The sequence below is a fragment of the Juglans microcarpa x Juglans regia genome, chromosome 1S, assembly GCF_004785595.1.
Source record: "Juglans microcarpa x Juglans regia isolate MS1-56 chromosome 1S, Jm3101_v1.0, whole genome shotgun sequence".
Lineage (NCBI taxonomy): Eukaryota > Viridiplantae > Streptophyta > Magnoliopsida > Fagales > Juglandaceae > Juglans > Juglans microcarpa x Juglans regia.
The window spans coordinates 18,267,469-18,339,557 of NC_054595.1; the positions used below are offsets into that span (position 1 = coordinate 18,267,469).

Sequence of the window (72,089 nt, forward strand, 5' to 3'; positions counted from 1 at the left end):
ATCAATTTGACAGTGTGTAAAAATTAAATTGAAATATTAATGTTTATTTAAACCATTTTTTGGAATGTGAAATCTTACTAAAATATAACTCGAAAAAAGTTATATACAGTCGCCTATTATAAGCGCCGTGCAAACGGCGACTGATGTGGCAAAAATCCAAAACGCACCGTTTAATTTGACTACATAAATTCCAGTACTCTGTTTTCATTGGAATCATCTCTTTTGTATTTGAACAAATATTCTGAGCGCTGGAAATGCAGTCAGGGATGAGGACAGCATTGGAGACATTTTTGCCGCTCCAATTCTGAAACCCTTAGGACAGTCCAACAAAGTTGCAAAGTTGTCAGAGTTGGTGGCTCTCTGGCTCTTATTGTTGCTTTTCGGCTTTGGGTTTCTATTCCTAGTGCAACGATTCTTGCAGTCCCAGCTCAAGACCTTTGTGATTGCTTGGGCGTCTTTGGTAGCTTTAATAGTTAATCTATTGAGTACATGGCTCGTCGTTTATGGTGGGATTTTGGGCTTGTTGGTATTATTGTTGCTTTGGACATCTCTTGGTCAGTTTCTCCTTGCATTGTATGGATACTCCATGTTTGGTGGATGTCCTCAAACTTGGACTGGATTCTCTTTTCAAGATTGATTTCTAATTTTTCTGGTAATATTATTGAATTACTTTCATGGTGTGCTTTGTTCTTATTTTCTCTCTTATTTCACACTGATTTGCAAAATTTGGAAGTTGTTTCGATCAATCCTTAATCTGTTTTATAGTTGTTTCTTCTTGTATTTTCTCGGTATGCTTCTTGAGATAACGTGAGATTTATTAAAAAAAAAAAAAGGTTTTGAGTCATTTGGGTTTTTCTTAGACCTTCACTGCTAGAGGCTAGTTCTTTCTTTTAAAAAATATTCTTTTCTCTTGTTTGTTTTATTCATTTTTCTCTAGAAAATTTAAACTTTTTTCACCAATTGCCTGAAAAGTTGCTGGGATTCTTTTTCTCGGTAACCCAGTTTGTCTAGGTAGCACTTTACTACAGCCATATGTTGAAACCCGAAAGCTTTGTTTCTTGTTTCACGCATTTTATCTTTTTGTTTTTTTTTTTTCAAGCTGACGTAGTGTTAGTGACTCCCCACCGCTTGCACCAAGCGGCTGTACGTAGAAAAATTGATATAACTAATTTTCAGTATGTTTCCCGAGCATAAATGCAATATTGCTCTTTAAAATTATTTACGGCCAACAAATTGCGACAAGGAGATCCCAAAATTGTTACATTGCGGCGGATCTTTTGTATTTGCATCATTTTGATTAATGCCAAAAATGTAATAAATGCATCAGTAGTCCAAACTATTTGTGACCTTATAGCAATCGACTGAAATAAACCTTTTTTTTTTTTTTTTTGCTGCTGGTTATTAACGATTTGCGACAATATAGAGTGGCGCAAAAAACTTCATTTACGCTAAGCCAATGCTTTTGCGATGGGATATATGGATGGAAATGAGTAGTCATTTGCGACGCTATTTAGTTTTTGCGACAATATAGAGAGAGATGTAAGAAATAATCTATTTACGACAAGCAAATGCTTTCGCAACAGAATATATGTGATGGAAATGAGGTTATTTGCGGTGATAGGTTTATTTTTACAACACTAGACTCTGATCGCTAATAGAGTGTTTTCCTACCATTTGGAATGTCTTTTGCGTCGAAGTTGTTCTCCTTTAGCGTTGACAAATATCATCGCAATAGAATTGATTTTTTGTGTTGATATTTCAGTTCGACGTGACAAACTTTTTGAGACTTAGTATTAGCGACCATCTTGCGTTGATTTGCAAGCAATGCTAAAACACAATTGCGACGCTTAGAATGTTTGTTGTGACAATTTTAAGTGCTGCAAATAGTTGTTTCACTTGTAGTGATATACTTTCAATTTCAAATCTTCAATTTTCTCATTTAATCATTACCTAATCATTACAACTTCTCAAAACTTCCAAGCAAAATATAAAAAACAATACTACTTTTTCAAATTTAAAATAAAAATTATATTAAAATAATATTTCAACTTTATCATATTTTTATTCAATTTTCTATCTCTCATTTTCCAAAACTTAATAAAACATCTTAACTCAAACCATTTCATCATTATTTAGAAATATACTATGATATTCTAAATATCCAAATGGGCCCTTAGGGGATACTTGAGGGATCATGAGATGAGAAGCGAAATATGTGAATAGTAGTGAATTAATGGTTTGAATTAAGATGTTTTATTGTGTTTTAGAAAATGAGAGAGAAAATGTTAAATAAAAATATTATAAAGTTAAAATATTGTTATAATATATATTTTTTTTTAATTTGAAAAAGTTATATTATTTTTTGTGTTTTGTTTAAAAGTTTAGGAAAATTATAATGATTAGATGAAAAATTGAAGATTTGAAATTGAAAATATTTTGTGTTTGAGTGATGTTTGAGAATGAGATTTTGAAAAGTTTTGAGATGAGTTTTCCAAACAAGCCTTTAGGTTCCGTTTTGTTGTTTGGTAACACAATTCTTTTCAAATGTATATTATTATATATTTCCTTCCTAAATATCACATAAACATAAAATACTTACAATTTCAAATTTTCAATTTTTTTTATCTAATCATTACAATTTTTCTAAACTCTCAAACAAAACACAAAAAATAATATTACTTTTTTTAATTTTAAAATTAAAATAATATATATTAAAAAATTATATTCAAATGACTTTTAACTTTATAATATTTTATTTAACTTTTTCTTCCTTGTTTCCTAATCTCAATCAAACATTTTAACTCAAAACAATATTTTCTCTTAAACATCTTAACCCAACACCCAATAAAATTAAAAATAATATTTTATATTCAAATACCCTTAGCGTTGTAATTTGTGGGAAGGGTGCTGATAATATATATAGTCTCCAGATGGGTATTTAGTTTTGTATTTTTCTTTCTTTTAAGTTGGGTCAGTAATTTATATTAATTTAGATCTCCACCAGGAAATTCCCAGACCAAACATATATATAAATTACTTTTATAAAATACTTCAATTATTAGCAGCCTAGCTAGTATAAAATCAAAGAAATTAAGGACGTGGCTAGTAGAATTTAGTAAAAATCCAAATATAATAATCATAATTTTAAAAATTGTAACCTTGCATTTAATATCCTCACGATCAGACCAGTGTTTTTGCGCAAAAAATGGACCAAAGTAAACAATGGTTAAGAAAGTGAGGTTGGTGATCAATTCAAAGTATTTGATTAATGGTGCATGGAAGCTCTCAAATTTGGAAAACATGATTAAAAAGGATCGATTTTTGTGGGAGCTCTCCTTCCTACCTCACATTTGTCAACAACAATGGCCATCATCTTTCAAATTCATGTTTTTCCTTATATAGATGTGTATAAATTTCGTTGAGAAAATCTACTATATATCAGTGCCCAGAGGGCATAAATAACCTTGCCAAGAGAGAGACGATCGACCTCACAGCTCTGTTCGCTTGTTTCATTTGTGGGTACGTATGTATAACCTCCCTTCGATCTAGTATCAAACGAAAAATTATACCAAAAGAGAATTCATATACATATATATATATATATATATATAATACAAAACAAATATAATTCTAATTGTTCTTCTTTTTCCTTTTACTTTTAGGGTAGATTAAGCTGATTTATAGAAAAAATGGCGCACGGAGGATACAACGATGCCTCCAACGGTGGAAACCAGAATAAGAGCAAGAAGTACAGCATTATCGGCTTGTGTTCCGCTCTTATGGTGGCCATGGTGGTAGCTGTGGCTGTTGGTGCAAACCGCGGTGCGAATGATGATCCTAAACCCAGTAGTACCGAAGAGGTTTCAACATCAATGAAGTCAGTCAAGGCCATTTGCCAACCCACCGACTACAAAGAAACTTGCGAGAAAAGCCTGTCCTCCGCAGCTGGGAACACCACCGACCCCAAAGAGCTAATCCAGGTCGGCTTCCATGTCGCAATGCAGGAACTTGGCACAGCAATGGCAAACTCTACCACGTTGAAAGAGCTGGCTAACGACCCCAGAGCGAAACAGGCCTTGGAGAACTGCAAAGAGCTTCTTGAGTATGCCGTAGATGATCTCCAAGAATCTTTTGAAAAGATCGGTAACTTCGAAGTTAGCAAGCTTGACGATTACCTTGCTGACCTCAAGGTTTGGCTCAGTGGTGCAATCACTTACGAGCAAACTTGCTTGGATGGTTTCGAGAACACGACTGGTGATGCCGGGGACAAGATGAAGACTATCCTGAAGACATCACAAGAACTAACCAAGAATGGCCTTGCCATGGTAGCAGAGATCTCGACTATCTTGACCGACCTTCAGATTCCTGGGATGAAACGGCTTCTCTCAGTAGAAACAGATCAGGATCGTGACGAAGTCGATGAGGTCCCTTCATGGCTCAGTGAAGGGCAACGGAAGCTCCTCGCGGCGACGAACATTAGTGCTGACGTGGTGGTGGCCAAGGACGGAAGTGGCAAATACAAGACTATCAATGAGGCTCTTGCTGACATTCCCAAAAAGAACAGCAAAACCTTTGTGATTTATATCAAGGAAGGAGTATATCAGGAGACTCTGATTCTTGACAAGGACAAGACCTTTGTGACTATGATTGGAGATGGTCCCACAAAGACCAAAATCACCGGAAACAAGAACTTCGTCGATGGAACCCCAACATTCAAGACCTCAACAGTTTGTAAGTATATGTCTGCGTGTGTGTGCTGTACGTATATATGTCATTTTGTGCCTCTCCTTCCCTTCCATTTCTAATTTAAATAAGCACAGAAGAGACTAATCTTTGAGCCTTGGTCTTAATTAAGCATAGATATTTTTTTAATTATTTAAGCTATCAAATTTGATAATCCAATTAAGAAAAAAGATAGACATAGTACTAGTTGTTCATGTTTGTGTAGCACCTTCGGGATAATATGGACCTCAAACGGGTATTAAGGTGCCGTTTAGATAGTGAGTTAAGATGAACGTTAAATAAAATATTATTAGAATATTATTTTTTAATATTATTATTATTATTTTGGAGTTTGAAAAAATTGAATAATTGTTTATTATATTTTCTGTGAGAATTTGAAAAAATTATAATAATGAGATGAAAGGAAACACTTTCACTATCCAAACGCGGCTTAGACGCCCTAGTTTGGGTGCTAAGAGGTATTTTCAAAATACCTTACTACTATTTATTATTTTATTATTACTTTTTACCTACTATTCATTATTATTCAATAATATTCTATTATTAATTTTTCATTACTTTTGTATTACTATTCACAGAATATATGTCTTCGTTAGACTATCCAATCTTATCAGATTTCAATTCGACTATCCAATTTGAGCCTATGCCTTCCATTTCTTTCCAAATGTTTTATGCACTAATGGGCTTTTTACTTTTTTATTTTATTTTTTTTATATTTTTTAATCTTTGGTTGTTGCAGCGGTGGTTGGAAACAACTTCATGGCCAAGGACATTGGATTCGAGAACTCTGCAGGAGCTGCGAAGCACCAGGCTGTGGCACTGAACGTCCAATCCGACTTGTCCATCTTCTACAATTGCCAAATCGACGGGTACCAAGACACCCTTTATGCCCATACCCACCGCCAGTTCTACCGCGATTGCACCATCTCTGGGACCATCGACTTCATCTTTGGTGACGCATCTGCGGTGTTTCAAAATTGCAAGATGGTAATCAGGAAGCCAATGGAGAACCAGCAGTGCATCGTGACAGCCCAAGGAAGGTCATATGAGCGTGAGGACACCGGGCTCGTCCTCCAGGGATGTACTATCACCGCCGAGCCAGCGTACTTGCCGATGAAGGACAAGAACAAGGCTTTCCTTGGTAGGCCATGGAGGCAATACTCAAGAACCATCATTATGCAAAGCCATATCGAAGGCATCATCCAGCCTGAGGGGTGGTTGCCATGGATGGGTAACTTTGCTCTCGACACTTGCTTCTATGCTGAGGTCGGCAACATGGGTCCGGGTGCCGGCCTCGCAAATAGAGTTAAATGGCGAGGCATCAGGACACTCACTCTGAACCAAGCCCAACAATTTACTCCCGGTACCTTCCTTGGTGGCAATAGCTGGATCCAACCCACGGGGGTGCCCTACGTTCCTGGCTTGCTTTAATTAAGCAAATACAGCAGTTCATATATACTTTAGTGCTCAGCACTAAAAGACCATGATCTGCAGATTCTTGATCTTCTCCATGATTATGATTTTTTCTTTTAAATCCTTTAATTTTTCCCTTATTATTTTTCATGCCTTTTAATGAACTGAGAGAGAAAACAGAGAGAGAGAACTTTGAAACTTACTTTTGTGAATCTCATGTTGAGATATTTACCAGATAGAGAACTATCATGTACTCATCAGTTAATAATGATATATATAGTGCACAATTCCCACCACATATACACAACTGTATATATATGCTGTCTAATTTCCGTAGATGTGTGTGGCTTTGATGATGGTTTTCACATAGGATTTATGAGGGAAATTAAAATGTGATCACCTTTATTGTGAGAGATCAGAGCAATATCCCTAGTGCCTATGCCTTGTAAATGCGAAAAATATTTGTTGATTTTTTTTTACCAAATTTAAAGATTTCGAGTGAAAAAAGATAAACACATAGAATAAAACATTTATTGCACATTAATATTATCCAAAATATTTATAAGGATAATAATAGATATTATAGAACTTATTTTATGCATTTATCACTCTCATATTTAACACTCTCAAGTTCGGTACTATATATTTATGAAGAGGCATTCTGTACATCAGCTTACAGCCGCAACACACTCAAACCTTGTTAATTTTTACATTTATAGGCTGATGTCTATATTTTTACATTTATGAAAGATCCTCAATCCTTGTAATTGTAAGCCCACACACAAACACACCTTCGTCTAGAAAAAATATTATTTGTAAATTCACTTATTGACACATCTAGTACCCCATTGTTGGAAAAATCTTTTACATCAACTTACATAATATATATATATATTTATTTATTTATTGTTTACTTTTCATAATAATAATGAATTCCACCGCCGATGATGTGTTCACACGTACCGACTTGTTAATGGTAGGATTTGTTTTGTATGTAGAGTAATTATGGTCGTAAACGGTCCAGTTTAATCCGATTTTGTATATTTTTTAGAACTGAACCGGTAGATACTGGTTATAAAAATTTAAAAATCGATACCAAATTGATTTATTACCGAAATCAAAACTTCTTGTTTTTCCTATTTTATGGATTATCTATATTAATAATAAAATAATATTTACATATATTAAACTATTAATCTATTTATATTATAGTATAAGTATACTATTTTATAATAATTAACGCATACTAGTATAACATTGAATTTAGCTATAGTCTATATAAGTTCTAGACTTTTTATATGAATATATATGATGAAATGTGTAAAAGTTTATTTACAAAAAGAATATATATATTATAACTTATTATGCCAAAAATGTATTTATATATCATTTATATATATATATATATATCAAAAATAAGTTTATATTAATAACTTAATATTAATATTTATGTTTGATAATAAAATTTATATGTTCTATCAAATGTTATATTAAAAATTATAAAATTAGTTTTATGTTATAAGATTAATAGACTTGAATAATAAGATTAAAATTTTATATTATATTAATTATCAATTTAACATATAATATATATAAAAAAATATAAAAAATTATAAATATATATCAGTCTGGTTTGATTTAAACTAATTTTTAAAATATTAAAACTGGTACTGCACCGATTTAGGATTGGTTTTGATTCTTAAGAATCGATATTGAACTGAACCACTTACAAACCAAACCGAATCTACTAGTCCGGTTTAACTGATTTTTTAATTTTTTTTTTTTACGCCCCAAAGAGTAACCAGGACATTATAATTAATAATTACGTACCATCCTCCTTAATTAGACCTTTAACTCTAACTCACTCTATTTTTTTTTTACAAGTCTCGTGAAATAAGTTCTCATTTGTATAGCTATTTCTATTTTTTTTTATTAATCATTATATGCTAAAAAATAGATGAATGCAGTTATTTAATTTATATCATGATAGTTTCCTCACGTACGTGCAGTGTGGAACATACTTTTTTTTATAAATGATAAATGATATTTACAGTTATGCATAGAGTGTGTTAGGGTCATACTTCTTTTAAAAAAATGAGTAAATATAAAATCTACAAGTAAAAGTTAATTTTTTAATAGAAGACCTCACTCTTTTTCAAAATGAGTGTGCAGCACTTACACAACTTATAACTATATCTAACATTACTCTTATAGAGATATTGTTCATTCTTGTCGACCACTGGAGTTAACTATTTGGTAGTTTTGGAACATGCGATACTCTCATTTTATTTTAAGATAGACACATCATTAAAAAGAATGGTTCATATATTAAAATAATCTTTGTAGTTGGCCCACAAGATGGATTAATGCCTAAACTTTAATTTTTAACTTCTTATTTTCTAAAACTAAACTTTGATCAAATCAATCTACGGTTAAAAAATCAGTCAAAATGACATGTTAGTACCATTGAATTGCAATTATGTGTCGATTGTAAAATTAAAAAACTATTTCAATACCTAAACCCCAAGTTTTAAAATGGAAAACTCTACTCCCAACAAGGATATCCATCGAATTTTTGTACCGAATTATTTTTTTCACTTAATGTTAAACAAGTGTTTTTAATGAGTTTGTGATTTTTTTCTATTTTTAAAAATGTTTAAAGTGGTTTTAAAAGTGTTGGAAAAAAAAAGAAAAAAAAATTACATTAATCGGTAGAAAACTTCAGTAGACTAGTCGGTGGCCATAGCACCACTCTTTTAAAACCACATATCTACGTTGATGCTGAACAAATTTTTACCACCACCAACCACCTAATTTGGTCAGCTGCCACCTTGTGAGTTGTCAGAAAATCACTCTAGGGTGGGATGTCAGCCAACCATCTCTGCACTAGAGCAGATTAGTCGGAAATCTATTGGCAGTGGCCAAAAACCACTAGCATGAGCTGCTAGATCAAACTTAGATATGGATCAAACGATGAGAGAAGCTGCGTTTGGATGTTAAGTTAATTTTAGATGATCTGAATTGATATGTGAATAATAATATTTTATACATCTCATTGATATATATTTTATTTTATTTTATTTTTGAATTAGGGGAGGAGGATTTCGAACTCTATACCTCCATTTTGGAGGCTGGGGTTATACCAATCAGACCATAGATCTTTGACTTATTGAAATGTGTTTGAATATAAAATGTTGATATATGTGTTCCAATATATAAAATATGTTGGAATTTTTTATAAAATATTAAAAAAATAATGAATCTCATAAATGATTAGTTTGAGATGAGTTGAGATCACTCAACCAACCAATAGCTTAATTTCCAAACCACTTAGATGCATGGTGGCAGTGACCCACCCCATGCCGAGGTAAAAATGGCAATGGTAGTCGCAGACCACCTCAGGCCACCTTGCATGTGGTGGCCAGCCGCAAGCCTTAGGAGGCCGAAACACCCAATGTGGTTGAAGTCCAATTTTGTTTAATTTAAATATTTTCTTGGTATCATCTTGTGGTGACCACTTTATTCATCCACAAAAATTTGACGCTGTCAACTTTTAATTTGAGGGTGTAAATAGGCATTTTAAAATACATTATATTTTAAAATAAATTTATATTAGGATAGAACGAAGATGCCACATTGTCTATGCTTTAAGAATAATTATTAATTTTTTCTTCTATTAAAGTCTGGTTTTTTCATAATACTTCTCAATTCATCTTATCTCATATCATTTAATCATTATAATTTTTTTAATTTTTACGTAAAATAAAATAAACAATTCATAATTTTTAAATCTCAAAATAAAAAATAATATTAAAAAAAATATATTTTAAGAATGTTTTATTTAACTTATAATTTTTATACAAATTCATTTCATTTTACCTATAAAACAAACGACGATTAGAAGTAGGCAAAATTCCTTCCAACATTTATGGGTTCTTTCTGGGCCATTTCAGCCCAATAGGCAGAGAACTCCAGAGAGGCCCAATTTTTTTACGAGCGAGCGGGAAAACGGCAATTTTGAACCCTACCGGCCTATCCCTTCTGTGAACTGTGACCATCTTTTTCTTTTTCTTTTTTTGATAAATGAATCTGTGTTCATCTGCTTGAATCGGATTCTTTGAATTTCTCGCACTTTCTCTTCCATTTTCTTTAGAAACTATCAAAAGCCCAAATCGTCCATTATCGGATTTTCCCAGTCCAAACACGAAACCTAGTATTTCCCTAATGAAATTGGGCACCGCTATAATGCACGACCGTATCCTCTCTGCAGAAGATGACTAATCCTCGAGAAGAACCAAGCGGCTTCCATACGGTGCATCCGGAGCGTGACCTGGAGTCTAATTGGGAGGTGGACCTCGCCAACAGACTCGAAGAGTACTTGTTGAAGATTTGCTCCGGTGAGATCCCAGAAGACGGTCAAGTCCCAATCAATTTCGCCGAAGGTTACTTTTTCAGTTTGTGCATTCCAGTTTTTTTAATAAATTTTTGTTTTTGGTTTAAGAAATTGGAAAGTTCATTAGTTTTCTGAATTTGGTGTTATATGTGAAATGTAGCTGCTTTGCTACTTCAGGGTTCGGTGCAGGTGTATAGTCGAAAGGTCGAATACCTCTATTCTTTGGTTTTGCGTGCTTTGGAGTTCCTTTCTGAGAAGAGGTTTGCGTCTTATACTCTTTATTTTTCAAATTTTTAAGATTCTTTAGGTTAGATTATTCTGTAAATTTCGGGTAATTGTGGGTTGTAGGTGTAGTTGAATCAAGTTTGCTGCTTTACGTTGTATGCCTCTAAATGCTTAAAATATAATCTTCATTTTTGGCCAAATGGACTGGGATATAATTTTTTTTACAAATATTTCTTATGCTTATGGGGCACCTCAAGAAGGCAAGGTCCTTCGCACTAGAGTAAACCCCCAGTACACGATTCAAAATCCATAATCATGTATCTGTTATGTGGGATCGAACTCAGGATGTCTGAGAGATATATGTGATGTCTGAGTGGTCAAACGGCCTGCCCTTTGCTGTCTAAGTTCCCCTAAAAGGGCAGGTTCTTTGAACACTCAAACATCATGGGTTCAATTTTGCACTATAATTTCCCTTAAAATTTAATATATAGCTAATCACAAAATATGAAATGACACCACATCTTTAGAAGCATGCGCTGCCACACAGAACTCAAGTTTCAGCCATTTTATCAGTTGTGTTTACGTTGTGTTATATTTACAATACAGGCAGCAGGATCAGTTGGAGCACACATCAACCCAGCCTGAAGAAAGTGGTTTCCATCCAGTTGCTGATGTAGAAAATGATCTGTTTTGGGGCTTAGATGATGTCCAAGGTAGCATGTTACTCTGGATTTATCATCGAGAAGTTATATTGCAAACACAACTAAAACTTCTTTTCATTTACAGTGGAAGCCAACAATTGCTTAGATAGTCCGGCAGGCAAAGATGCTCCTTTCAAGCACTTTTTGAAGCCCCCTACAAATCTAGTTGTTCTTGAAGGTGATTGCTTAGACATTAGTGCTGATGGTGGGGAATTAGAGTCATATCTGGTACCGTTATTGCATCCATTTGTTATTTTATCAATGTGCATACTAGTTATAATCTAACCCTTGAATCATTTTTTTTTTTTTTTGCGTATAACCCTTGAACCATACCTGTATATCGTTGCAGTTGGCCACCAATGATCTATACCAGGACTTTATTTTATTAGATCTATGTGATGCTGTAGCAGTTGATGAATTTTTGAAGGGAAATAAGGCTGGTAAAGGCCAGAATGGTACTCACAGAGGTAGCTCAGCTCACAGGAGCTTCCAATCTCCTACAAGACATTCTGGAGGAACAGTGCATAAGTCATCTCTTAGAAAGAGCCAAGATGCTAGCATCAGTCAATTTCCTGGGCCTAATAGCAACTCCGATGTTAATAATAATAATGTTGGGGCAGATCCTCCTGCTTGTGAAAATTTCAATGGCAACAATTGGGGATCAGATATGGATGAAAGATATTCAGAACCTGGGGATTTCGATGATGAGGATGACAATGATCCTTGGAAGCCCTTGAATCCCCACGAACCTGGGAACTTGAAAGTGAAGCCTTTTAGAAAAGGTTGTTCAAAGATTTACTACTTTAGCTCGTTTTATTTACTCCTGCAATTTTCAACTGCAAGTAACATTGTATTTTTATTTTCTTCTTATTCTAGCAGTAAAAGCTTTTAAAAGGAATGGATTTAATTCTTCAAAGGGAGCTTCTATAACTACAATTTTTCCACTCGCTAGATTGCATGGTGCTATTAGTCCAGAGCTCACAGAAATCTGGGAGATGCGACATCATGCTTTTGAAAGACAAAGGGAGTCCCAGTCTCCTCCATTATATGAGAAGGTAATGTTTTTCAAAGGTTGTATTAATTAAATTGGTCTGTATGGCTGATAATTCCTGATGTTCTAATTGCAGTTGCGTCAGTCACTTATAGATGGAGGGCATGAAACTTTTAATACCTTTTGTAATCCTGATGATGAGAAAGAGAACTACCACTATGATAGTGGGATCCCTGATTTTGGGGAACCTGATTTTGACGACTTGCCTGAGAATATGTGTATGCATGAAGATATACCTGTTCACAATGAAAAGGTTAGGCAGACCAGCAACATGATTGTGTAATATATTCACAATAAAAGTAGTGAAATTTTTTTAGAGTACTTATTTATTGATCTCTACACAGGGTGATGATGATGCTGCTCACTTTGATACCAATGAAGATTTTAGACAAGATCCAAATTCTCATACAAGCCTTGAAGATCTTTGTCGGTCTCACCTGGTAAGCAGAGTCCTCAACTTTGCTTCTGAGATATTACACAGTATATAGTTAAGTTGCATTTTGGAACTGCTGATTTGATACTTTTTTGGGGATCATCTTTCTCCCTCATGCTCTCCTGAGTTTTGCTAACGCATGTGGCCATATACATCAATACTTATCAGTTCTTTAACAATATTAGAATTTGGTTCAGTCTAGCTTCATTTTTAATGGATAAATGTTACAAATTAAAATCCGTTATACTTGTTAACTAGCCTCATTTTGTGGCTTGCCAAATATCCACCCATAAGCTAGATTTTGGTAGTTTGTGAAAGTGTCTCGTTTGCATTGACAATCAGAACATACAAGACTAGTCCAAAACAAGGGGTCACTTTCAAGTGCAGCTTTAACCTATGTATCTATGTACTTGTTAGGTTCCTGTTTCAGTTCAGTAGAATGTGAGCATTAATAATATCTGCTCTTTCTTTGTGGTAGGTTTTGAGGTTCTCAATTCTATGCAATATTCTTTTCAGCAATTTTTGCAACTTCACTTTTGGTGTCTGTATGCTTGACTATTGCCTATTCCAGAAAACTCTGTTGCCAAAACAATGACTTGAAGCATTTAGATTATGGATGGAGTCTGGTCCTTTATAATTTCGCTGTCACTTGCACATTCGTTTCCCTTATATTTTTTTGCTCGGTTGGTTGACCATGTTTTCTCATGTAGGATGCTCTACTTGCTAGCATAGCTGAAACTGAGAATCAGACTGAATTGGCTGCCCGGGTTTTGACATGGAAACAGAAAATAGAGCACAACTTGGAGGAGCAAGTAAATTCTGTCGCTTTTGCTTCTCTTCTGTGTCATAATTAACTTTTTATTTGAGCATACATGATACAGTCAATGAGAATGTTAGTCAAATGTGTTTATTAAAGTTTCCTCGTAATATTTTTAACTAAGCCTTTGTGATTTTATAGGAATCATGCCCTCCATTTGATATACATGAGTATGGTGATAGAATTCTAGACAAACTATCCCTTGAAGCATGCAGTGGAGATGTCATGTCTTTTGGTGATGTGGTGAAGGGACAGGAGAAGTATGATGTGGCTCGAAGCTTTTCTGCTCTTCTTCAATTGGTAACAATCCCTATCTATTAAGAGAAAAAAAAAATGTAACTCCATTATCAACAGAAACATCTGCCTGGTGTGCGTGGTATACTTTTGCAGAAATTGTTTCTAGATAAAATGTCAAATAATTAAATCCTAGTTTGAATCTTAAAAATGGTTTTATACCACTTTCCAAATTTCTGGTATAATCTCGTACGATGATGAAATGATTCCGAAAGTAGATACCACTTGCTCTCTGGAGGAATGAGAATTCAGTTCATGTGATTTTCAGGTAAACAATGGAGATGTTGGTCTAGATAGGAGTGGATGTGATGGCAAGTCTATATGTCACACTGATGTGAATCCTTTTCACATTCTTCTCCTCAGCCATGACAAGAAGAGAGAGGAAACAGTACTCCAGGTAACAAAAAAGAGAGCTAAATCTCCAACTGGGAAAGAGTGCACCAAAAGCAACATGGACAAGTCCAGAAAAGAGAAATTTCCAGTTGTACGTTCGTCCTCAAGGGGATATAGATCAAATTGCAAGTTTTCTGGGAAGCTTGGAACAATAGGCAATGTACGGTGCACTCCTGAAGGCAAGAGGAGACGAAGGTCAAGATTTACTGAGCCAGTTGACCTACACTCTGCAGGGTAAAAATGACACCATCAATAAGTTGGCCATTCTTCTATATTAATCGCAATTCAGCACTTGTTGGATTGCTTGAGTTCTCTCGTAGGTACCTCGTCATTGTAGTTCTAGTTAACCATGATCAGCCGTTGCCTGTACTCTTTTTCTATTAACCTTATTTCATGTATGTTCTTGTAAGTAGATGGTGTAATTTTATCAATGTGCAACGATTTTATTTTAGGGTATGAAAGATGACCAAATTGCTTTAACTCAATGGGAAGACCTTGGATGTTCACTAATCAACACCTCCTTTCATTCCCAATGTGATTGAGAACTAATATCAAGATGTTATTTATAGTTTTACAAATCCTTTTAACATGTTTCATGCATTCCTTTCATTCATCTGATTCAATTGGTTAGGGTAGACCCATGTTATAGATTTTGAGCAATAGTTCCATTGGGCTTACTAGTTTGTTCATTAAGAAAAGTTTCATTTAACAGATCAAATATATCACAGATGTTCCATCTATCATCATATCAGCTATGATCAGCGCGGTGTCACAATAAACTGTGTGCATGTATACATCAGCATGCAAGTAGAAGAACTTGTGCACGGGTGTACAAAAAGTATGCAAATTAATTGTCATACTAAATAGGTTTTACAATAAGCAACTGATTGTGGTCCTCCTGCATGAGTTTCTAGTGTGCAGTTGGTTGGCTTCTACCAAAGTTTTCATTGTCTTTAGGTCGTAGTGAGGAGGTTGTTAATGATTCTCTAAAAGAGTGTTAAAGTTGGTGGTTAGGAACTTAGGGTGGTTCTTAAGAGGCATCTAGCTCGCTTTGATATTATGGGGTCAATAATGGTGGCAGAAGCCGAAGCACACCGCCGCTGCTACTGATTTTATTTTCTCCTTTTATCCGAATGCTCTTGCATGCTTAACTCATTTCAAATTAATTGTTGATAGAGATTTATTACTTTTTCAACTTTTCTTAAAAGAGTTAAACTCATATAAATTACTTTATACATTTTAACCTGAAAAATTAAACTAATCTCAATCTAAAAAAGTTAAACTTATCTTAATAAGATTTATAAAATATTATTATTTATAACTCAACTAAACTTAACTCAATATTTAAATGTAGACATTGTATAAATTTCGTGAGTCTTTTGAAAAAAAATGTTTAAAAAGAATAAAATTTTCACACTTTTTCATAGGGATGCCCGCTCATTTCAATAGACTTGCGTGGGGACTCGTATAATTAAGACTTGTACAACATTTGGCTTATAAAATAACAATATAGACTTTACGAGTCAAACTTTCAAATTCATCATATTTAGGTCCCGTTTAATTTGATCTGTCTAATTTTAAACTAAATTTAAAAATACTAAACTTTTAAATTATTAAACTTATTTCAATTCAAAATTTTTTTACACGTAAAGTTCATAACCTTTTCAACTCAACTCATTTTTACACACAGTACCCACAATCATTTTAAACTTTTCATAAATACATCTAAATTCATCTTAACATCCAAACACATTTAAACTTATATTAGAGCATTCTCATTAGGTTCCTTAAATTTTTTCCTAAATTTTAGCTAAAAAATACACTCCTTATAATTTTATCCTAAAGTTTTCTCATTTTCAAAAAACCTTCTACATCTCATTTCCTATTATTTCTTTATTTTATTAAAATAATATTCTTCTATTCTTTCTTTATTACTTTTTTTCTCTCATTTTCATATATAAACTTAATTGCTTAATATTTTTTCTTATGTTTTGAATTATTACTCTAGTGAATATTTTAAACAAAAATTTAAATTATTTTTTTATTGGTATGATAATATTTTTAAAATTATTATTTTTATTTTAGTAATTATTTAAATTATTATTTAAAACTATAATAAATATGAGTTTGAGGAAAAGTGCAGGTGATTGAAAGAATAATTTATTTTATTTATTAGAATAAAATATTGATAAAAGATGATTTAGGAGATGACCAGTGGTCCCCTGAATATGAGAAACCATTGTTCATTTTCTAAATCAAAATCCTAAGATACGAAATGGGATGGGAGGAGGTTTTTCAACTTTTTTCTTAATTCTTCCCTATAATTTAGGGATAATAGTGAAATAGGACATATGATGTGAATGCTCTTAGGTGGGTTCCATAAAACTCACTCTACTATCTCAACTCACTACTATTCATAAAGAACTTAACTCATCTAAACTCAGTCAACATCCAAACGTGACCTTAGTTAAGAGTGTAACTGATCCGGTTTAGTCCAATTTAAAAAAATTTTTAGAACCGAATCACCGATTTTGGAAATTGAAGAACTGATATAGACCGATTCATCACCAAAATTAAAACTTTTATTTTTTTCGGTTTAGGTCTAGTCCGGTTTTTCGATTTACTATTTACAAGAGTGACACTATATGTATTTAATATTATAATTTTTTATTTTTTCTTACAACCCTAACCTTAGTGATACGGAAGAGAGTTCCACATAATTGTCAAATTCAAGCAGATTTTGCAATTTGAAGATAGATAAATACCTTATAAATCTCATAATAATTACTAAGAGATATTTATTTTTAAGATATATATATATATATATATATATACACCACCTGTTTATCTAAGTGATAAAAAAGCGTTTCTTAAAATAAATAGTAGAAAATTCCCATTCGCAACGTGGTTTACACGATGACTCTCGAGCCAAATATGTTTAAATTTATGGTCAAGGAAAGCCGCATACGTTTAAACAAGATTAGTGGTCAGTCTTCGACTGTTGAGTTACGTCGCGTCCAGTCCAACTACCACGCGTAATTCCATTGGCCCACGCCTCCTAATTTCTCAATCCAAGTCTTCCCTCTTAATGTCAGTCAACACTAACAACCATCGGGGTTTCCACGTGAAATTAATAATAATAATAATTATATATTTATATATTTAAAAAAAATAATTTATACAAATTAGACATACCACATATAAACCGTTGTAAGAAATTGAATTCCACCTTAAAAAAATATAAAAAACTAATCTTTAATAGTGAGATTTATTTTTTTTACAAAGAACTTATATAAGATTTGTCTCAAAAAAATAATTTTATATACGTTTTACAAGTCTTGCATTCTTTTTTAAAAAATTGAGATACATTGTTAAAAAAATTATTTTTTTTAATAGAAATTTGAAATTTATCAACTTTTTCTTTTTTTTTTAAAGGATGTACATTTCAAGAGTTAATTTTTTTTTATATTAAAATATTAAACTAATTAAAACTAGTATTATATAATCAATATAATTCAACAAGATAGAAGTTGGGCTGGATTAAAAGGGGAGTCCAACGCAAATAATTCATCATTTGGTTAAATAGATGAGATGAAAGTTAAAAATTTAATAAAATATTATTATAATATAATTTTTTTAATATTAGTTTTGTTTTAAAATTTGAAGAGATTGAATTATTTATTATATTTTTGTGTAAAAATTTAAAAAAATTATAATAATTAAATGAGATGAGATGAAATAATTTATATATAACCAAACGGGGCAACACGAGAGAGTTTCAATTAAAAATATTTTAAAAAAATAAAATCACTCACCTTCATTTAAAAAAATTAAATTAGATTCGATTGGACGGTGACACACGCTAACGGAAGCAAATGGACTGGCACACGGATTGGCAAAGAAAGCTCTCAATATGGCTCAAGATATCATACACATTAATAATGTGAATCATCGTATTCATATCAAGAAATGATATTTATAATTATAGAGTATACAAATGCTGTACTACACACACTTTATTCAATAAATATAAGATATACATATAAAAATTAACCTTTTAATTATAAATTTCATTATTTTTTCAAAAGAAATATGCAGCGCTTACATTATATATAATTACATAATATATAATTGTATTACTTTTATGTTAGTCTTCCGAAATTTTTCAAAATGGTAAAAAAAAAAAAAAGAAACATTTTAAAGAGTATTTTTTTAAGAAAAAAATATTATTTTATGATCAAACTGGTGTGTAAAGTACACATAGTAAAATACTTACATGACCTAATTTAATTTAGAAGATAAATTTTAAAATTTAATTCTTACAAATCAAATATTATCATATAAATGATGTGGATAGTATGCTCTACACATTAGCTTGAAAATAAGAGTTTTTTTAAAAAAACATATTTTTGAAACAAAATTTTTGCTTCGAGACAATAATCTCATCAACCCTAAACACACCCATTTAGACAAAATAAGAATCCAATATGGATTATATAATTAATCTCAGAAATGCAATATTAATTTGCGCAAATCAATCTAACTTTACACTATTATTGATTATTAGTGTTCCAAATTACTAAAAAAACAATCTGGTATTAGTTGCATAAACGTGATACCAATTTGAGATTCATGTCATGTCTTTTTTCTTTGGGTTGTTCCAGTCACGTTGTCTGAATATTTATGTCATGTCATGTTTTTATTTTTTAATCTTATCAAATGTATAGTGAATGGACGATGAGTAAAAAAGTAATTAATTTAAAAAGAATAAAATAATAAAAAAAGTGTAGAAAATGTGGTGTGTGGAATGATGAGTAACAAATCATTTTGCCTATATATCATGAGAATAATTCTACTAATCATTCTTATACCACACATTTATTTTTATTTTTTATTTTATTCCCGTAACAAGTATGTGATCATTTGGATGATGAATAAAAGAAAAAAAATTAAAAGATCTTTAAATTAAAAAAAAAATTAAAAAGTTATAAAATTAGTGATATTCCCATCACAAAGCAGTTGCATAAGCATTCTTTATTCAACCATATATTTCCATTATTCTTATCTTTAAATCAATAATATTGAATTTATAAGTTCAATTATGCCGACGTGCTGCAGATGTTGATCAGCATTGCGTTTCATCTGATAAACGTGCTTAATTTATTAGTTTTGAAGACGAAATTAATAATAAAAAAGAGTGTTGCTTGGGATGGATGGATATCACATGGAGAAAATAATTTATTGTGACTCATCATATTGTAATTTTTTTATTATAAATTATATTAAATTATGTCAATATATAGATTTCTTGAAGTAAGATTTATGCGTAAAATTAATACTTTTTTTTTATTATTATAAATTTTATTGGAGCTCTTAATTTGCGAATTGATTGATCGATTGATTATATATTTCTATTAATCACTAAAGTGGCATGGATAACTTATGTGAATGGTTCATGTATCTCTAAACGTGACAACCTTAAAGATAATAAAAATAATCAAATTGAAAACATTCAAATCTATAAAAATTATAAGGACAAAATAAAATTAGAATGGAATAAAAGCTCTAAATCTAAATAGCAGAATTTCTTCTTAATTATCCCAAGTACAGCTTATTCCCTATTGATTATTACAGAAATCTCTGGTATTTTTCTGAAAAAGGATATAAACATACAGCTTATTCCCTATTGATTATTAAAATATGGATTGATTTGTAATTTAATTGATACATTCTATTTTTATTATAACAAGAAAAACAATGTAAAGTCCGTGCTTTAGGTCTAGTTTTTGTACTATTTATTATTTTATTATTATTTTTTACATATTTTTTTATAACTATTCAAAATTTAATCATTATTTTTTTAAAATTATTCACAAAATATCTAAAAATACTTCACTATCTAAATTCAACGTTAGACTTTAGTTGTACAAGTACGAATATGTTATAGCGATAATAGATAAAAAATATAAATATATAAATGCCTACAGAAAATTGGAAAAATAAATTAATAAACTTCCAAAGCACTTTTCATGTACAATTTTGCAAGAATCAATACAAGTAGTGGTAATTCACTGAGCACATAAAAATAAAATTCAACTTTAAATGAAAAGGGGGAAAAAAGAAGAAAGTATTTTTATATATTTCTTTTTTAAAAATAAAAGAAAGAAAATATCAATCAAACGAGAAAATTCTGGATCTCTTCTAAAAGGAAAAAAAAATATCTTTCAACCCAAGACTACAAGAAAGTTGTGCCAAAATGATGTTTTGCCACGTATAAGACCACAGACTTGGGACTGGTAGTCAACGAATGTCCTTTGCTCCGATTTAGACCTGCGTTTGCCGGCTTTCATCGACGGCTCCTCGCTCAATATCCGGCTCGGTCGCCGAACTACAGCTCGCTGCGTTTGCTGAGGTCGGTGACACACTCGCTCTCTTCTCTCTGCCGAGTATTCTCTTCAATGACAGCATGCGACTCAGCGGCGATTTGAAACCTCTTTGACTCGCTGGGGAGTTCGACTCGTCCCCGAAGCTTTCGTTCCTCCTCGGGACCTCAATGGAGACACCCACCAACTCCATGGGTTTTCTCCGGGCCGCAATCGACGACGAAGGCTGACCCACTTGCTCATAGTCGTGCTCACAATCCGAGCACAACCCCGAACTCGAACCTGCATCAATTCTCTCAGGTCCACCGACGGCAAGCACGACTTCGTCCGGGCTTTCAGATACTTGGCCAGGTTCAACAGCGGACCGGCAGAGTGGGCAAGTGGAGTGGGACTGGAACCACATGTCGATGCATTCAATGTGGAAGGTGTGGCCGCACTTGGGTAGGGTCCGACCCTTCTCGTTCTCCTCAAATTCGGAGAGGCAAACAGGACAATCAGGGGTTGTCTCCGGGTGGGTCTTGGAGGAGTAAAGGAAAACCGGAAGAGAATTGAGCACGGAAGCATCGAGGCCGCGGGTGGAGACGGTGGGGGCGGCGTGGTTGGGGTTGTCGGAGTCCACATAAAAAACGAGTTGGGTTTGGCGACGTCGGCGACGTGCGCGGAGGAGGTAACAGCGGGCGTAGAGATGGAGGCAGACCATGAGGATAACAACGAAGAACAATATAACAATGGCGCTGAGCATAATCTTGCCGCTGAGGGCGTAGGCAGGTTCGGGACTCCGAGGGTAATCTACCCACCCCCTCGTGTGGTTGTCGGCCATTGTACTCCGGTAGTGAGAGAGAGAGAGAGAGAGAGAGAGAGAGAGGGAGAGAGAGTGAAATCGAGAGTGCAGAAGGGGGAAAGGGAGGGAGGTCGCTCTAAAAAGAGGATCGAGGGATAGCATCTTCCACCGCCTATTGCAGCCTAACAGAAGCCTATGTTGACTTGGACGCGCTTTTCATTCAATTGACCCTTTTTTCACCAAGTTCGTTTACATGTCTATCCATTTTTTTTTTGATACGAATGTTTTTAACGATGTTTTTATAAAATATTCACCTATATATTATGTTTATTTATATTTTATCCTAATAATACAGAGTGTTTAGATAAAAAAAACCCCAATCTTGGGTTTTTATCAGTTCCTAGGGGATCGTGTCTGCTTAGATTCCACACCCCTCACGCCACTGACACGGTTTGTGCTTGAAAGCGGATTGAGAATGACAATACACGAATAGCTGAATTGGTGACACGCATTAATTTTGTATCGTTTCTTTTAAATTATTGTATTTCTTTTTTTTTTTTTTTCTCGGCAATTTAAATTAATGTATTTCACAGTAGCTAATATCATCTAATTTAATTATTATAAATTTTTATATAAAATAAAATAAATAATTTAATTTTTTAAATTTTAAAATAAAAATCATATTTTAATAAAGTTATATTTTAAATTCATTATGGTTGCAGTGCAGTGAAGATGGTTGCAGTTAAACTCATTAACTCACTTTTCCGTCACTTCTTATATTCATCATTTTAGATGTTTTCTTCAAGTTTACTTCAACCATTTCCAACGGCTTTACAATTTATTTCCGGTGAGACGTCGTTTTTTCCTCCCATACTGTTCTTGCAAAATCTCATTCAATATGGGCAGGCTTTATGGCACATCTGCCATGTGCAAAACTGGGGTTGAATACCAAGATAGAAACTTAGAGCCAAATAATATTAATGCGTCATGCATCTCTTGCATTATTTTAGATTGAAATTTATTCAAGTCATTTGGATTGTTCTGATCATGTAAAGTTCGTGCCTTTAACCATTCATCATTAAATGTATATGATTAAGAGAATTGATATTTACACTTGTGAGTATGCAAATTCTATATAATCATTTTAAAAAATAAATATATATGAAATTTACATAAAAAAAATTAATATTTTAATAATAAATTTTATTATTTTTTAAAATAATTATTCGGTACTTGTACGCACGCATATAACATTGCTCATCTAATTTATTATTCCATCTTGCGTTTTAGCTTTAAATGTATATACAAATGAAATACGTGAAAGATAATAAACGTTGTTTAATATGGGGATGTAGTAGTACGTACCCATTTGATTCTTGAGCCCCTCAAAAGCCTCTTTTTCCATTTCCCCACCCCACCCCTAGGCCCTACTTTCCCTGCAACTTCCACCTTCCTTTTCCCCAGCTGACCACTGCACCACCTTTCCCCTCAACGCGGGTCGACGCTGAATTGACTCCTCGACAAAGAGAAACTACTTCGAAAGAGAGGGGAAAGAATAGCAAAAATGTCCAACAAGTCCCCAGTATTTCCGATGCCAGAGCCCCTACACTTCAGCGACTATGGCTTTGATCCTCAAATCGACTATTTTCAGGTCTCTGTTTCGTCTTCTTTCAGACTCCGGTGTTTTAACCCATTTTTCTCATCTCTGTGCTGAAGTTTTTTGACGATGAAATCTGACCCTTTTTTTTGTGTAAAAAACAAAAGGTGTTAGAAGAAGCAAGGAAGCACAAGAGCGAGACAGCAAGGTCTATAGATTCCATCCATTTCAAGCTCCAGAAGCCTGTATCCAAAGACGAGTCCAAGAAGAACCACAAGGCCAAGAAGAAGCGGTGGTGGAGAAGCGCCCTTCTCTTCTTCAAATGGAAGTGGATGCCCCACCACCATGGTCATGACCGTTATCGTGATCATGATCACGAGGACGTTCATCACGCTCGAGCTCGTGCCTTTAGGGCCTCGATATCAGGCCCTGTGTGCATCACGGAGGGCACAAGTGGGTCTGCCACGCCGTACCCTCGTACGGATACTAGCCGGTCCTCCTCAGGTCCTCTCGCCGGAATGTTTACCCCGGTGAGGAAGGATGAGTCGGACATACCTTATTTGAGCCTGAGGAATCTTAACATGGAGCAGCAGCAAAGGTGCTCGACCTCTGCAATGCCCATATATTTGGTTACTTGACAAGCACAAAGTGCTTGAACCTCTCTCTGTTTTTAGCAATTTGTTAGGGCACCATATCATATGTATTATCTCTTCTATTTTATTATATTTTTCCTGAAAATTTATATATATATATATATATATTATTGCACTTCAAACTATTAAACTATCGATTTGTATGTACATGTCATGATTTTCTAAACTGCTGAAGGTGTTTGATCTATGGGAGGAAAAGCTGGATGATCCTCCTCCTTTGTGTTTGTTGCTCACTATTACCCTCACTTCAGTCACTAAAATCAATAAAACTTCATCTCAAGCTTTTTCTCAAAAATTCTCTAGCATTTTCTCTGCTTCTCAACATCCAAACAAGATTAGAATTTTCTCATGAAAACTCATTATATTGGATAGTTATTAGTTAATCCCCGATGATAGAGAGTGATACTCATCTTACCACAAAAAAAACTGTCATAAAAATATATTTTTATGCAAGTAATTAGTTAAAATGAAGAAGATAGTTTTTGACACTTGGAGAATTGGTGTTTTCTGTCTATTGAAAAAGTTATGGGGTTGACCTATAAGTGCATGTAAAAGGAGCTTTCCAAACGGTCCTTTGTAAAAATAAAATAAAATAATAAACAAAAAGTAGATCCCATCACGTCCAGCTTTGTCATTGGCGTGTTTAGGTGCAAATTGTATTTTTTTTAAAATATATTTAAATATTTAAAAATAATAATACACTAATAATTACTTTTTTAACTATAATGAGGAGACAAAACAGCATACTATTATTTTATTTTATGAAATACTATGTTGCCCGCTGCCGATGACCGCTAATTCATTTGCAGAGCCCTGTAGTAGCATATCCTTTTCTTTTTGGTGGAATCCAAAGAAAAGAAATGTCTTCCAACAAGTTTAAAATCTGTAATTTGTTTGCGCAGTTCAGATTCGTTGAATCTGTCAAGCAGTTTCACCATGCTTTTTCTCGACAGCAAGTGGCTTGAAACTGGGTAGAGAAGTCCGCTGGCTTTGATCACAAGAGCGAAACGCTTGCCTGCTAGATTCTCCTTTCCCAGATAGACGACGGCGTGACCTGACAATTTGCACACAATATTTTGTTAAACAAAAAGAACAAGCTCATTGACATTTATATGACACATCCTTTCGAACCTATGTATATTAATTTGATTTACTAACAAAGCTCAACAAAAGAATAAGCTCAGAAACGTGAGCCCATTCCAAGCCATCCATCTATTTTACATGGTGACCAGTTGTCCTGCCCCTGAAGTTATTATATTGATTCTCCAAGAGCTTGTTTATGGTGCTAAAATATAATCTAAAGAGAAATACTTTAACTACAAAATAATTACACAAAAGTAATCCCACAAATTGACGTGGCTTGATGTGATCTGTCAGATTGTAAATTTACTTTTATTATAAAGTAGATTTAACGGAGTAAATAAAACCATATCAGTTTGTGAAATTACTTTTTTGTAATACCTTTGTAGCTGTAGCAATTCTCTAATCTAAATAATTAAAATTTTCTCTTTCCATTAACTTAAGCTTTTGGAATAAGTGGCGATTTAACAAAAGGCAAAGTTTCTGAGAAGCTAATTACATCCTACCATTGAACCCTATGGTCAGAAGAGCAGATTGTGACAATGTCTCTAAAAACCTTCCCCAGTCCCAAATTTCACCCAGCCTTTCTGTTACCCTTATTTCCAGGAAACCCATTTTGTCATACTCACATGCTTGAAAAGTTTTGAAACTTAAGTAGTTACCGCTTACGAAAGTTGGACAATTGGCTACCAGGCAAGAAGGAGCTTGAAAAACAGCCAGTGAAGTGAGTTGCATCCTGAGATAAATTTCTACTTGGCTGCACATTAATAAGAAAATGCAACATTTAAAAAGCGATTTTGTACACAAGTCATTCATCAATAGTATCGATATTAGTTCATTATGTTAGCAACAAAAAAAAGTCCAAATTTGGATGAGGCAATATGTGCTCTGTCATGATAATAGAACCAGAAACATATGAATACGTACAGTTCGATCATAGGAGCTTTGCACAATAGATGGCTCAGAAGTCTTCGCGTGCCGCTTTCTTCTTTCATTTGCTAGGAGAATTGCACATTTGCATATAAAGAATAGAAGCAACACCCCAAAAGAAAATACCACAAGAAATTCGATGACGATAGCTGATCCCAGGGCTGTACACCTCAGAGAAGATAAAAACTTATCAAGCATTTATATATATATATATATATATATATATATACAGGTACGACTCTTGTGCTTCTGTAATAATGATTAATGTGACAACAAATATTCTGAAATCACAAGGATTAACTAAACTTTCTTCATCCATTTCTGAGCCCTTTCTAAGTAACATCATTTTAAAAGATATCTAAAGTTCTTGCAACAATTAAATTCTCTGTTGAATATCTAAGAGCACTAAGGTAATGGGGTCTTGCTTGCTGATTTGGTCAGACCAATAACCACCATCACAATAAAAGGAATTCCTTTGCAAATCCATAACAGAAACTTGTAATGCGGAATCAAAGCATTTTTTTGGGTACATTTTTCTACAGGGAAGAAAATTCACAAGGAAATCATCATAATTGAGAGAAACATAGATGATCAAAATAAAAATATTGGTAGGATAAATATGACTTCAAACTTGGACATGTTAGATCTGCCATTATGCTCAAGCAACTATCCAAAAAACTAATAATGAAAGGCTGAAGCGAATACATATTGAAAGCAAAGACAATAGAAACTCAGAATAACTTTAATATCATTTACCATGAGCTACGAAGGAACTCATTGGCCTTTTTCTTATAAGATTTACAGCGGCCGTAGTGTATAAAGGCAATGAAACCCTTTCAGCACAATCTGGATAACACCCATGGTTTCCCATATCATTTAGTGTAATTGTCAAAACAGCACCATGTTCTCCACCCTGTACAAGATTCCCAATTAGATAAACACTTTCTACTTGAAGAATGGTATAATGTTCCTACATGCAAAACTTTCTTTCCTCAAATTTTAAGCCTTATTGTGCTTTGAAACTATATGTTGAATTCAGAGAGTTATGAACTTGTGATACAACCTGGTCCTTTCATTTCTTGATGCTAATAATGCTTAACACTGTATTAGTTGGCTCCCTGGGATTAAAAAAAATACTATCTGAATAACTGACTGCATGGTTTGACACTCTCTGTCCAGACAAATTGTCTTCAAGCATAATGCTAACCAATTATGACACTAGTAAGTTGTGGTATTGACATGCAACGGCTTTCACATCTTTTGAGGGGAACACCACAAAACATAAGAAAACAAAGTCCAACTTGAAGTGAAAAAAAAAAAAAAAAAAATTAAATTCATGGTAATGATCCAACATTTGTTTTTTTCCTAAGACCAAACTAAGCTAAGTGCATGTGTGTAATTATTCTAGTAAAAAAAAAATATCTTTTTGACGGTTAAGATAACTATCTCCCTCCCCAATATGTGTTGTTTCTTTTCATTTATATTATGTGTTTTTTCTTGCTACATTATAGTTAACTTTACAATTACCATTATTATTAGATTTTTCAGAAGGGGCAGGGGCTTGTGGAGGCTAATTGAACAAAGAGGAAGTCTTCGTAAACATATGCTTTATCTGCCACTAACTTTTAGTACTTGAAGAAATACAAGAATTTGGAGCAAAAGGAGTTCACTCTCACATGATAAAAAAGGTGTTGCATAATACTGTTGCAGTTGTTAACCGAGCCTCGAAACCTTATACCACTAGCTTTAACTGCAAAATGTTTTGAGATAGCAACATATGTCTGCAGAGGTTGCCACATATAATTATGCTTTAGCTTCAGTTCAGTTGTATCGATGAGGTCAGCTGGTAAACTAGCGACTAAAAATCCATCATTAACTTCCACAGAAAATGTGACTAAGAAGTTAATATCCCCACCTGAAACATAAGCCACCAGCAGAATGTCCAGCAATTAGAAGTCTGCAAGTCAAGCACAAGATTATGAAGTAAATACCCAGGCACTTTACACGATTCAGAAGCCAAAATATTAAGATGAAAAGGTTCAGATAATAATTCTTCTGTCTGTTTCCTCCAAACAGGGCACTGTTGTGCTTTTTACGTTATAGGAGAAACCCACCCCCAGGAACTTTCTCATAAAAAATCCTATCATATTTATCAACTAAGTTGGAATGGCTCAAGCATGGCATGCCTCTTGATTTTGTATCTAGGAAAAACAATCTTTCCAAAGCAACAATAAATATGCAGACATCCTTCTCAAACCAACACCTTATAACAGAACTGATTCTAAAATGAAAAGTACCAGTTTTTTATTTTTATGGTGGAAAAGGAACACAACAATAACATTGGCATATACTAAAGATATTCTGACTTTGCAGTGTGATGCTTTTAATTTTTGCTACAAGTTAAGTTACACACTCCTAGGAAGTCTCTCGACTTTCTTGTTAAGAATTTCCATCTATCTAACAGTAACAATCTAAACCATACCAGGGAACGTAGGAAGATCAGGGTCCCCAATGCAAAACTCAAACTCGTCCCTTTCTCTGTCAAAGATCAGTGACTCATCTTCGTTACCCTTCAGAATGATAAATTCAGGAGCATGAATAAATGGAGGATCGTTAATGGGTTCCACAATAACGGGAACATCCAAATCATTTTTTCCATTCTTGTTCCTTGTAGAGATTCGAATTGTATCGTTGCCACTGAAGTTCTGATTTCTGATTGGAGATAAACGAGAAAAAAGAACAAGTTACCAACAATATTGTGGAGCACATGGAAAAAGGTTTTTTGAGGTCCATTATTATGAATTTTTTACCCACTAAGGGTCATAAATCATCTGGTTATAGTGACCTCACTCCCTCCCCACAGAAAAAAGAAGAAGAAAAATAGATACTAGTACAGGCAGTAATGTTAAATCCGAATGAAGGTAGTTTTGATTTGCCAAATAATTTCCTTTAGATTTATAAACTATTTTCCATCGATATTATAAAATTAAATAAAGAAGAGGAGGTTCACAGCTACAAAAAACATTATAAAATAAGAATAGTATCTGAGCAACAAAAAACATGGCATGATTTTTCATGAGGAATAACTTATAAATTTCTATTTTCCAGTCAATCAACGGTGATAATGATTTTGCAGATCTGAATAACTTGAAGTTCTTCAAGGGGTGCTTACATAGAAGATAGTAAAAAGAAAAATAAAATAACTGCATCCTTAATATCAAACAAATTTTCAGAAATGATGCAATCAAAATTTTTAACTAAATAGAATTGATATTGAGGTTTAGTAATCATACCCAAGATACTGAATTGACTGAAGCGCAAAATTGATCACTTCCACACGGCCTTCTAAGATCAAGTCCTTCGCTTCTTCCCCCCCTCTGTTTACAGAAAGTCCACTCCACATTGGCTCCCAAAATTGCATCAGCATTGGAGACAAAAAAACAGTCCCAGCTTGTGCAGTAAGAATAATAGAGATGTTCTCCATCTGATCTGAATATCTTATTTCAAACCCAAAGAAACCCCTACAAAGGGACAGAAAATTCCTGGACATAAATGACCAGAATTTATATATAACATATCAATACAGGGTAAAAGGATATAAATTTCCTTACCCAAATCTGGGACTTAACACATCTTCAGTTACTTGCAATAGACTTGGGGAGGAAACAAACTGGGGTGGGATACTGAGAACAGAAATATTTACAGAAGCACTAGCAAGATTGCCATTTATATCAGACATTGTGTATGAAAAAGAATCATTCCCATAATAATCTTTGTAAGGAGTGTATCTAAGATGCCTTCCATACTGTACGAGTGAACCATGATCTGGCTGAAAAATTAAAAAATAATCAATTAGGTCAACTGTCCATAAACAGAATTCATTGTTACAAAGATCTATGCATCAAGCCCTTTTACAATAATCAGACTAAATCAGTTTTGCCAGTGGCCTTTAGCCACACTGGCACTGTAATGCCCCAAGCCACACTTGTGCCTCATTCCCAACCAATGTGGGATCCCATACACTACCTACCCTCATCACCTATCAGTCAGTATGGGGTATCATAGGCACTGAGTTCAGTTCTGACCTTGAGAGCTGGGGTTCGACTCACCCCTCCTATGTTGTGTAGCAAAAAGAGTTGAGAAGAATTTCAGTTAAAGGTATTCTATTCTTTTTAAAAAGATATGGCGTAACTGAGCTATTGATTATGCTGAAATAAACTGATGCAGAGATTCTAACGATGTGTAGAAAAAAAATAATGAAGTTTGGATGACTGAGAGGTTGGAGGGTTTCGGGTTGTAGAGACTGCTTTGATTATTTTTTATCTTACTTTTGTGTATTCGGCAATACTTGCATTATCACCAGCAAAGTAGTCATTTGCTAAAGCATCAAAAGCAATGGACTCATCCTCCCAAATTGATATTGTGTCAGAGTAGGCAGAGGGAAAATATTCACCTGAAGACATTGGAAAGTCAATCTCGACATAAAAAATTTGAGTGTGGATATAAATTTATGTAAAGCCACTGGCAAAATTGCAGATGATTTAAAATTATGTCAAAGTTACAGATGATTCAAAATTATGTCAGGGAAAAGGAAGCATAAATCCCATTGACATTTATATAACCCACAAGCCACCAGCTCATAAACCATATATAAACTTGAATTATTCTGTTTTGAAAAGTGCTGAAGTAAACTGTTGGTCTTACTACTGTACACATTGACCCCAAAGGGGCAGGGTGAGAATGATATGCCATTGAAAGAAGCACACATCTCATAAGTGCCAACATCCTTAGCCATATAATGGACAGTGTATGACCCATCATTGTTATCCACAAACATCCAACTTGAAAACTCAGAATTGTTGCGTGACACAATCTCTAATTTCAGCCTTGATTGTTGTGAGAAAACAGGGTTTTGAAATGAATCCAGGAGCTGCACTATTATTTCATTTTTAATCAGCCTTGGCACCTTGGGAGAAAATCTCAGAACCCCTGACAATGATGTATTAACTTCACCTGCAGGTGAGTAATCCCTTGATCAGATATGAAACTGAAAACTAAAAGATCACAATAATAGACTGGTTGATCCTTTGGACCTTTGTAATAAATCATTAAAGGTTGTAAAGAATTTTTACCATTCTTCAACCATATACAATTTTTTCTCCTCTAGTTAAAAAAGAATATTTACTTTAAATGCTGATCAAGAAAACTGTAGGAAATTCAACTGATTTTATTGTGTTTAATACTTTAAGGAAGGGAGCCGAACTATGGAAATATTAAATTAATAAAAGAATGGTACCTGCTATAACTTCCTTTGTGAATGAATGGCCACCATTCAGTAAAACATTTCCGCAAAATACATGAATTTCATAAATCCCACTCTTGTCTGGTGAATACACCACATTAAAGGAACTGGCCTGAACTTTTGTGCTGCCGGCAGACTAAATCCAGAACCAGCACATATCATCAGAAGGAAAAAAATATCAGGCTAAAGTAAATATAAGATTGTAATTCTTACACTGTTACTCAGCTCGAAAGATGGTGAAGGAGCAATTTCAATCTGGCTGGTGGCACCATACCTCAATCTTCTTGTGGGTTCACTGCCTAAAACAAAGAAATACTCTCTTTGTAAAATTAATAGCACACCAGAAAATGATCAAACATCTGGAAAGTTGCTAAACTGCATATACCGTTGATGACACGCAGTGGAGATATGGTCGGAGATACATAATAGGAATCACTTTCCCTAACAATTTGTACTTGAAGCCTTTCTACTTCAACTGCTGAGGGGTATTGATAAAGATCCTTCAAATAAACCGTGAACTCTGCTACTTCCCCAGCAATCGAGTTATTTAAACCAGATCCATTGACAACACTTTTCAATCCATCACAATAACCTAGTTCAAATTCAGGCATAATATGAAAACCGCAATTGATTAACAAAAAATGGCTTCGTAGACAGAACAAAGCACACCAAACATTTCCCATAAATGCACTCTGACTCAAGTGAATTTTTAAATTTGGAATGCCCAAAAAAGCATATTAACCACATAAGAACTCTTGCTTTAATTATATGTACCAGCAAGGGTAAATTGTACCACAAGAGTAGTCCATAAATGGCACTATTTCTTGTGGCAAAAACTATAATCAGAAACTAGTATAACATGTACTGCACTAGATCTATAAACACACCCCTTGGGTGCCCAAAGAAGTAAAAGAGCAAGCAAAAAAAGGAAGAGGGCCAAAACAGTTCACAAAGTTGTAGAGGGAAATAGCTAATAAATCAAAAAAGTGATAATCACGGACACTGACAGATTGTCCATTACCAAATTTAGCAACATAATAATACACACCTACAAAGACAGTGTAGGCGTATGGCATATTGGAAATGCATTTATTATGCATGATATCATATATTGTGAGCAAGAAGTTCCCCGGTTCCAAATTGCTAAAAGAAAATAACTGAATTCCTGCCATGACTTCTTCAAAGTGCAAATCTGCAACGGGTATAGACAAGTTTGTCTCTTTTTCAACAACTTCAGCATCAAATTCATACAATCCTGGAACAAGGTTCCCATATTGATCCTTCTGGTATATGAAGATCTCCATCTTTGAGAATAGTTGCCATCCATTTGGTTCGAAGTTCCATGTGGCCATACAATTGGAAACCTCAAGAGGTCCTGCTAAAGGCCAAAACAAGATCATCAGTAGAACCAAACATATGCCAAACATGATAACCCTAAACAAACAAGATTTTTGTTGGTATTAGAGCTATTTCTAGCCCAAGAACGCACTATTAAGTAAGATGAAGGCGCAACACCCCAATAGTAGGCCCAAGCTACATAGCCTATACTCTAAAAGGACTAGTCAATGATACAATTGGAACCCTATTAGAACATTATAAAGAGCAAAAATTTCTCATTCTCAAGTAATGTGGGATCCCATACACCACCTATACTTATCACTTATCAAAATGAAGTATCACAATCTCCCCCCCTTATATTCCCGATGTTCTCGTTGGGCCAGTCTGCAGTAGGTGGCACGACTTAAGTATCATATTTCTAGTTGAAATAGGCTCTGATACCATTTGTAGCACCCAAATGGAAGGCCCAAGCCACATGACCTATACTTCAAAAAGACTAGTTAATGATACAATTGGAACCCCGTTGGAACATTATAAAGAGCAATAACTTCTCATTCCCAAGCAATGTGGGATTCCATACACCACCTACACTTATCACTTATCAAAATGGGGTATCACAGAAGGTTACAGCCAGACATATTGTGATATCCCATATGATAAAGATAAGGGTAGGTAGTGTTTGGGATCCCATATTGCTTGGGAAGGAGAAGTTCTTGCTCTTTAGAAGGTTCTAATGGGGCTCCAATTGTATAATTGACTAGTCTTTTTGGATATAGATCATGTGGTTTGGGCATTCCATCGGGGCGTTACACATATTTTTCCAATTATATATCTTAATAGTTGATGCAAGAACTTGATGACTAGAATCACTAGTAAAAGTAAGGAAAAAAAAAAATCAAAATCAGGTATATTCTATTAGTGCCACTCAACAAAAATTTGAAGCTTATAACAAAGCAATATTGGATCACCTGGGTTCACCTTAAACGGTAGTGGAGAGCCCCTCAAAGTTTCATTGTCACCTTCAACTCGTAATAAGAGGTCTCCGGCTTGCACTACAATAAATTCAATGATGACATAACCCAATTCATTTGAGCCCATGAAGCTGATGTTCGGGACACTTGCAACAGAGCCATTTACATAAAGTGATGACACAGTAAAATTATACAAACTTGGGTCTTCACCGGTTGAAGAGATATTATTCCCAAATGCATCTTTTAAAAGTATCAGAATTGTCGCTTTCATCCCCGCTTCAAACTCATTCATAAGATTCATCCATGAAGCAACACAGGCAGACGGGTACATTTGACCTTTAATCAAGCAACAGAACAACTTGGGTTAACACACCTCGTTATGGGCACCACAGATAACATGCAAATCATTCAAGAAAAGGAACATGCAGAAACACCTAGCGAAATAGCAATCCGATCTCGCAATTGACTTTAAACACTACCTGGTTCAACTTGGAAATGCATCGAAGAGTCAAACACATGGAAATTGTTTTCCTCGATGAACACATTGAATAACCCGACAGTGATCACAGTGAAGGAAATTCTCCAGTCACTAGGATTTCCCGCAAAATCCAAAAGAACACCCGACACATAAGAACTATTCCCCATCTTTCCGTTGACAGTAAGAATGGGCTTAAAAGCATTTCTATCAAGCCTGTCTGCGTGTTCCAGTACTTTAATCTTTATGTTTGCGATATCACCTGCCCGGAACGTGTCTTTATCATCCAACCAACTGAAAGCAAATTTAGGCAATGATTCTTCCTCTGCCACAAATGAAATTGAAAACACATATTAAAAAAAGCCACTGTATGAAAAAAGGAAAGGAAAAAAGAAGTTTTTCTTAGCGGTTGCCTGAACTTGCAGGGTCAGAACCAGTCGCTGTGAACGAAGAGAAAGCCAGGGCCAAAAAAATGACAACGTGTAAATGCATTAGGACCGCCATGGTAACCGTCAACCGAGGAGAGGGTAGGCCGAGAAAACTGAGAGTGAAGGGTGACCGCCAAACCTTTTAACAATTGTGTGCACTGTACAGAGAGTAATCGTGGCAGCTGGATATTTTGAAGCGGTTGGATTCATGCCCCTGTAATCCCATTTTTACTGCTTTACTTTTTGACACGTTCGTTGAAATAAAGCCCAAGTGAAGAATCCGAGAGTAGCTAGGAACAAGTCTGAACTGAACATTGCCTCCCTTCTGTGCTTGATGACTGCGCAACAGCCAACAGATGTTGGTGAGATGCCCATCTGACCTGCAAGCTCACATGGAACAATAGCACCAGGAATGCAAGAACAGCAGCAACTAAATAGAGAAATGCAGTAAGAGAGGTAGCTAGGCAGCCGCATGTAGGATGGAATAGTTCAATTGCAAAAGAGAGATGCTATTCTAAATAATAAAAGTGGGCTTTCTGCTCTGGTTGGGCCCAGTTGATTTGGGCAATATTATAGAATTGGTCCAGGACTTCTGGACTGTCAATGAACCAGACCAGCCAATGAAACCCACGTTTTCTAGAAATCAGCCCTCTTTTCTCCAGTCAAATCAGAAGCCCATCTCACAACTAAAACTGGAAAACAAAACCCATCTCAGAACACAACACAGAAAGGAAACAAATAACCAAGAAAAAAAAAAAAAAAAACCGATCCAGACCACAACACAACAAATAAATAGGAAAACGGCAGAACCACGGCGATAGCAATTCCATCCGATCTACGGGATGAAGCAGAGTCTTGGTGAAAATCTGGGTGCGTGATTCTCAAGCGCAGCTAGGGCAGTAAATCAGTCCGAACTGGTCTGGTGATGTATTTTCGGTCCATCATTTTTCCTAGACCGGACCAGACCGAACATTTTTAGGGATCGGATAGGACTGGTAGCTATCAATCCGATCTAGTCCGGTCCAGTCTGGCCTAATTATTTTATTATTATTATTTAAATAAATTAATAAAAAAAATGATTTAAATTAGCAAATTAGAATTAAGTAAATTATTAATGTGGATTATGTAACTAACTTATTAAAAAAATATTTTACTATAATTATATTTATGATGTTGGTAGTTACTACTTACTAACTTAAACTTTACTCTTTAGTATGCATTATTATTAATAATGTCATACATTTTATATATGGTTAATGAATATCAAATAATTTTATTGTACATAGATTATTCATGCTTGCTTGCAACTTAGGTATTTAAAATCTTAATTAAGTGTGAATAATAGAGTATGTATGAATGAATGTATAATGTATTAACTATTTACATATAATGAAATAAATTATTACATGATTTATGATTTATTATTCATTGATAACATATATTATTTTATATTTTATATGGTCAATGATAACAAATTAGATGAAAATTACATCATTAACTTATATAATTACTATATAAAAATAATATATTAAATTTTTAAAAAAATATATATAGGGGTTCGGTCCAGTCCAAAATTTGTAGACCCCGAGACTGGACCGAATGTCATCGGTCCACATATTTTGGGACCGAGACCGATCGGTCCGAACCGAAAATTTCGGTTCAGTCAGTTTTGCCGATTCAGACCAAATTATTTACACCACTACGCACAGCTTGTTCCGTGCATGTCTGTTATGTGCTGCCGTGTCAAAATGCGCCTGAAGACTACCATACCAATAATTTCGCCACCTCAAAATCTTTTAAATTTGACCCACCCCATATCACAATCACTGGTGCGTGGTCTCTGCATGCCGACACATACGAGCGTGAAGAAACCTGGTCAGTTACATTTCATACCATTTGATGCTGATCTTCCTACTATATTTCTGTTTTTTCTAACAGATTATATTGAAGCAAGGAATACAGGTCTCTTCAAGAAACATATCAGGACAACAAATTCTAGTGCACCTTCAACATCCAATGCTTCCAACGGTGGCATTGGATGTTGAAAACTATCATTTAAAATGGCGCCCTCTTTGCAAGGTATGAGTGGAGACCAAGGTTTTGATCCCAAAACCCGATTTTTTTATTTTTTTATTTTATGGTTGTTGTAATGGGGATGGGATGTTTGTTGGGGAATTCTACCCTCTTGTATCTCGGTTTCCTTATGTTAATAGTGTGTGTATATATATGTATATATATCTGCTTGTTTAAAAAAAATAGGAAAAAAAAAAGACATGCAACATATGCCACGTGTACGGAGATAAGTGTATTCTCCACCACATGCATTTGTGTTGAGTGGACTTCACATCATCTCCCAACGAACACAAGTTCCTCCACCCGCCAATTAGCTTGGCAGATCGGCACATATCTCCCTCCATCTATGCCTAATGCAGGGCATGACTAGGAATTTCCCTTTTTCTCTCTAAGCAATATTATCCATGTTCCCTAGCTTATTCAAAATTTGCATTTTTTCAACCTTTCAGATTGCAGTTTGGACTCATTACTCTACAAAAGTGGTGAACTTTAGGTTAATGTCAATTCTCTCCCACAATAGACAAAAAAAAAAAAAAAAAAAACACACACACACACACATCATGATTAAACAAAGTTGTGAGCTTTCGGTTAATGTCAATTCATGACACTCCCATGTTTATAAATTACGTGTCCCTAAAGCATTTTCTTTCACAAATACCCCAAATTTATGAGTTGTGTTTATCAAAAGGCCTTTTGTAATTAAACTATCATGTGTAACATTTTTAGCCAAATATGGGAAATTGATTTAATCATTCATATCTTTGAATTTGTTAGGGTTTAATATTAGTCAACATTTATCGCCTAACTTCGAAAGCGGTATTGGGGCAAAGCCAAGAGTATTTGCCTTATGTGACATCATAATCATGTATAGAACCATATATAGATCATGTGATTTTTTTTTTTTTTTTAATCCTAACTCCATTCAAACTCGCTAATGTTTGTACCACATAATGAAATGAAAAACCACACTTTATGCCTTCAAATCAAGGTTTTTTTTCCCTTCTATTCTTTTAAGATGTTACCATTAAGATCGCTACATTTCTTGTCAATCTAAATCGTTAAAGAGAGATTTGGATAATGAGTTGAGTTAAAATAAGATAAGATAAAAGTTGAAAGTTGAATAAAATATTGTTAGAATATTATTTTTTAATATTATTTTTATTTTAGAATTTGAAAAAGCTGAATTGTTTATTGTATTTTGTTTAGAAATTTAAAAAAATAGTACTTATTAGATAAGATGAAATGAGATAAAATGAGTTGAAATACTTTTTGAAAACAGACAAGGAGATGAATTGCAACATTAATTATAGTAAATTAGAGTGAAATAAATGACAACTTTGATATATAGTTTAACAATCATATCACGAAAAATATAAATGGTTAGGAAAAGAGGATAAAGTGTTATACATCTTGCCGTGTGAATAGATTATATATATATATATATATATATATATATATATAGCTTTTTCCAATTGCAATTGTTACAAAAAGTTCGTACAAATTAAGGTAAGTTTGGTGACAACGTTTGACTTTGTAGCCGTAGCTGCATGATCAGTAGTATTGTGTTGTGCCGATCATTTATATATAGTAGTTTTGATTGGGAGGAAGTTAATTAGGAAATGATTTGTGAATAGTAGTACTGAAATGTTTTGATTAAGATGTTTTCTAGATTGTACACCTAGGGGACGGACTGTATATACATAGATATATATGTTACATTGTTCTTAAAAATTCAGCTAAATCTTGTGTTTGTTCCCACATATTACTTGGAGGGAGTAGCATGCATGGTTGAGAAAACTATTGGACAACGTCCGATGTTGAGTCAGATTGTATCTAAAGAAAAAGAAGAAAAAAAGAAAGAAGTCATATATGGTTGGTAACAAAGACAATAACAGAACAAATAAAAAAGGCCCACACACATGATCTTTCCATGACACTTAATTTGGAATCGATTACATCCATGCATGCATCTCATGTTGGTCGATAATTAGCGAGGTTACATCAACATCTCGAATTACCGTTGAAAACAAAGTACCACTTTCATTGAAAAAGGTGGGTGAAAAGACAATATTAATTAACGAGAATTCTAGACAAAAAAACCTACATAATTTATATGATAAATATAATGAGGCCCACGTACGCATGATTGAGTAAGGGAAACCTTACGTACAAAAGCAACACTCGATCGGATACAAACACGTCCAAATTCGAGTGACATGTTGATGCATGTGAGTTCAGGGGTGACCCAATATAATAAGTGGCTTAAGATAAGAGTAATGATATCTTGAGCGGTGGTTCTGCTGCTAGAGGGAATCTTCAGACAGATTATTGGATTGACAGTTGCTCAATAGTTACCTCGAGCAGGATCTAGACAGAGAGTTCGTTTGACCCTCAGCTCGAGCTAGATTCAGATAGAGAGTTTGCTCATCACTCTCAACACTTTGCTGGAGCAAGAGCTAGCCCTAATGTTCGCTCAAGCTTCGCTCGACACACCGCTCGAGCGAATGTTCGTAATTAAGGCTTCCTGCACCGTACAATATAAATACATGATACTTTTCATTGTATCAAGATTTTGAGTAGCCAGAATACAAAAAGAGAAAAGAAAGATCCTTTTGTGAGATTCTCGAGAGTTCATTGGGTGTATTGAGGCTTTATGATTGATCTCTTGTACTTCATCTTTGTTGATACTGAATTCATTGAGACAGACTTCGCCAGTGGACGTAGGCTCAAACTGAGCCGAACTAATTAAATCTTGGTGTTCTATGTGTGATTGTTGATTTTTCTTTTGATTTGCTTCTACTATTCCACTTTAACTTAACCGCTGATAACCAGTTAATCCCAACAAACTGGTATAAGAGTTCCAGGCTCTGTGCGAGATCTTGATGGATGGCTATGACAAAGTTTGAGGTGAGAACATTTTTAGTTTATGGTGCATCAAGATGAAGACTTTGCTGCTACAATAAGCTTTATCAAAGGTATTGGATGAAAATGTATTTGATGATTCTCCTGCACCGACAATAGAAGAAGAAGAAAAAGCACAGAGTGCTATTTTTCTGTCACTATCTGATGGAGTTTTAAGAGATCGAGGTTGCTAATGAGGAGACTGCTACTGGTTTTTGGAATAAACTTGAGAGCATGTATATGAAGAAATCGCTCACAATTCATTTGAATATGAAGCAACGGTTATACACGCTCAAAATGAAGGAAGATACTCCTATCTATGAACATTTAGATGAATTTAATAAGATTATTATGGATATGAGGAATATTGACATTAAGCTTGAAGAAGAAGATCAAGCCTTAATTTTTTTGTGTTCATTGCCTATATCATTTGACAATTTTTTGAATTCAATGTTGTATGGTAGAGATACTATTTCCTTGGCAGATGTGAAATCTGTTTTGAATTCTAAGGAACTGAGAACGAAATTGAATTTGAAAGGCACGGATAATCAAGCCAGTGGTTTGTTTGTTAAGGGTTTCTCTAGCAGGGGTAGATCCAGTGAGAGGGGTTCAGAGAAAAATATGGGTAAATTCAGGGGCAGTTCACAATCAAATTTTAACAAGAAAAATATTAAATATCATTATTGTCATAAGTTCAGTTATTACAATAATGAGTGTCCTATACTGAAAAAATAAGGAGGAAGGCACTAGCATCTCTAATGCTGTTAGCGTTGCTAATGATAAGTTTAACCACTCAGATATTGTCTTAGCAATTACTGGCTCCAATAGGTGACAAATGGGTTATGGACTTAGCTTGTACTTTTCATATGTGTCCCAAGAGAGATTGGTTCACTTCCTATAAGCTAGTCAATGGTGGTTCCGTTCTGATGGAGAATGATATGCCGTCTAAAATTGCTGGGATTGGTTCAATTAAGATTAAGATGTTTGATGAGATTTTCAGGACATTGTCTAACATTCGAAATATCCCAGATTTAAAGAAAAATCTTATTCCATTAGATACTCTTGATTCTCTGGGTTTCCAGTACACAGGTGAAAAGGTGGAGCTATTAGGGTCAACATAGCTTGCTATTTGGTCAACCACTCTTTAGCCACATCTATTGAATTGAAAACTCCAAATGCGATATGATTTGATATTACTGTTGATTATTCAAATTTGAAAACATAATTTATATTGAATATAATGAATATAATGAGGCCTACGTACGCATGATTTAGTAAGGAAAACCTTACGTACAAATCAACTGTACTTGATCGTATACAAACATTCTAGAAAATTTGTCCAAATTCGAGTGACATGTCGATGATGTGAGATCAGGACCGGGTGACCCAATATAATAAGTGGCTTAAGATAAGAGCAATGATATTATTCGTATAACCTTTTGTTTTTGTTTTTGTTTTTTTGTTTTTTGTTTTTTTGTTTTTACAATTAATCCTAATTTATACAAACATTCATGTTTTAAATATTTGAGGGTATTCATAAAAATTGAAGTTATTTTTATAAATTATTTTACAAAAATGACCCTCATTTAAAACAAGATTGTGAAAAGGATTGTTAAAAAGGTTGTGTGTGTATAATTTTCTTCAAGATAAATGTACATTTTAAGTGAGGCCAATTTTTTTTCAAGAAGAACTGGTAGCCACACACATAGCGGCCCCGTCCTAAATTTATTAATCAGCCCTCACTTATGGTGGATGAATACCGTGATAATATTATTACACTTGAGGGTTTACAATATAAAACGCTATAAAGTAACCCAAAACCAAGTGTCAAAATAAGCCAAAAAAAGAAACAAAACAATTCTAACAAGCCTAAACCAACAAACCAACAATACTAAAAAAAACTAAACAAGCCTAAAAAAGCAACAACAAAAACAATTAAAAATTAATGGCATCGTAACGAGGGAATACCCAACTTGTCCAAGCAGATTAAACCTCTCAGCAACCTCGACACTTCCCCAATTACTTGCTGCTCCATGTGATGCCCAAGCGACCCATACTTTGCAAGCCAATCAGCAATTTCATTCCCTTCTTTGAAGACATGACGAACATAACAGACCATCGAATCCAAAAGACCAAGAATCTCCTCCCAAAAATTCTCAAGATACCAAACCCCACATCTCCGTTGAGTCCACCATGAAACCACCACCTGCGAATCTAATTCAACTTCCATATAACCAATTCTCAGAGCTTTGCAAGATTTAAGACCATACAACAAGGCTAATAATTCAGCTCTATTATTCGAGCCAACGCCAAGAGGAGAGGCAAAAGCATGAATTAAATTACCATGCTCATCTATGATAATACCACCCGCCCTAGATGGCCCTGCATTCCCAAAGCTACTACCATCAGTGTTTAACTTAAAATGACTCTGAGAGGATTTGCGCCAGGCCACCAACCTTGAGCAATGCCTTAGCGGAACATGAGGCGAGATAAGCAAAGATTGTAAAATCTGGGAATCATGCCTAGAAAATTTCAAAACTTTGTGAACGCCCTGGTAGATTGCGCGAAGCTCATGAACAATTGATTACCAAACCAAATTAAAAGGCTCAAGCCGACCTTCCATGTGAGCAGCACATCTACGACGCCATAGACGCCAAGAAAGAATAGAAGGAAGGAGCCCCACAATAATACCAACCTGAGAAGAGGAAGATGCTCGACGAAACCAAAGGGACACTGTCTCTTTCCAATTACCATGAAGCGGTAACCCAAAGATAGCGCCACAATAGCACATATGCGTAGCAAAATCTCCTTCAAACAAAACATGATTTTGATTCTCATAATTACCAGCATCACATCAATAACACTTAGAAACAATCGGCACCCATATGCGCCGGAGACGATCATCCACACTGAACGCATTATGCCAAGCCTTCCACATAGAAACAAAAACCTTCAAAGGGAGCAAATTATGCCACATCCAAAGATGCCCATTCATAGTAGAACCCCTAATACGAATACAATCCCGTGCTGATTTTTTAGAGAAACAACCACTATCTTGTTTCATCCATACCAATACATCCGATCCTCCCTTGCAAACTGTTAAAGAATCAAGAATATCATTCACATGATCCTAGCCCACCAAACTAACCAAGAAATCCACATCCCACGAATTAGACAGTTGATAGTCCTTAACTTTGAGTAAAGGACTACCCACCACTAGAATATCAGAATACAGGGGACCCCGATCTCGCTATTTATCATACTAGAAAAAGAGGTTGCCTTCCTTGAGGAGGCGCCACTTAGAATTTTCAAGCACCAGAGGAATACATTTAGCAATCATTTTCCAACATCTCGTGCCTTTATTTGCATCAATAAGAAGCCAAGGTTTAGAACCCAGATATTTATCTTGGAAGAACCGAGCCCATAACGAATTACCTTGGATTAAATTCCAAGCAAACCTCAAATGCAAGGCCTTCTGCATATCATCTAGGCGACGCAAACCCAAACCACCTTCATTCATTGGAAGACACATATTCTTCCAAGCTACCCATTTTTTCTTTCCTCTCCCATTAGCCTCTCAAAAAAAAAAAAAGTGCTCATTAAACGATGCAGCTCCTTGATAATAAATTTAGGGACCTGTAGGACAACAAATAAATGAAGAGCCATGCTAGAAAACACATGCCTCAGGAGGATAAGGTGACCTCTCGAAGAAAGAAGCTTAATCTTCCAGCCAATGGTTTTATTACGGACTTTTATGACCATCTCCTCCAAATGGACTTGCTTGAGCCTCCCCGAGATAATAGGCACTCCTAGATATTTGAAAGGGAAAGAGCCTTGCGAATACCCAATTATATGCTTAATAGCTCTTTTACGACCCGAAGGAATTTTTTGAGAAAACAAAACATTAGTCTTTTCTCTATTAATACTCTGGCCAGACCAAGTCTCATACTTATGAAAGATGGATAAGAGTTCCTGAATAGATCTTGTGCTACCATTCGTGAAGATCACCACGTCATCAGCATACATAAGATGTGAAATTTGAATCATACCTCTGGGTTGAGAAAATTGTCCAAATCTTCTTTCCGCAGCCCTATTCTTAAGAAGTCTACAAAGGACTTCTTGAAGAATAATGAACAGGTATGGGGAAAAAGGATCCCCCTGGAGCAAACCATGACCTCCCTGAAAAAAACCCTTAGGGGTTCCATTCATCATAACTGAATACCATGGAAAAGAGATACAGGCCCGAATTAAATCACGAACCTGAGTAGAAAAGCTGAATGTGTGAAGGACCTCCAAAAGAAAAGACCAATCAACACGATCATATTGTTTCGCCATATCCACTTTGAGAATAATGTTGCCACCATGAGATTTCTTATTGATAGAATGGACCATTTCCGGTGTAAGGGAGATATTTTAAAAAATGACGCGTCCCGGAATGAAAGCACCTTGCTCTAGAGAGATCATGCTAGGGAGAAGACTCGTCAAACGATTAACAAGAATTTTAGAACAAATTTTATAGAACACCAAACATAGGCTAATCGTTCTGAACTTATCAAATCCAGTAGGCACATCAACCTTCGAGATTAAGACAATGAAAGAGGCCGAGTAGAATTGATGCATATGCTTAGAGAGGAAAAACTCAGAAATAGCTTAAAAAATATCCACTTTAACAATCTCCCAACATCTCTTAAAAAAACCTGCACCAAAACCATCTAGACCCGGAGAACTATTAGACGAAATAGATGACAGAGCCTCAAAGATTTCATCCATAGATGGGATACAAACAAGACGACCATTATCTTCATCTGAAATAACAGGCGAGATAAGATAAGACAGGTCTGGCAAAACATTAGGAGGATCCGCTTGAAGAAAACCAGAGAAATACTCTATCGCTTCCTGATGGATGGCTTCTGGAGAGTCAAACATGGTCCCATCTGCAGCTCACATGCTAGATATGTGCTTGCGCCTCTTATTAGCCAAACAAGCATGAACAAATTTGGAGTTCCTATCACCTTCCACCTTCCATTTTAACTTTGCCATCTGAGCCAAACGAATATCCTCCCTACGTCTCCACAAAGACAATTCCTGAAAGGTTAAGACTAACTCCCTGTCATCATCAGCATTCCATTCATGTTGAATTCGATTTTCCAGCCTTTCCACCTGCTCCTCAATATGGGCAATTTGAGAGGTAGTCCAACCAAAAGCCCTCTTATTCCATTCTCGGAGGGTAACCTGAACCTGTTTTAGCTTGCTAACAAGCTTTCATAAACCCCCACCAGCCATAGGATCCATCCAAACCTTCTGCACACAGTCCAAAAATTCTAGGTGATCAACCACATTTGCTGAAAATGAAACGAAGAAGGGCCATAAGAGAAAGGGTCAGCAATTAATTCAATATGCATTGGACAATGATCCGATGTGGAGCTAGGAAGATAAGAAAAAATTACATTAGAGAATTGGGACAGAAAAAGTAGCATCCAGAAACATCTTATCAAGTTTCGCCCAACTCCTGATAATCTCTGTTGACTATTACACCAGGAGTATTTGCTACCCTGAGTTTTCATATCAATTAGAACACCCTGATCAATCCAACTATTAAAATCATCCATAGCAACCCAAGGCCTAGGGCGGCCTCCCCTCCTTTCTGAGTCAGATCGAATAATGTTAAAATTACCTGCAAATAAACAAGGCTAAACTCCAATACGCTGCGTGCTCAAGCCCGCCCACAACTCCTGCCTCTCACTCAGAGTACATTTAGCATAAATGAAGTGACATAAAAAAAACCTGATTTTCGTCTTCAACAAAAACCAAAATAAATTGAGAGCTCATGCTAGCAACACGAACCACTACGGCATTATTCTAGAATAACCAAACTTTCCCACCAGCAGCTTCATTTGATGTGCCATTCTCAAAATTCAAACACCTCATCAAACTTGGAGCTTGATCAAAACTATTAAATGGTTCCATTAAAGCAACAATAATAGGTTTCAAAGACCCAATCAGCTTCTTTAACCGAACTTTAGAGGTACGAATCCCTCTAATATTCCATACAAAGATCGAACCAATCATAGAGGAAATTTAGTGGTTTGGGTTTGGACCCGAGTAGAACTTTGGACTTTCACAAACTGTTTTTTCGTATAAGTTTTTTTAGCGGCGAGATCCCCCTCCGACTCCATATGATATTCCTTCTCCTGAGGCAAAATAACCACATCGAGTTTAGGTTCGGGGGTCTGAAATCGAGAGCCCTTCAAAAATAAAATCATCTTTATTTTTTGGACTTTCAATCACTTGTGCCTCTTTAACATATGACAAATCCCTTGCTTCAATGCGCACTTCCTCTGTTTTAGATACTATCTCAGATACGCGATGTGCAAATGCGTCCTGTGCAGGAATCTTGAGACCCGTCTGCTCTAAAGTAAGGAAATTAGACACTTGCGGTAAAAAAACATTTATCTGCAACTCATTAGGATGGGATGGAACCGACATAGGAGGGTCTCTAATCATACCAGACTGGCAAAAAATCTCAGGAACCACACTTTGCATCTGAATTAAAGAAGAGTCACTAGGTTCCTCCCTCATCTGAGCACCTAACTGCAACTCAGCCGATGAAGGCTACGCCAACGGTGACTCATCAATAATTTTCCCAGAACTCGTCTGGCCAGCCATATCAGAAAACACCACTAAACGCATATCCTGCTGACTATTCGGTGGCCCCCATGCCTCCAGTTCCTTCTTGGGCTCATTATGAACAACTTGTTGAACTACCTCAATCTCAGGGGCCTTAGCCTTTGGATCCTTTCCAGTTGTTATACGTTTTTGCCGAACCTAGGTCTTCTCCCCATTCACAGTCTTCCTAGCACGACACATATAGGAGTTATGTCCCTGCACTTTGCATCTACAACAGAAAGTAGGGAGAGTTTCATATATAATTTCTTGTTTACGACTAGTGGGCATACCAGAGACCCCAATCTACAAAAACGGAATAGGTTGAGTCGCCACATCGATCTCCACGCATAATCTGTGCGAGTCACACACCGGGTAGGATTATCCCTTCTGATGAACTTGCCAATAGGTGCAGTGAAAATACGTAAAAAAGACTCATGATAGAAGTTTGGAGGCAAACCTGGGAGCACTATCCAAACTGGAACCATAGAGGTTCCTCATCCTCACTAAAGTCGGGTGTCCAGTGGAACGCACGGTAGAAGACTCCATTTATGTCGCATGCCTCACGAGACAACGATTACATAAAATCATCCTCAGACGACAATCGGTCAAAGACGTTGCGAGGACACCGCATAGTAGAGACCACTGGGGTACCTTCTAAACCCCATTGGCATTGTATGAAGGCTCTAATGGCATCCAATGAGGGAGGGTTTCTGAGAAACTTCAGGTCAATGGAGTATTTGAAAGGCTCAGCTGAACGTGAGATCTCCTATTTCGAAAACTAAAAGTATAAAACGCCATCCATGCTCTAAGGCATACGAGAAGGGACGGAAACCTCTGGGAGAGGTTGGGGTACAACCGCAACGAGTTCTGCAAAGGAACGTCGCCCAACTGCGGCTGCCATGCAGCCCTACGTAAACGAGATCATATGACACCAAAGGAAAAAAACCCTAGCAGAGCTCTAGAAACGGAGCCTAGTTGTCTATGTAGATAGAAATAAAAAAGAAACTATTTTTAAGTGAGGCTATTTAATTCTAAAAATACTAATACAATACTGATATAATTAAATATAATATATCTTTCAAGGGTAATGATACTCTTACACTTTCTATAAAAAAAATGATACATTTACACCTTTTTTACTACTGCTTTAATATTTAGTTATTTTTTTTTCTCTTTTCGCTATTTGAATTTGGATTAAAAATTCCAGAACATGATTTTCTTGCATAATCTAGAAGAAAAAAAATTCAATCAACTGACGTAATCATGTAATTTAATTAAAAATAAATTCAATTTTATAAAAATTGACTCAAAAAAAAATAAAAGAAGGCCCATTTTTATAAAATTGAATTTATTTTTAATTAAATTACATGATTATGTTAGTTGATTGAATATATTTTCTTCTAAATGATGCAAGAATGTCATTTTTTGAGATTTTCAATCTAGATTCAAATAGCAAAAAGAAAAAAAAAACTAGTTAGTAAAGTAGTAGAAAAGAAAATATAAGTATATCATTACCCATCTTTCAAACTCATCCTTCTACATTTATAGTCAAATTCTTATATTCAATATTCATAATATATCCCTTTATATAGATGGCTAATGAATTTAAAGGGTTGGAATATTAGTTTCCGTTGACATAAATTCTATAAAAGGGTACTTTAATTAATGGAAAATAATCGGGCTCCCTTTTTTTTTTTTTGCCTGATTGGGCATTTTATTTTTTTTTTAGTTTTTTTTTTTTTACTTAGTGATTAAGAAAATATTGTTTAACAATATTGTGAATTTTTTTTAAATATTTAAAAGTGTTAAAAAAATGATGTGAAAAAAAAAACTTTAAAGAATTTTTTATTTTTTTTTCACATCATTTTTTTAACACTTTTAAATATTTAAAAAAAATAAAAAAATTTACAATATTATTAAACAATATTTTCTTAATCACTAAGTAAAAAATAAACTAAAAAAATAAACTAAAATGTCCAATCTGGCAAAAAAAAATGGGAGCCCCCAGTATTGGCCTTAATTAATTAATTGCATAGATAAATTTAGAGTCTTAGGGCTTGTCTAAAAATCGTTTCCATCACAAAATTCTTATCTCATCTCAATCTATTTCTTTCCCAAACATCACTCAAATACAAATATTTTCAAACTATTTATTACAACTTTCTCAAACTTTCAAACAAAAAATAAAAAATAATTCAATATTTTCAAATCTCCAAACAAAAATAATATTAAAAAAATATATTCTAATAATATTTTAACTTTATAATATTTTTTATTCAATTTTTTTTCTCTCATTTTCCAAAACCCCATAAAACATTTCTCAGACTATCTCACTACTATTCATAGAAGGAAAATAATAGCATGACTATCAAATATGCCTACCACATGTGCCCACTTATATATTTTTATTTTATTTTTTATTTTTATTTTTTATTAATGGTTAAGGAAGTTACTATTAGTGAATTTATGTATTTTTACTTAATGGTTAATGATGTATAAAAAATATTTAAGAAAAAGAAAAGAAAAATAAAAAAAACTCATTTGTACTAATGGTTAAGCTGGGTCAAACTTAAAGATTTTTTTGTTGCAGGGATACACTAGGATGCATGTAGGTAGTTGTTTTCAGCAAGGGTTCCAGCATGGAGAAAAGTAGCCTGATGGATGAACACTGTGTCGTACCAGATGGAGAGACTTGGCAACCACCAACAGAAGTGAAAAATATAACTGGATAGGAGTAAGTTACCGGTATTCCCAATGTTACTTTGAACTAAAATTTCTCCAGTTGCGGTTCATAGTTCATATAGTTGGATTGTAATGCATCTAGGTAGTTTTAAAAATAGTATGTTTATAATATAAATAGGTGAGTAATGGCTGATGTATCCCAACACCTGAACTGGGAAATTAATAAAACTGATTAATGTTGGTTATGTAACTAGCATAGCTAGTATTGAACTCTGATGCCACATATTATATATAAAGTGTAAACAACCAAGTGTTTGCTAAGTATTGGTTTTGCATCAAATCTAAAGGATCTGTTGTGCACATTGTGGTCCATGTTTATTTATGCCTTCAAAAATACTGGGAGTGATGCTTGGACTTATGAGAACTTTGACTTGATAGTATACTATCTTGTTTAAACACATGGTCTGAAAAGCTACAAATGAGAATATTGATATTGAGCCATATTTTTTGGTATTGGAATCTCCTGTACAAAGATATTCTCCATTATTTTATATAGAGCTTGAGCTAGCCAACACTTTTCAGGGCCTAAAAGATAATTTTTCTTCAACACCATGCAGATTCGGTTGACATAGTATTAAATATTACTTCAAAACCTTCCAGCCATGTACTTGTTATTTTATTTTAAGTTTGTTGGAGGATCTTGTGTGCTTTCATGTGCATTTGTCTATAACAGTATGGAAACCTATTACTGCTGAGATGGGCACAACTTGCTATTCATGGGCTAACATCTTTGTGATTTATTTTCAGGACTCTATCAGCCCTCTCATGTGTGGATGAAGAGGATATTTGGTGGTCATCTGGGCAGATCAAAAGTTGCTGAATTACATCACAAATCAATGAACCTGTGTTTAATTTGGAGGAAAATTGTAGTATCATATATGTATACTGATGACCCTTCTGTCATTCCCACTCAACAAACTTAATCATGTATTTCCATGGCCTTAATTGAACAATGGTCCTGATTGAAATTTGTTATAACATATTGAGTATATAATTATGTTATAGTCTTGATTGTCTTTATTGCAGTATGTTACATAACTGGGTGAATTTGATACTTAGGTGATCATATAATTTGAGTGTTTGCATAGAATATTGTTTGCAAAATAGATTTTATCGTGTATATATATATAGGTGATCTTCAGGGAAAATGCAAAACTTGATTGCATTTATATAAGAATATGGAAAAAGTATTGATTGGCTACAAATTTGTGAGATGTCACAAATCTAAGCTATTGTTTACGCATGATAATAGGTAAAAAAGAAAAAAAAAACACTTTTTCCCACAAGCTACTGTTTGTAGGTAAAAAAATGGTAGCTAAACTTAACAATCAAAATTATTCTCTACAACATTTATTCATGGACATTAGCTATCATACACACGAAAGTGTCTGTGGTAAAAAGATAAATAGATAGGAAATGTAGTAAATTATTCCCTACATGATAAATTCATGGTAATTAATTATTACCAACGGATCAACTAGTTTGTGGGAAAAACTATTTCAGTTATATGAAAAACTATCACCTACGGGATGTAATCATGGAAAATACGATATTTCCTACAGAAGCCTCGGTGGGGACAAGTTTAGTCATGCTTTTACTGATGAACCAATCTGGTGGGAGATTGGTTTTCCCCACCACATAATCTCGTGGGTAATACTAATACCCACGAAAAGAACCCGTGGAAATTTAACATTTTCCATGGAAGTTGATTAAGTCAAACATGCTAATTGCGGCGAGCCACTCGCCTGTTCCCTCGAGATGTCTCGTGGGTAAAGGTATTTATTGGCCACGAGTTACACCTTTTGTGAGATATAACACTTTTTCCGGCGAGTTTCATCCTACGAGCTTCGAATTGTTTTTTTTCCAAACAATCATTTTTTCAGTCCGAACGTGCCACCACACTGTTGAACGTAAAGAATTGAGTCAAATATTCATTAGAATCAATTTGACTCAATTTGAATAAATAAACAGATGTTTGAACGGTATTTCATACACATGATTCATGGCCATATGATGATGATGACTATATATTTATCTTTTCGAATGAAATATAATTGTTTGAACAAAGCCTCGTACTAGTTCTAATGGTTTCATTTAACATTCGAATGGGTTAACTGTTAGTTCGAACATAATATTTTGTATTTGAACATTGCTCAATATTACATAATTACAACATCAAATTTTATTTATATTCCTTATTTCTTTGTTTTATGAACAGTAAATTAATGGCATACGTTGAAAGAAAGTGAGGAAAGGCAGGGTAACTTAGCGGTGAAGCTAGTGAGTCAAGGAGGCTGATATTGGTTGAGCGAGAAATCATTATAGAAGACTTTCAGGATTTTTTTCTGGGAGGGGAAGAGCTAGTCTTCCAAAATTAGTGATAGAGGATGGTGTTTGATCTATGAGCAGATGGGGCTGGCCTATCTTGATATGGTCCGTGAATTTTATCGGGCTATATCAGAGATAGGGGCTGATGAGAACTCCTTAACATTGATATTCGGGGAATTCGTATTACTATCTCAGTAGACAATATCACTGAGTTTCTAGGGGTCCCTCATCAGGTGGGTGCCTACCCTACACAACACTCAGTTGTAGGGATAGACGGTGGCGATGCTATCGAGGATGAGGCTCTAGCAGACGATGGTCCGGCGCATGATGAGATCTGTCGATTAATACATGAAGATTCGACTTCTCCATATGATGGTAGCAAGGTCTTCAAATAGGTTGATTGTTGAGCCTTTTTTCACATGCTGAATTTGATTATCTCACACAATATCAATATGAGAAAACACAAGACAGATTTTGGCATCAAGCTGGCTCGATTTATGTTAATGATAGCACGAGGAGAGCCAATTGATCTGCTTTTAAACTTCCTCATCTGCATCCGATTTGAGTCATAGTATTCGACTAGAGGTAGTCTATTGTATGCATTGATGATCTTCAGCCTCCTAGTTAATTCGGGGGCTGATGTGCTATTGATAGAGCAGAGGCAACCACAAATTAGGCCCTTTAACAAGATCTTTGCAACGATCTGGCTCAATAATTCTAAGGTCAGATTATTGAAAATTTTTAATGGGCCTAAATTATATTTAATGGGTCATATTGGATAAGCCCATGAGCGATAAATTATTGAGGTTGATTAGGAGTTTAAATTAGGCTCAATAACTAGGTTAAATCCCAATTATTATTTTTTGAACGAGTTAGACCCATTTTAGAATTTAAGAATCAGCTATTAGACACTTATTTCAATTTAAAATCATTACTAATTGAAATCTCCTACGCAGTCTCAATCAATGTCAATCTTACATTGAATGAACTACTAGATCATGTTTTTTAAATTCAAACTCTCTTTTTGATTGATCGCGACTGAGTCCAACTAGAACTTGAACTCGTCGGCACCCTCTCCCAAATCTTTCTATAAATATTTCCAATCCGTGTGTTATTTGGAAAAAAATCAGAAAACTATATAAGTGCAGCAGTCGAACCTAAGATACCCAGTCCAGCACTGTACGTGTCCCACGTTCACCATGCCAATAACCGACTGCCTCTTTCCTCACAACATCCCTCACGTTTTCTCTCTCATTCTAGTTCACGTGACCAGGTTTCATGCCAAAAATATTAGATTAACGCTGTCAGATAAGTAGTTTGATCATAAATTAGAATTAACATACGTTAGCTAGTTATATATATTATTATTAAAGTCAATTCTTTGGAAGCCAGTGTTTATGTACCACACATGTCATGATATTTTCAAGCACATTATTTATCATGTTTCATTTTGCATATTATAGTTATGTATGTATTATGCATCTCATGTTGCATAAGACATGTAAGTTTTATTATGATCAAGAATAAGATAAGATAAGATTAGTAAATAAGATGGTCATTCAAATGCATGGTGCCAATGCAATTTATGGGTGGATATGCAAGCCACCATAGTATGCTAGAATACTATTAATGGCTCCTTTTGCAACCGCGGGATGTGGGGCCGGTACACAACCTTGCATATAGGGTTAAGTGTGTGAGCCAGTATGATAAGTCAGATAAGCCAAGATAAGTTATGCATGTCATAAGCATACATATGAACAATCATGATTTTCAGTTCTCAGCATGAAATATTTTATGAAAAATCTTATGTTAAGTATGTTTACGTTATGATGGGTTTCATAGGTTAGAATATTTATGAAGGTAGAGCTGCAGGACGGGACTTAGTCTAGAGAGACGTGATAGTGGCCTAGATCATGTATAAAGATTTTAAGTTATGGTTTTTTTTTTGGCACAGACTTTGATAAATTTTAAAAATTTGCTTCTGCGCACTCTCATTTACGATTTTAGTATTTTAATTAACGACTCTATTTATTGTAAGGAATTTTTGTACTTGGCGCTTCCTTTAGGAAAAAAAAACAAATATATTTTTAAGTTAGGTTCAGAAGTAGTACTCTAGCTTTCCCAAGAATTTCTAAAAGTACTTTAATTCTTAAATCTGGAAAGCGGGGTGTTACAATTAGTATCATAGACCATGTTGAAGATTTTGTAAACGTTTCTAAAAAAAAAAAAAAAATGTCTAGCCGAAAGTCTGTCGAAGGCATGTCCTATTCTACAATAAGTATCTTGAACTAGTATTTTAGACGCATGCACCTATTATGTAAAAGAGTTGTAGAGTATGAGATATGGAAGTTTCTAAAGGTGAGGTTAGGAAGCTTTTACTTTTAGATTGATGATGCATTTTGTTCAAAGATATTTTTAGTCGTATATTTTGAGTAGTTCTATAAATTAAGAATGAATTTAGTGGGTTTTGAAGTTACTACATAGATTTATGTATGTGTATAGTATTTCATGATGATTGGTAGTACTCTTATATTTTATAAGTAACATGATTCTATCGCCAAGTACAAGTTGTAAGATTTAGGATCCGAACTTTAGAGAGTCTTAGGTTACGATTTATTGAAGTTATTATTTTAGGTGGAGAGTTTTATTTATGTGGAGATCGTTAGTTACTATTGTATGTGGAGTTAAGATAATTGTTGAGTGAATTTATCAATCCCGTTGTTAAAGCTTATAATTCTTTAAGCTTTAATTGAATTTGAAGTGTATGGTGGTTGACACGTAGTATGCTAATGTGTACGCCTAAAGGATTAGTGAAGCATTAGACCAAAATATGAGACGATCGAAATTTCTTTTAATATTAGGTTTGACTAAATGATTGAGGAATAAATAGACATAAAAAGTATGTGGCGGATAAATATGTAAGTTATTTGAGGTCTAGAAAATCTCGAGGACATAATTTTTATAAAGAGAGGAATTTGTAATGATTCGGCTCAATAATTCTAAGGTTGGAATATTGAAATTTCTTATTGGGCCTAAATTATATGTAATGGACCATATTAGATAAGTTCATGAACGATAAATTATTAAGATTGATTACGAGTTTTAATAAGACTCAATATGTGATACCCCGTATTTTAGTGTTTTTTTAATTGAAAGATTATCTGCTACATCCACAAACGAATTATACAAAAGTAATCCCACAAATTGATGTGGTTTCATCTGATCCATTAGATTTACTTTACAATAAAAGTAACTTTATAATCTGACGAACCACATCAAGTTACATCAGTTTGTAGGATTATTTTTGTTTAATCCCTTTGTGGCTAGAGTATTTCCCTTTAATTAATTTAAATGTTGGTTCTCTTTTTTAAATTTATCCGATTTCTTGTTGGATTTGTTTTATGATTTTTAAGTTGTCAAATTTATTTTGATGTGCTTTCTTGATATTAATTATTGTTTACATTTAAATTGCTCTTTGCTTTAATTTATTTTATTGTTGGACTTTAATTATTTTATTTTATTAATATTGAGTAGTAGTGTTTTTATTTGGTTCTTATTTATTTTTATTGTACATTTTTCTTTTGTTGGACTCTTCTATTTTTGAACTAGGCATGTTTGTGTGTTTTTATTTTTCTTTTAGGCCCAGCCTATTCAGTCCCCAACCTAACCCATGAGCCTTCAACCTAGCCCACTAAATCCCCCCAAACGGCATCGTTTGGTCCAACCCTTAGGGCTTCTTCATCTCTTCTTTTCTTCACCTGTGCGCCATTGCTTGTCCATCTCCTTTCTGTTTTAGTTTTCATCCCTTCTTCAATCCGTACTGTTGCTGCTTCTCTTATTCTCCTTCTTCATTTTATGTCTTTTCTTTCTTCTGTTTTTCATTGGGATGCCGTCTGCTGCATTCCTTCTTCCCCTCCATCTTATTTTCTATTCTTCCCCTCTACAAGTCAGCAAACGCTGCCACTCATTCCTCCATTTTCGGCTAGTAATGGTTCCATTTCCATCTCTTTACTTTTTGGTTTCTCTTTTGCTGTAAAACCGTGCAGATCTCTTCCTCTTTAGCATTTACTTTTCATCTGTTTTTCTCTCAATTTGCAGGCTATCCATGAGCCTCCAGTGTTGTACTCTTAATTTTTCCTTACTAATTTTGTGGCTCATACTTGTGATATATTCGGATTGCATTCCCTTTTGTTTGGTCTTTCTTTGCTCTGTTTTGCCCTTTTTGCCATGCCCTGTTTTGCCCATAAAAGCCGTGAGCTTTAGTCGGTTTCTTGGTATTTTTGGTGCTAGCCGTGAGTTGCATCTTCCAGCCATTATCTTCTAGATTTATTTCAGTTAATTAGCCCTTTTATTCCGAAAATATCACTTTGTTAAATCGGGAGTTCGTGTGCTTGATCTTTCAAAAATTGCCTTTTAGCACTGCCATGACATTGATAGAGTTCAAGTTCAAGCTTTAGTAACTCTCCGCAAGAGTCAGGTAAGTAGGGATCCTATACTAAAGTTTGTATAAAAATATAATGGACTGAGGTCAATTTTGAAAATATGCATGTTGTGTTATGAAAAGAAATGTTAAATGATCTCAGTTATTTGTTCTGCATTACTCATGAGATTCTGTATAATGATAAAATATTTTCTGGCATGATTGGTGTAAACATGAGCTTATCTTTGGCATTCTGTTATTGAACTCAGAAAAATATGAACGAATATGAAAATTGATAATTGTTGCACGTGAAGTGAAAATATTCTGAATCTGTTTTTGAAAAATGTGAAATGATATGAATTTGTTCAGTACTCTGTTTTGGAACGATTTGGCATCTGAAAAACCTTTGGCATGATGTTTTGATTCTGTTCTGACTCTGATTCTGATGTGATTCTGATTCTGTTTTGTTCTGATATGTGGCCCTGTCATGAGAGATAATAGTGACCCTCTGGCCCTGTCACGGGATATAATAGTGACCCTGACCTTATCACAGGATACAATAGTGACCTCTGGCCCTGTCACGGGATATAATAGTGACCTCTGGCCCTATCATGAGAGATAATAATGACATCTGGCCCGCCACGGGATATAATAGTGGTTTTCTATTCTGAGTGCAATCGCTTTGATATTTATGGTGATTTATGTTCTACTTAGATTTCTGCAGAATGCACAACGCTACAACTGGGGTTAAACATGGTATCTGTTCTGATATGAAAGATAAGATGAGGATGTTTAGTTGTGCTCTACCAAAGAGAATTTTGAATAAGAATGTTTTCTGAGAGTTTCGCTCTTATATTTTTGGTATCATGTTTCGATTTTGCATTATAAAAACAAGTATTTTGACTCTGCATCCTGAAAGAAAATATTTTGTTCAGCATTCCAAATTTTGATAAATGATTATATTTACATACTAGTATATGTTCTTTGCTTACTGAGTTCACTATAGTAGAAAGGGTCATTTGGGACGAAAATTTTCGTCCCAAAAGATAGCCATTTCGTCCCAAAAAATATTTTGAGACAAAAAAAAAATCGTCCCAAGCTCGTGCTAACAACACTGTGCCAAAAGGTATATTGGGACGAAAATCACCATTTCATCCCAAAATATATCTTTTGGGACGAAATTGAAGGAAACCGTTTGAACACGTTCGAACGGGAATTTCTTTTGTCCAGGTTGAAATTCGTCTCAGAATATCGTTCGAACGGAAATAATTTTACGTTCAAACAGTAGTAACGTATTTGAACGATAACAAAATATGTTCGAACAAACATGAATTCGTTCGAACGGCATGAATGTAGCTTTGCGTTCGAACGTTAAAAGGTCAGATCAAACGGTATATTGGTTCGAACAGTATAAGTTATGTTCGAACACTACGAAGATAAATGACGTTCGAAAGTTATGTGATCGTTCTAACTCAAAGAAAATAAATTACGTTCGAATATTATGTTACCGTTCGGTATTTGTTCGTTCGAACGATAACTATTTTATTTAAAGTCAATAATAGAAATCCAAATAGACATTCATAATATTTGAAAAAATACATTAGAAACTGTTTAACACTCACAAAAGTTTTATAATAAGTGCGAACTAAATAAATAACCGTGAGACGGGCATTGTTCGTACATAAATAGATAATCCCAAAATCTGTACGCAAAAAACCATCAGTTGCTTGGAGGGCTTATACTGTTGCATAAGCTGCTGCATTTGGAGTTGCATCTATCTTCTGAACTCTTCTTGTTGTTCTTCATGTTGTTTGAGGCGCATCTCCATATCTACTTGTTTTGCCAGTTGAGCCTCTAACTCATGCTGCCTTGCAGTCAATTCTTCGATTCTGGAATTCGCATTCTCTAGCGCTATAGAAGTCATAGATGCATTCCCAGAAGAAGAGGAAGATGGAGAAGGCTTTACACAGCGACCCAAACCCCTCAAATATCCTGAACGTTGACCCAGGACTTTTGTAAAAATATCAATATCACTTGTTGAGGAATTTTGATCTGACGCAGATTCAGCACGTAGGACAACCATTTTATCCTAGACATATATAAGATAAAGAATTAATATCGTCATAAATATTCTAATATATTTAATGAAAACAGGTTATAATACTTACATAATTTTCACGGGCATCAAGATGAGTTCACTCTCCATTACGATCAGTGTGCGATGCAGCATATAATTTTATTAGATCATAATTGGTATCTGAATCTTGCTACAATAAATGTGTTAAGATATAAAGTCATTATGATTCATCAAAATAATTAACTATATCCAATAAAAAAAATAGCAATACCAATTTCTTAGAGAGACGATGGAACGATCTTGAGCCTGCATGATGATTAATTTTCAATTTTGATTTATTTGTTTTGTTTATAGAACTTCGCTCCTGCAAAGAAATTGAAAATATTATGAAGCTAAATGACAAATAGGACAAGTAAAATAATTAAATTGAATTATACCTGATATGATGGATCCTCAAACATGTCACAAAGTTTTTCCCACTCAGAAGGTCGGACATCCTGAAAAGGATGCTGGCGTGCATCTTCCTTCTTCTCAAACTTATTATAATGCTTATGACACATCGCCTTCTATTTACGGAATGAATTACCCATAAGCTCCTCCACAGTCTTACGCTCCTCTCTCCGACCAAAATTTAATTCGAAATTATCCTTAAAAAAATAGTCACCAACACATTATCATTTATAATATTCTAAATTTAAGTAAAATATAGAAATTTATTCTACTAAATCAATGTTTTAAACATTACCAAACAAGGCTTTTTGATAAGCTCTTTAACATCTTGGGAGACTTTCTTCCATGAAGTCGTTGCCAAAGGTGCGTAAGTTCGTGTAAGAGCACCCACATGCGATGCAAGCCAAGCTGCTGGTTGTCCTTCGCCTCCAGTATGTTCGTCAGGAATGTTAACCTTGATCTTACCCACCTTCCGATATTTCTCCAACGTCACCCCTTTAGTGGTGCCTCGACCTTGACGAGATTGTACTGTAGACTCTATAAAATATAACATTGTAATCAATTTCATTTATATGTCTATTATAGGACCTTAATTAATAACTTTTATGAGTATTAGATTTTTACCTTATTCTGTAGAGTCAATCTCTAATGGTGAGTCTGAAGGAGAGCTAGGAACAGGTAGAGATGGGTTGTGAACTTCCTTCCTCTTTGGCGGCATAATTTCAAACTACTGATACATTCAATAAGTAAAATATTTGTCATCAAGTGCAATGTTAACACATAATTGGTCAATCATAATCTGTATCAGTTTCATTTAACAATTCACTCTTATCATCTGTAGATATTTCAGATGATTCATCATTTTCCTCAACTGTCGCATCAACAATTTCAGCCTCAATATCTTCTCTATTTAATGGAATCATCTCATACTGGCTCAAATCCACAACAAATTTAAGGCGGGTTGACTCTCTTGGTATGCTTCTTGAGTAGAGGGGTCATCTTCTTCTTCATCTTGTCCTTCCGCCTGAGGGATAACATCATATATATTTCTTGGAGAATATTTTTGTATTACTCGCCATTGATTTCCTAACTTCGGGTCATTTAAGTAGAATACTTGAGAAGCCAAAATAAAAGGATCATCTTCATACTATTTTTTTAATGTATTAACACTAAAAAAATATTCATCATCATGGACTCCAGTACGAGGATTGCTTAAATCCCACCAATCACACTTAAACAGATACACTGCAAGCTCTCCCAAATATTTCATTCTAATTATATCGACAATAACCCTATAGAAATCAATATTTTCTTCATCATGACTTCCTACGACTAGTACACCATTATTTTGGGTTTTCCTATAACAATCTCGATCCATTGTGTGATACCTACTTCCCCGAGAAATACATGCAGAATATCGAGCAGCGCGTCTCGATGGGCCACGTGCCAATGCATACAGTACATCTGATATATCATTTGGATAATTAGTAGGTATTATTTAAGGATTTAATAGTATTTTAATTTAAATATTAATTTTATTAATTTAGAATTAACTATTTAAGTGTTATTAAATCCTAACTATATTTGTATTTTAATTTAAAGATTTAGTAGTACATATAATTTAAATATTAATTTTATTAATTTAGAATTAAGTATTTAAATATTATTAAATCTTAACTATTTTATTTTAATTTAAAGATTTAGTAGTACATATAATTTACAACTATATTAACTATATTTGTATTCTAATTGTAAATACATTGATGAATAGTTTACGTTCGAACGGTGATACACTATGTTCGAACGGTAATCTTAACCCGTTCGAACGGTAATCCTAACCCGTTCGAACGGGTTCATTCCATATTTCAGTCGTCTTCAACAACCGAAAATCCTATTAATCCGAGAATACAAATTTCTCACAGCAACACAAATAACAATATCAATAGCATACAAATTTCTAACATTGGAAAATATTATATTCAAACCAAAATGAGAATATAAAAGGCATACTTGAATTTTTGGAGATGAAAATGCAAGGAGATTAGATTATATGTCGTGCGAAGGAGCTCCCCAACAAGTAGTAATCCAAGAATAATTGAGTGAGATGTTAATATTTTGAGTTTGGGGGCTAGTTTGAGGAAGAATGGCTTTGGTTCGCGAAGGGACTGATCTGTTTTGTAAGAGACTGAGAGTGGCGTGCGGGAGGAGAGCGAGATTGTGAGGTTCTGAAGTGTATTTGCAGAAGATTTCCTATTCGAACAGTTAAGTGAAAATATTTAGAGGGAATAAATTCCCTCCTAACTTTTCACATTTGAACGTACAAATAGTATGTTCGAATGTTAATGGATGCTTTCCCGCTCGATCATTAACCGTTCGAACGTTATTGTTAACAGTTCGAATGGTTTGGTAAATGTTTATTAATATTTTTTTAACACTATACCCTTCAAATAAAAGAACAACATTAATATATATAGACATATTAGATGATACTATAGTTTAGTAACATAGTAATATCATATTATAATATATAATCGATAGTGTCATCTAATTAAACCATAACTAAAATATAATATGTTAATAAATTAGACTATATATATAACATATATATAGTGTCATCTAATTAGATTATAACTAAAATATATTATATTAATATATTAGACTATATATATAACATATATATAGTATCATATATAATGTCATCTATAGTACTAGCATAGATAGTGTCATCTAATTAAACCATAACTAAAATATAATATGTTAATATATTAGACTATATAGATAACATATAGATAGTGTCATCTAATTAGATTATAACTAAAATATATTATGTTAATATATTAGACTATATATATAACATATATATAGTATCATATATAATGTCATCTATAGTATTAGCATCGATAGTGTCATCTAATTAGACCATAAATACTTAATTAATATTTTAATATATTAGACTATAGATAACATATATAGTGTCATCTAATTAGACTATAGCTAAAATAATAATATATTAATATATTAGTATAATATTTAAATGTATTGAAGTATACTGTTCGAACATATTTACTAACCATTCGAAAGGTATTGCATAAATAAGTTCTCGCGGACGGTCGTTTTCACGGACGTTCGAACAATTAACAAAACTTCATTTTCTCCGAGTGAACCGTTCATCTCCGCCGTTTAAAGCCGTCGTCGCCACCGTGAACAGTGCCCAATCGAAGCCTCTTTCTCTAAACATCGATATGCTATTTTTCTAACTATTTTACCGTTCAAATTTAGGTTTTTGATAGATTATTTGTTTAAATTAGAATAAAACAATTTATCCATCAATACTCACCGTAGATTTGCTTAAATCTATCATAGGAAGGTTTATTTAAGTCTTTTTCAATTTGTTTGTTGAAAAATCGATGGAATCTAAGGATTCCATCGATTTCAATGGCTGAGTTGACTCAGCGAAGGCACTGAGTTAAATTCGCATACCGTTCGAACACCTGTTAATGCGTTCGAACGGTACAATCCAAACAAGTAGTAGACCGTTCGAACGTTGTTTTATATGTTTGAACGGTATACAGCCAAACAGGTTTGCATACCGTTCGAACACTATTTTAAGCGTTCGAACGGAATAATTAATTTTAGTAACATTAGTGAATCGATGTTTTTATTCCATATTGTAGTTCTATTAAATCTTTACGAGAATATATATTATATTATAATTAAATTAGTATAGAAATTTATCACATTTTGTTTTATATTTAATTTCTATTAATTATTTAATCTAATTAATATTAAATAATGTGATATTATTTTTATAAAATTCTGTTATTCACAATGTCTCACTTTATTAAATTACTATTCGTTAGTGATTAGTTATTTATTATATTTTTCTCGTTAATGTATTGATAAACTCTTTAATTGTAAATTTCAAGTTGATTAAAATGTCTTCTTCTAGGGTGGGACGTAAGCGACGCAATCCAGCTGAGACTAGTATCAGTCCAGGCAGGGAGAGGACTGTTTCAGTATAGCGACAAGTGAAACTTTCTGACTTCCAGAGTCTTGTCTGGGAGGGTCATTCCCTGCCATCAGTCTTCAGCGAATGTGGTTGGGGACCTATCTTAGAGGAGCGGGAGGAGTCATGGGGACCGTCTCCTATATGGACATTGTTTCTGAGTTCTATAGAGAGCTCGGTGGTGCCAGCCCAGATGACGGAGGGGCATACAGGATCTTTGTCCGAGAAGTTTCAGTTGTATTTTCACGGGACGGACTCGCTGAGCATCTCGGTATTCCTAGGCTGCCAGATGTATATCCAAACGTGGTGCCTAGAGAGTCTGATCCTTCAGCTGAGGCGGAGACAGCTGAGGAGGAGGCACCAGTTTATACAGATGAGGTCGATACCCTTGCTGATCATGAGGTGAGGGATTTGGTTGTTGGTCCAGATGCTCCCCCGTATGACGGGACGAAGAGCATCAAGCAGGCAGATCTATCTTCTTTCTTCAAGATCCTAAATTTGATAATCGCCAGCAATATAGACCCTCGGTAGCACAAGGCAGAGGTTGGCACTGACTAGATGAAATTTATGATACGGGTCGCTCGTGGTATTCTTATCGACCTGGTGGGGTAAATATTCGATAGGATTCGATCAGAGTCTCGGTACATTTCGACAGATATACTGTTATTCGGGATCCTGATCACTCGATTTTTGCTATTTGCCGGTGTCGTGCCTGATGTTGCCGAGCGTAAACGGGAGCCAATAGGACCGATCAACAGCACCACCCTCTCACGCAGCATGGGACACTTGAGAGAGATGCACAGCCGGGAGATCACGGAGTATGGGCCGTTGGGACATCCAGACAGACCGAGGCATCAGTACACTACGCTACTCGTGAGGACATGGCCGAGGTCGTGCGTGCAGCGATCAGCGGATAGACATCAGCGTTGATCGATGCTGTGTGTATGGAGGTCCGTTCTGCTGTGTCTGAGTTTCGTACAGAGATTACTGATACCATCTCTAAGTTACGTACGCAGCTTAATGCCATGTCTGTGACTCAGGTCACCATCAATACTTGACTGACAGAGATAGAGGAATGCTTAGCTGCAGTCAAGGAAGTGTGCAAAGATTTGGCGTCTTAGTAATTTCTATATTTTATTTATTTATTTATTTTGTTTTTAGAATGGATAATATTTAGTGTTTTGTAAATTCAGTATTTAATTATGAATTAGTATTAGTTTATATTTTCTAAACTAATTATTGATTGATATTATTCCTATAATTAAATTGATAATTTTTTTAAAATTACTAGTTAATATAAATATAATTCTTAAAAAAAAAAAACATATGATCACCGTTCGAACCATGAAAATAACGTTCGAACAGTATTGATTCATCATTTGAACGGTGAATACTGTACGTTCGAACTGTATATCAATTTCCCACTATATTAATGTTACTTAACGCGCCAAATTGCATGTTCGAACAATGCTGATTTATCATTCGAACCGTAATATTTTACGTTCGAACGTAATGCAGTTTCCCTTTATAATAATTATACTTAACGTGCCAAAATGTACGTTCGAACAGTGCTGATTAATCATTCAAACGGTTAAAATTGAAAGTTCGAACGGTGGAATAATTTTCCGCTATCATAATATTACTTAACGCGTCAAAATGTACGTTTGAACAGTTAAATTTAACTGTCCGAACTTTAAAACATTACATTCGAACGGTTTCATTATTAGGGACAAAATATTTCGTCGCTAATCATACCGTTCGAACGGTTTTGTTCTTCTGTCATTTTTTTGGGATGAAATCTAAAAATCGTCCCAAAATCTCACTTTTTGGGATGATTTTCATTTCGTTCCAAAAGAAAATCGTCCCAAAAAGTCTTTTTTGTTGTAGTGGTTGTTGATAATTCACCCCTTATCTCCACTATATTTTTCAGATAATTTGAATATTTCAGCTGAGGATCAAGACTATGAAGTATTACGTGAGATGACTTAAGAATAGTGGATTAAGAATCGAAAGTGTTCGATGAGTATTGGTAATTTTTTTTAAGAAATTTTATTTTGTTCTGATGACTTGGAATTTTGAAGAATTGATTGTATTGAGGAAATTAGTTTAAATCGAAATTTCTTTATAATATTGGAAATTTGGAGTCTATAGTCATATTGTTGAAATGTGAGTTTAAGTGATATGTAGAAAAATTGATATTTTTGGATTACTGTATCGAGAATTTGATATATGAGTTTGTATGGTTAATTAAATTTGAAGTGTTTACGTTTAATTTGGAGCTTTTGGAATTATATTAGCAGTGTTAGAGTTGATTATCAAGTAACATGAGTTGACTCTCCGGACCATTGGGAACGGGACGTTACACAATAACTAGGTTAAATCTCAGTTGTTATTTATTGAACAAGTTAGATCATTTTAAAATTTAAAGATCGACCATTATAAATTTATTTCAATTTAAAATCATCACCGATTGAAGTCTTCTATGTAGTCTCAGTCATGCCAATCTTACATTGAATGAACTACTAGATTATGTTTTTAAATTCAAACTCTATTTTTGAATAATTGCGACTAAGTCCAACTTAAACTCGTCGGCACTGTGGCGCCTTCAACCCCCACGTGTTATTTATGTGGAGTTCGTGACACCGGGATGATAACCATACAGATCACGCACCCCAACGACCAATGCTCAGAGTGTGTACAACATGCAATAAGTGTACAAAAAAATTCACAGCGGAGAAATAAAAAGGTCTTTCTTTATTAAGTACCAGAATTTGTTCAAAAACAATAAAATAACTTTACAAGGATTATACAGTCATCCGACAGATAAATTAAAAACAGGAAATAACATAAGGGAAACAAATCCCATAACGCTGAATAATAACTCAGCAACTCAAACCTCCTGCAGAGCTGATCCCTCGGGTTCATACTCGGGCTCTGCGTCAGACTCTACGGCACCATAAGACAGAACCATAGGGTAAAACACCATAATGAGATTATGACATCTCAGCAAGTAATTAACCAAAACAGCATTTAAGAGAATTTAAAACACATCAATATAATCACTCGTCCCCATACGGACAAATAAACAGAATGACAACCCACATTCATTTTTTCCAAAAATATACTTTTAATACTCACACCAAAAATCCCATTTTTGACCCCGATCATAATTATTACAAAATTACGCATGCACCATGGTCTCCCCTATGGACCGTCCGCACACCCTAGCTCTCATCGTCACATCACGGGTAACGTCCGTGCATGAGACTTCGTAACGAGAGATGCCCAGTTCCGTGCCCAGCGCGTACATGGCCAAGCATCCTTTAACCTCGTCAGCCAAAAGGTCATGGAATCGGTACGAGAGCGTTACCGTCTCGTCCGTTCCCGTCGTCGCCCTGCGACAACTCAGGGGACGTCACGTCAGTCTGTTACGCTCCCGAGTGACCAGAGGAGCTCCACCGAGATAATGTCCCATCTCGGCTTGGGGTCGTGATACACACACACACCCACACATTCAGTCATATTTCCAGACAGATAGCGTGACATCACAGCACAATTTATTAAAGATGATAAATATGCATTACAACAGTTTATTGGAATAAATATTAAATATCTCACTTACAATAAAATAATCATCTGTTTACAATTATACAGTTTCACACATACACGCATAATCCCAACCTCCAATCCGGCCAAAGGCCCATATACGTTTAAAATCCCAACACTCCAACGGCTCAAGGCCCATTTTCAACAACAACACCGTTTAAAGCAAACACTTCAACAAATACAATACATTTCCAACAAACCAACATTTTACAATTGACAATGACAACAATATAATTATAAAACTGGAAAATTACATACACACGAAGTTTAGGAAAATCTGAAAGATCACTCGAAAGGACGCTGCTCAAGATGGCGGCACAACGGCGGCAACAGTGAATTTTCAAGAATCAAAACAGTGGCTTTTCTAGTGGGTTCTCTCTCAAAAGAAATCGATCTAAATAAAACTTGAGAAACTCAACACACGGCAAATTTCCAATAATTTACCAAGACAAACCTATTGAATTTTCACAAATTTTAGAACAAAACCAAGCACGGCCAAAGCCTCAAGCTTTCAGTTTCACCAACAAAATCACAGATTAAACTCAAATCAACAAGAATAGAAGATGACTAAGACAAGAGAGGAAGATGATGAACTCGGAAGGTTTTATTGTAGAATCCGTGGCCTATAAATAGGCCAAGCATGGCGGTTTGTGAGACCGCGTGTTGCTCGGGTGGAAGAAGAAAAAACAGCAGTGAGGGTCGCGAGGTGGAGTGATGGCTTGACACCAGATGCGGGAAGGCGTTGCCGAAGGACACGGAGGCAAGCTAGGAAGCTCGAGGTGGAAAGGGAGCCGCGTGGAGCGATGGCTGGACAACAACTCTTTGAAATACCCAGTCAAACGACACCGAGTAGAACAATGGAAGGAGGAGGTGGCGGCTGGAGGATGAAGTGCGTGACTAAGGTCCGCACAGTGATGGTAGCAGCTGCTGGAAGAATAAATTGCAGGAAGAAGAAAAAGGAGATGGTCGTGCGGCGCATGAAGGAAAAAGATGGAGCCCTAACTCCTGACCAAAACGACACCGTTTAGCTAAGTGAGGGGTTGGGTTGAGAGACTACGGGCTGGGCTTCGCATTGTGCACGGGTTGGGTTGGGTTTCATATGCACGGCTGGGCTCACTTATAAACACACACACGGGCTGAAATAAAAACAGCACACATACACACAAGCCCAACAAATTAAACACTACAATAAACAAGCCCAAAAAATAACATAAATAATAAATAGCAAGGAAATAAAAACCCAAATTAAAATACACCAAAATAAATTACAATACCAATAAATAAATAAAATAAAATAACACAATTAAAAACACATGAAAATAATAGGGATCTCACATGCACCCTCTCCCAAATCTCCCTATAAATATCTCTAGTCTCTGTGTTATTTGGAAAAAAAAAAAAAATCATAAACCTGTATAAGTGCAATGGCCGAACTGAAGATACTCAGTTCAGCATCATGCGTGTTCCACGTTCACCACGTCAATAGCTGACTGGCTCATTTATCTCACAACATCCCTCACGTTTTCTCTCTCCTTCTAGTTTACGTGATCGATTTCATACCAAAAATATTGGTTTAACGTTGCGAGGTAAATAACTTGATCATAAATTAGGATAAGCATACATTAGCTAGTTATATATATTATTATTAAAGCCAATTCTTTGGAAGCCAGTGTTTATGTACCATGCATGTCATGATATTTGCAAGCAAGTCATTCATCATGTTTCATTATGGATATTATAGTTATGTATGTATTATACATCTCACATTGCATAAGACACGTATACTTTCTTATAATCAAGTGTAAGATAAGATAAGATAAGATTAGTAAATAATATGGTCATTCAGATGCATGGTACCAATACGATTTATGAGTGGATGTACAAGCCACGGCGCTAAGCGTGGTCTACCATAGTATGCTAGAATACTATTAACGGCTCCCTTTGCAACCGTGGGATGTGGGCCTAGTGCACAACCTTGCACACATGATTAAATGTGCGGGCCAGTATGATAAGTCAGATAAGCCAAGATAAGTCATATGTGTCATAAGCATACGTATGAATAGTCATGATTTTAAGTTCTCAACATGAAATATTTTATGAAAAACCTTATGTTAAGTATGCTTATGTTATGATGAGTTTCTTACTGAGTTACCGACTCATTTTTGTTTGTTTTATATTTTTAAACTACTCTAGGTCAAAATATTTATGAAAGTAGAGCAGCAGGCAGGACTTAGTCCAGAGAGGCGTGACAGTGGCCTAGATCATATACAGAGATTTTAAGTTATGATTTTTTATGGTACAAGCTTTGATAAATTTAAATAAATGCTTATGTGCACTCTCATTTATGATTTTATTATTTTAATTCAAAACAACTCTATTTATTATAAGGAATCTTTGTATTTGACGCTTCTTTTAGAAACAAAAAATATATATATATTTTTAAGTCAAGTTCAGTAATAGCACTCTGGCTTTCCGGAGAACTTCTAAAAGTGATTTTATTATTAAACCTGGGAGCAGGGCATATATGATATATTTTAATTTATTATAAATAATAAATCCATATAGATAGATTTTTCATTTTTTAAAAATTATAATTAGTAGACTCAAATAATAATTATTCTTAAAAGATATCTCAAATAACATAATCTAGTCATGAACTTCTGTTTCCCATAAATTAAATAATGGGAGTCTAAGATGTTAGATAAAGCATGCAGCCACATTCTAAAAACATTCCATGCTCAACCTAGCTAGCATTATATATATATATATATATATAAAAGTGCTACAATCAGAAAAAGATTCCACAAAAATAAACACACAAATTGATATGGCTTCCTGATTTAATTTATACTAAAAATAATTTTACAATTCAACTACAATATCAATATCAATTTATAAATTTATTTATTGTTATAAAATCTTTTTGTGGCTAACATATTTGTTACACACACGATATATATAAATATATATATATATATATATATATATATATATTATCGGTCAAAAGGTCCGCGCAACTCTCTCACCTTGTCTTTTGACTCAAAGATATTCCATCTCTAGTCTTCGATGGATGGGCACCATAAGGGTCATGAAGAACAGACCAAGTAACGTGGACAATCTAGTAGAGGCAGATCCTACAACTCCACTAACATTATCCCATTATATATAGGAGTAGTACCATCATATTTAGGGTTTATTACAAATCAAAGTATGTTGACTAAATCGAACAAAAGAGAAATTAGTGCTATGTCAAGTAAGAAGTGCCCCCCACCAATTAATGAGTATTATTACCATAATTTATAAGAATCTAAGATACACAAAATCTCTTTATTTGGGTGTATGAAGCTAATTATAATAGCTTATATTCAAGCATATATATATATATATAAATGCTAATTAAAAAATATCATTTTTCATCTTGCTTTCATTTCATAGTATAACTCATTTATGTCTAAACTAATTTTCTACCTTTTTTCCCATTAAATAGTGTTAGATGTAGTTATATTTTTACTTACAAAATTCATTTTGTTAGCTTTATTTTGAAATTCAAAATTTATGATTTTTAGCATATCAATAACTGACACGTTAAGAAGTAAATTTTGTTTAAGTTTTTCTTAAATAGATTTAACATTTTCCTCTTTCTTTATAATTTGTATCATAACTACCTTTTCATCCCATAATTATGCGTTTTGCAAGCAACCAACCAACAAACCAATTCAAATGAATGTTTGTGGGTGGGGCAAGGAAGAAGGCAATCGAATCTCAACTATATATGGTACAATTAATTGTGGAATAAAAATCTGCATAAGCGACTTTTAGACCAAATTGGAGTAATGGATCATGATCTGTATGGTGATTGGCTCTTGGTGCCATCCTTCTTTATCAAAATTTGAAGGGATTTGACATCCGACTCACCGATGAATTAAATGACAGAGGATGTAATGAATACTCTAATGTCACTAACTGGGAAGCAAAAATGATATGAACAGAACCATTACTTGACCATTTTTATATAACTTTATAATAAAATATTTTTTTTTTCAATTTATTCAAATTTCACATGATTCCAAAGAGTCTAAATTTAAGAAGTGATTCATCATATCTGTTTTACAATAAAAATAACTTTATAATCTGATAAACTATATCAAAATTACATCAATTTATAATTTTATTTTTACGTAATCACTTAATAACTAAAGTATTTTTCAATCGAAAAAGATGTTCTTCTTCTTCTTCTTCTTCTACCGCTACAACGCCTCATTAATATCAGACTTTTGTGGGACCGGAATTTTTTACTGCAGCACATGAATGTACCATAGAAAAAAGTCTGTATAAACTTTTTTTTTCCAAACATTTTTAAACCCTTTTTAAAATTTTAAAAAAATCATAAATTCATTAAAAAATACAGTAAAAAAGAAAAACGCACACAGAATCGATAGTTGTCTCGGTAGCTCCTCTCGGTGCCGGCCGGTGGGAGAAGCATTTTCCATAATATAAAGCAGCTGCATGGACGATGTGACCACTTGCTACACCATCATTTCCCACTCTAACAACCACTTGGTGATTGTATGAAATCCCATCTTAGACATAATACAAAAGAGAAAAGGTGATTGGGATGCAATTTGCCAACAAGATTATTATTAAAAGTGGGTGTAATGATTTTTCATGTGGATTGATATACATTTATAGATCATATATATAGATCATGTATATATAACTTTAGTGATTCGTGAAACTAGGTCACATGCATGAGGTCCCATATAACTTTGACAAGAAGAAAATTTCTACAGGTACTTATTGTTATATATAATTAAATATTATTTCTATAAGAGTGAAGTCACTGTTATCTAAAAATTTATACCGATAGAAAGAGGTAGATTTTATTATTTATATTTATGTCTTAACATTATGCTTCACGTGTGAGTTATACTCCCCTTTAATGAGTTAGCCAAACGCATTAAACATTTAGTCAAATGGATGAAGTGCAGAGTTAGAGTTTGAACTAATTAGGATATCTGTTATGTTTGACACATATGAAATCATCACTTATCCAAAAGGTTTAAACTAAAAGAAAGGAGTAGATTTTGTTATTTATGTATAAGAGCATGTATCTTTTGCAAGTTTTGTGTAGAGGGAGTGCTGTTTATGATATATAATCAATGGTGCGATGGATTCACATGAATTGCTTATACATTTATTATATATACCTTAGCATACTTTGAGACATCATACAATAAGTAGAACTTTTTTTTTTTTTTTTTAAGTATAGAATTACTTTGGTTTGTTTATATATTAGTCATTAGTGATGATCAGAATCCTCACAAATTTTATTTATTTGAGTGAAAAGATAAATTAAACCAAGAACTATCTATATCATGAGTTATTGAGGGCATCAAGATCAAGACAGATCAATATCTGATCCTCATAAACCAGATTGAAAGAAGGAACTAAACCGATGCCATTCTCTGCCCACTATATAGTCAAGAAAAAATATTAGAATTTATTTTATAAAAAAAAAGGAACACAATGATGGAAGAAGGACCACAAGATATATTCAACTGGGTCTTACTTATTACAAGCTGTCAGTATAATTTTCTTATAAATCAAATATTGCAATGTCAACAGTCCAGCCGAGGGCATTATATATATATATATATATATATATATATATATATATCATCTGCACCGACTTGCAAATATAATTTTTCTTGTTCAGCCTAGAATCATGATCAAGATTCTTATTGATTGATCAATGATCATTAACTGAACAAGATCATATATATGTTTTGTTGCGAATGTAAAACCATCGATGATCTGAGTTTATTATTATTGTGAGTGCATGTCTTAAGTGTTTGTACTGTGTTTCAAGCTGAGAACTTGAATCAAAGCCGAGATGATGGAAGAAAAAAAATATATATATAGCCATATGATATAAGATGAGAAAAGGAATTGCGGGATGTTGTAACTTTTATGGACAGGGTGTGTGAGTTCCTATTCCAAACTGGCTGGTGTGTAGTCCTATATTCTTGTGGTTCATGTGGAGACTGCTAATTCCAAGGAATCTTCGGAACTCATGTGCAAAAAAGCTTCTTGCTTCCAATACAATTTAAACTTCGAGTCTCTGATGGCGACGTACGTGCGCAGCTGGCTAGCTTGCGGTACCCACAACCCCTGATCCCAACGCCGATCATCTTATATAAACCTGTCTAGCTAGCTAACGATCTTTATCCATCCAATTTATATGGAAATTTTTATAACCATTAGTGTTTGTCGTCTCAAGAAGATCTTTTATTAAGACGACCAATTAATTGACCCTGCTCTTATGGGATTAGCAGTACGCACAGCTAGCTTGATTGCCTTCAATCCTCACTAACATACTAGCTAAATATTCAACGGCGGCCCTCCGGAGACAGTACTAC

General features: G+C 34.5%; 5 protein-coding genes across 11 annotated transcripts; 3 read left to right on the forward strand and 2 right to left on the reverse strand.

Annotated features, from left to right (window-relative positions):
• The first annotated feature begins 3,408 nt into the window (after window positions 1-3,408).
• On the forward strand, window positions 3,409-6,595 carry LOC121246012 (probable pectinesterase/pectinesterase inhibitor 21). The gene is made up of 3 exons (XM_041143972.1): window positions 3,409-3,519; window positions 3,663-4,731; window positions 5,483-6,595. Exons 2-3 carry the CDS (start codon window positions 3,690-3,692, stop codon window positions 6,172-6,174), a joined length of 1,734 nt encoding a protein of 577 aa, XP_040999906.1. The 5' UTR covers window positions 3,409-3,519; window positions 3,663-3,689; the 3' UTR covers window positions 6,175-6,595.
• A 3,651-nt stretch (window positions 6,596-10,246) lies between these two features.
• Window positions 10,247-15,052, forward strand: LOC121246013 (condensin-2 complex subunit H2). Its single transcript, XM_041143973.1, has 11 exons — window positions 10,247-10,598; window positions 10,710-10,809; window positions 11,381-11,487; window positions 11,561-11,703; window positions 11,825-12,257; window positions 12,355-12,530; window positions 12,603-12,779; window positions 12,871-12,966; window positions 13,670-13,771; window positions 13,918-14,076; window positions 14,339-15,052. Exons 1-11 carry the CDS (start codon window positions 10,430-10,432, stop codon window positions 14,699-14,701), a joined length of 2,025 nt encoding a protein of 674 aa, XP_040999907.1. The 5' UTR covers window positions 10,247-10,429; the 3' UTR covers window positions 14,702-15,052.
• Window positions 15,053-20,454: 5,402 nt separating this feature from the next.
• On the reverse strand, window positions 20,455-21,841 carry LOC121246014 (RING-H2 finger protein ATL2-like). The gene has a single exon (XM_041143975.1). The coding sequence runs from the start codon at window positions 21,787-21,789 to the stop codon at window positions 20,788-20,790; it is 1,002 nt and encodes a 333-aa protein (XP_040999909.1). The 5' UTR covers window positions 21,790-21,841; the 3' UTR covers window positions 20,455-20,787.
• A 1,144-nt stretch (window positions 21,842-22,985) lies between these two features.
• On the forward strand, window positions 22,986-24,043 carry LOC121246015. The gene is made up of 2 exons (XM_041143976.1): window positions 22,986-23,278; window positions 23,392-24,043. The coding sequence occupies exons 1-2, from the start codon at window positions 23,192-23,194 to the stop codon at window positions 23,860-23,862; spliced, it is 558 nt and encodes a 185-aa protein (XP_040999910.1). The 5' UTR covers window positions 22,986-23,191; the 3' UTR covers window positions 23,863-24,043.
• A 517-nt stretch (window positions 24,044-24,560) lies between these two features.
• On the reverse strand, window positions 24,561-34,822 carry LOC121246016 (protein GAMETE EXPRESSED 2). 7 transcript variants are annotated; one of them, XM_041143978.1, is made up of 17 exons: window positions 34,387-34,822; window positions 33,978-34,298; window positions 33,496-33,834; window positions 32,238-32,564; window positions 31,575-31,781; window positions 31,403-31,488; window positions 31,184-31,325; window positions 30,592-30,900; window positions 30,216-30,340; window positions 29,499-29,716; window positions 29,181-29,408; window positions 28,370-28,599; window positions 27,564-27,802; window positions 26,644-26,800; window positions 25,885-26,048; window positions 25,620-25,714; window positions 24,561-24,931 (listed from the first exon to the last, which is right to left on the reverse strand). In XM_041143978.1, exons 1-17 carry the CDS (start codon window positions 34,475-34,477, stop codon window positions 24,799-24,801), a joined length of 3,411 nt encoding a protein of 1,136 aa, XP_040999912.1. In that variant the 5' UTR covers window positions 34,478-34,822; the 3' UTR covers window positions 24,561-24,798. The 7 variants fall into 7 exon arrangements, 5 of the variants coding, with proteins under 5 accessions (XP_040999912.1, XP_040999914.1, XP_040999913.1 ...); XM_041143980.1 differs by having other exon boundaries at window positions 28,370-28,425; window positions 29,181-29,429; XM_041143979.1 differs by having other exon boundaries at window positions 25,620-25,693; window positions 29,181-29,429.
• Between the last annotated feature and the right edge of the window lie 37,267 nt (window positions 34,823-72,089).

Excerpts from the sequence above, each read along its gene's own strand:
- LOC121246012 (XM_041143972.1), top strand. The coding sequence starts at position 3,690 with ATGGCGCACGGAGGATACAACGATGCCTCCAACGGTGGAAACCAGAAT. Across the intron at positions 4,732-5,482 it reads ATTCAAGACCTCAACAGTTT|CGGTGGTTGGAAACAACTTC; the intron begins GTAAGTATATGT and ends TGGTTGTTGCAG.
- LOC121246013 (XM_041143973.1), top strand. The coding sequence starts at position 10,430 with ATGACTAATCCTCGAGAAGAACCAAGCGGCTTCCATACGGTGCATCCG. Across the intron at positions 10,810-11,380 it reads GAGTTCCTTTCTGAGAAGAG|GCAGCAGGATCAGTTGGAGC; the intron begins GTTTGCGTCTTA and ends TTTACAATACAG. Across the intron at positions 11,488-11,560 it reads GGGCTTAGATGATGTCCAAG|TGGAAGCCAACAATTGCTTA; the intron begins GTAGCATGTTAC and ends TTTCATTTACAG.
- LOC121246014 (XM_041143975.1), bottom strand. The coding sequence starts at position 21,789 with ATGCTATCCCTCGATCCTCTTTTTAGAGCGACCTCCCTCCCTTTCCCC.
- LOC121246015 (XM_041143976.1), top strand. The coding sequence starts at position 23,192 with ATGTCCAACAAGTCCCCAGTATTTCCGATGCCAGAGCCCCTACACTTC. Across the intron at positions 23,279-23,391 it reads CTCAAATCGACTATTTTCAG|GTGTTAGAAGAAGCAAGGAA; the intron begins GTCTCTGTTTCG and ends AAAAAACAAAAG.
- LOC121246016 (XM_041143977.1), bottom strand. The coding sequence starts at position 34,477 with ATGGCGGTCCTAATGCATTTACACGTTGTCATTTTTTTGGCCCTGGCT. Across the intron at positions 29,430-29,498 it reads GTGTTAAGTCCCAGATTTGG|GAATTTTCTGTCCCTTTGTA; the intron begins GTAAGGAAATTT and ends ATTTATGTCCAG. Across the intron at positions 25,715-25,884 it reads AAAGCTCCTATGATCGAACT|CCAAGTAGAAATTTATCTCA; the intron begins GTACGTATTCAT and ends ATTAATGTGCAG.